Genomic DNA, 70,000 nt, shown 5'->3' on the forward strand with positions numbered 1-70,000 from the left:
TGGCAAGATGAACAACGCGCCGACTTGATAAGAGAACGTGAACCACCCAACATGCGATGTGATAAGAGATGTGTAATTCTAGATCGGGGTAAAAGCGAAGGGGTTTGAGGCTTCATAGTCTCGACCGCGCATTGCCGTGACGATCCGCGCTGTCTATCACTCGGCAGCTAAATCTATATTTGTCCAAATATGCATCACACTGTTTCACTAAGAGCCCGAACACATGCGGTTTAGTGCATGGCTGTGACGACAAATAAAACGGAGAGGACGTGGCTTTTGTTCATTAGCCTACAGATTACAGATTGGTTATTTTACACTCCTGACATAGATAGTCAACGCTTGCAGGTTCGGCGTGCGATTCCTCAGGTGAATTTTACTTTACCGAGCCTTTGTAGCAAAGGCTTCCACAGACGGCGCCGGTTACAGCTCGCTCGGCGCCCTTTACGTTACTTCGTATCAGCACAACGCCTAGCTTTCCTCCGTGACTTTTCCGCACGCTGCTTCCAAAACTTCCCCACCATATCTCTACAATAATGATGGAAGACGAGCCTGACAGAAGTGACTGTCTCATGCATATTAACTGAATTATCTTGTATGCATACTACAGCGCAGGGATTGGACTGAATGAGCTTTATGTCATGAATATATATCGAGAATCGCTCGGAGCGGTCGACGTCAGCATGTGCCCAGCAGCCCATACTTGGGCCGAAAAGGCCGTGCCGACGTCAGCATTTGTGACGTTGCTCCGACTAAACTTTTCAAACCGGAAGACAGAAATCGCTCTGAAAAATGCAAAAATAACTATTTTCACATATGCATACCATTAATGAGTACCCTTAGTGTTTTCAATGATGTGCAGCCTATACATATCTGTTTACATCTCAAAAAAAGTGTTTTGGGGTTTCATGACCCTTTAAATTGAAGAGGTAAGCTTGTTGTTAATTTTTTTTAGTTTAGTAAAAATTCATCATAAGTTGTGATGGTGTTTGTACACCGTTTTTAGTCTTTCAAAAGAATAAGGGTAAAGTGTATTCAAATTATTTCTGTAGTTTTTTTTAGTAGCACACACAAATTACAAAATCTGTAACATCCATTTCTACAATTTGCTCTCGATCATGGATTTTGAAGACCATAAGAAGGTATTATGGGGTGTTTATGGAGGTATTAAGCAGTGTAATCTTTGTCATTTTGTAGTTAATTAATTTTTTTATATTGACTAGTCTTTACTGTAATTTGTGATCAATTTAATGCATCATTGTATTCAATTAATTTTGATATTGTACTGCTAATAATTAATTAAAAAGTAATGGATAATTGTATCTTTTTTTAATTCTAATCCAATTTGAGAAGAATGCTCTGCACTTCTCCCTGAAACCTGTGGCAATAGATGAATACACTATGCTGGGTTTCTAATTATGTAACTATAATATTGCTCAGCTAATTTTAAATTACTTAATTTTTACTAGATAAAATTAGCAAGGTATGCATAATCAATTTTAATAATGATTTAAAATGTGTATAATATTACAACTTGAATCCTCTTTTTCTTTAAGGATGGGGTGTTAAGAGATGATGACCCTCCATCATGCTTCATCTTCCAGTAGTTGTGTAATGTTATATAATGTGCTTTTTTAACGGCCTGTGCTAACTGTTGCTATCCTCTCAGTTATCAGGAGCGTTGCTAAAGAACATATTGCTGGAAGTTGTTCTTGAAGGAGATGCTGCCTACAAGCCCGGCATTGGTTCGCTCTAGGTTCAGGGATATAGTTGGGGGATATTAATGGAAAAATCAGGCACACTTCTTATGGTTAGAAATGAAATAGACATTAAAAAATAAAACCCATAACAAGAACAACACTGATAAAGTTAAATGTTATGTTACTTTTTTTTAAAATTATTTTTAAAATATTTTTCCCTCTGGTGTTGCATGTTGGGAAAATACATCTTAACACTACAAACAGCTCTTATGGTAAATGTACTCCATCTCCACTTGTTTGGAGCGCCAGTTTGAGCACAAATGCTGAACACTTGGTACATTTTGTATAAATTGGTGATGAATAAACTAGTTGTTAGTCTAGGTGTGGCGTTTAAAAGGAATACTAAAAATAGTAATAAAGTCTAATTTACTCATGTCATCGCTTGGAGTTCTGGACACCATTCACTTGCATGGCGTGGACCTAGAGCTGAGGAATTATTCTTAATGTTTGTAATTGTTCAGTGTCATCATAAACCCTAGTTGTAGAAAAGGCTTTGAATACATATGTAGATACATTAGTGCCCTCTTGTGGACTTTTAGATACCTTACGTTAAATGAGGTATTTCCCCTTTAAGAGTTCAGTATTGACCCACAGAACGCAGTTCGGAGAGCTCTAATAGAGAATTCGCTGCAGCTGTTGTTGTTGTTTCAGAGTGCGTTCATAAACAAGTGAGTGACTTAGTTTATGTTATTCATTATCTTTAAAGAGCCATAGTTAATATGTTTTGATTGTATTGCCGTTAATTTGTTGTAATCGCGGATGTGCGCCATAGCGTTGTGTACCTATTGCATCATATGCAACGCTAGTGAAAGCATACAGAGAAAGTTAAATATTAATGTTTTGAGATACTTTGAGCCTCGTTGAGTATGTGTATGTTATTATGTACGGTAAAAGTGATCTTAAGCATGTTATTTAGGCAATACGTGTCGATTATCCCGAGCTCACGTGGCAGATAAAGTGATGCTAATTTCACGAGTGCTAATCTAGCTTATGCATCACTATATATGTATAAGTATATACATATTGTATATTTAAGTGACAAAGTGATTTAATCATTGTTATTATTTGCATTACTAACTGGGTATTGTTGTTTCTATTGTTTTAGAACCACTCATACCACTCATAATACAGTCCAAACTACTCTGTATCATTCTGCCATCCATCTAACAATGTACTACAATTCATCAAGCCATTAAAGTGTTCTTCGTCTCTGACCGGACGCCTTATGCCTGCTCATTATCCACCAGCACCCACACTAGTCTCACCCACAAATGGTCCTTCGAGCCGGATTTGAGGAGCTGTCATAAGAATGATGGATCAAAGTGATACAGATTCAAGACATGTCCTTCATGAGCCCACCGTCAGACCTAGACGATCGGTGCGACTCCCTAGCTACCTTTCGGACTTCGAACTCACTGATCATCAACCGAGGTTCCAATCAAGACAGAGAGTAGATTCTTCCCCTGAGATGAGTGATGATTCAGAACTGTTAGGAGCAGCTGCACCCAAGTTAGCCCACTCCTCCATCGAGTATAGAGCCAGCATGCAGTCCAAGCAGCCTCTGATAGAGTGGAGTCCCAGTAGTGAGTACGAACAACAGCGAGCACATACTTACCCAGTACCAGAGCTGTCATCAGAAGTTCTAGTAGAGTTCCAGCAGTTACGTAAAGAGACAGATGAACTGCGACGTCGTTCCTCTGAACAGATAAGGAAACTGGAGGAGCGGAATGAGGCCCTGGAAGCACAGTTGAGCTTACTTGCAGTGAGTGATAGATCCAGTCACCATCCACAGAGCACATCTTCCCCTGTTCCTCAACCTCGCGTCCGTACTCAGCAGATCACTACAGATAACAGGCCCATCCCTCTGCCAAGATTCAAACTTTCTCAGAGAATGAGTGAAAACACAGCTGAATCATTCAGACCAGATCGCCTGCATGACTTAGAAAGGAGACTTCAGCAGCTGGAGAGAACATCACAGCTTACTAGTTCTCGACCCACACCGCGTCAGACTTTCCATCAGACACCTCATGACAGAGGCGAGGATAGCAGAAGTGGCTACAGCTCGAACAGAGTACGTCTTCCTCCCAGTCAAGAGACCACCTATAGGGGACCAGCTCCCACCATCCCAAACTTTTGTAAGTCAGATCCTAGAGAGTTTTCGCGGCTGCGCATAGCTCTGGAGAACATCCTGCCTGCAGACGCTACAGAGAGATTCAAATACCAAATTCTCGTCGATCACCTGAAGTTAGAGGAGGCATTGCTGATTGCTGACTCTTATTGCAACTCATCATTCCCCTTCTCAGAGACTATGGAGGCGCTTAACCAACAGTATGGACAACCCCACCAGTTGGCCCTTCAGAGAATAGCTGAGCTTATGGATGGTCCGAATGTCAGTCATGGTGATGTGAGAGCCTTCAGGATGTTCGCATTGAAAGTTCGCTCACTAGTGAGTATGCTTCAGCAACTGGGAAATAAAGGATACATGGAACTTGAGTGCGGTTCCCATGTATCAAGGCTGTTGTGTAAGCTTCCGCATGATCTACAAACTAGTTTTCGACGGTCTGTCCATCCACAACAAGTTCCCATTCCAACCTTGCTAGACCTATCAACATGGTTAGAGTTTGAGCTGCAGGTTCAAGAAGATAGCACCAGGTTCTATCCACTAGCAAGCAAGCCTGTACCCATTCACAAGAGGGGACCTCAGAGAGACACGAGACAGCTAGTCAAGGCCACAAGTATCTTCCTTGGCACAGAGAAAGAAATTAGTGATCCGCTAGTTAAAGTTCCCGACCCCAAGCCTAGAGACAGGAAGGTGTTCTGCCCATACTGCGATGCTCAAGACCACTACCTGAATGGGTGTGCTAGTTTCCAGAGACTGAATAGAGATCAGAAAGTGCAGTGGATCCAATCACACAAGAGATGTTGGCGTTGTGGACGAGCCCATCAAGCCGCACAATGTAACCTCAGGACACTTTGCAAGAGTTGTAATCGCCGACACCTTAACGTCCTTCATGAGGTTAATGATAGAGGCTTTGTGAAGACACCAGAGAGACCTACGATCGGACCTTCCGAAAGTTGTTTGGTAAACACGACCACAGAGACATTGTACCTAGATCGTCCCACTGACAGCCGGCGTGTTTTGTTGAAGATCTGTAAAGTGCTGTTGAGGAATGGAAATCACTGTCTAGAGACTTATGCCCTCTTAGATGATGGTTCCGAACGTACCATCCTCCTTCATTCTGCAGCACAGCAACTCGAATTGACTGGTCGGCCAGAAGAGCTTGTATTACGCACAGTAAGACAAGACCTCCACAAGCTGCGAGGTGCATCAGTGACCTTCACGGTGTCGCCAGCTTCTCAACCTAAGACCTCATTCAGGATCCATCAAGCCTTTACTGCAGAGACTCTGGGATTAGCTGAGCATACGTACCCAGTAGAGGAGTTACAAAGTAAATTCCACCATCTACAAGGTCTACAGTTACCGCATGTTCAATCCGTCCAACCACTCCTCCTTATAGGGTCGGATTACCCTGCTCTTATCACTCCAGTAGAGCCAGTCCGTCTCGGCCCGCCTAATGGCCCTGCTGCCATCAAGACCCGACTAGGTTGGACACTTCAAGGTCCAACTCAAGAGATCAAACATCGCCTTCCTAGCCAACAGTGCCTCTTCACAGCTACATCAGACTCCTATACTGACCTGTACAGACAAGTTGAGAAATTGTGGCAATTGGACGTGCTCCCTTACCGCAGTGAGAAACTCATTACACGCTCAAAGCAAGACCACGAAGCCATTTCACTGCTCGAGTCCAAGACTATCAGAGTTCCCGTAGATGGAGTCGCCAGGTATGCCACACCCTTATTAAGAGTTAAAGATATGCCTCTCCTGCAAGCCTCAGCAGATACCACTCTGCCTTGTCTCAGAGGAATAGAGCGGCGATTAGCCAGGGACGCAGCACAAGCAGAAGCTTATCAAGTGGAGATGAACAAGTTGAAGGAGGCAGGATATGCACGGGTGATACCTCCAGGCCAAGTGGATCAAGCTGAGGAGGCATGGTACATCCCTCACCACATGACACAACATAATGACAAGAAAAGAGTTGTATTCAACTGTTCGTTCCAACATGGAGGGAAGAATCTCAACCAATTGCTTCTCCCTGGTCCCACACTGGGCCCTTCCCTGTTGTCTGTACTCCTGAGGTTCCGTGAACATGCTGTCGCATTGAGTAGCGATATCCGAGGCATGTTTCATCAGGTGCGCTTGCTACCAGAAGACCGCCCACTGTTACGATTCCTATGGAGGGACCTAAACAGAGAGAAGTCCCCACAAGTGTATGAGTGGCAAGTTCTCCCCTTTGGGACGACGTGCAGCCCTTGCTGTGCGACCTTTGCGCTCCAGAAGCATGTCATTGACCATAGTCACCTAAACGAAGATGTCAGATACAGTATAGAGAAGTCATTCTATGTAGATAACTTCCTTCAGAGTTTCTGCTCCCAAGATGAGGCCAGTGCACTGGCATCCAAGCTACGAGATCTCCTAGCCACAGGAGGGTTCGATCTGAGACAATGGGCCAGTAACATTCCCCAAGTACTTGATCACATCCCAGCAGAAGCCAAGTCAAGTAGCCTGATGTTGTTGCTGACCCAAGGACAACCAGACACTCAGGAGTCTGCACTCGGACTACAATGGCAATGTAACTCAGATACCCTGGCCTACAAATATCGTCCCATTAAATGCTCTGCCCCTACTATGCGACATATATACAAGGTTCTAGCCAGTCAGTATGACCCCTTGGGGTACATCATTCCGTATACCACGAGAGCAAAAGTCCTGGTCCAGCGTCTTTGGGACAAGAAAAGGGATTGGGATGACCCTCACCTTCCAGAAGAGTTGCTCCAAGCTTGGCTAACATGGGAGCAAGAGTTACCAAATCTTCAGCGCATCTCCCTTCCCAGATGTTACGTCACATCAGAGTTGGATAACCCACAGAGTATCAGAGACATACACATATTCTGTGATGCGTCTGAGCGAGCCTACGGCTCAGTAGCCTACCTCCGCACCCTCAGCCCTCAAGGTGATGTGGAGATATCTTTCTTGACTGCCCGTTCCAGAGTTTCCCCTAAGAAACAACAGTCTATCCCTCGCCTTGAGTTGTGCGCAGCTCTGACTGGAGCCCAACTCGCCAAGTTGTTGAAGGCAGAACTCAGTATCCCTCTGTTTCAGGTCACGCTCTGGTCCGACTCCACTACCGTGCTGGCATGGATCCAAGCTGAATCCTGCCGATTTAAAGTCTTCATTGGCACGAGGGTAGCAGAGATACAGGATATGACAGACCCCAAAGATTGGCGTTACGTTGATTCTAAGTCTAATTCAGCTGACGACATTACGAGGGGTAAGACGTTAGCAGAGTTAGCGAAGCCGAGTCGATGGTGTAAGGGACCACCTTTCCTCCTCCTACCCCCAGATCAGTGGCCTCAGAGTCCCCCCATACGGCTCCCTGCTGATGATGTAGAGCTGAAACAAGGCATATTTTGTGGACTCACAGTTCCTGTCACCGATCCGGCCTTACCTGATAGCGACCAGTTTGAGTCCTATAACCAACTACTCACATCCACAGCCAGAGTCTTACACGGGGCGGCTAACGGTACGGACACTCTAACAGCTGAGGATTATAGAAAAGCAGAACTTGCCCTCCTTCATCAAGCACAGACCGAAAGTTTTCCAGTAGAGATTGCTCATCTGAAATCTGGTAAACCTCTACCTCTAAGCAGTCGTCTCCTGTGCCTTGCTCCAGAGTACGATAGCAATACACACCTCATCAGAGTCGGTGGCCGTCTCCGACGTACAGATCAACTCGACGAATTCACTATTCACCCCATAGTTTTGGAGCCTAAACATCCCCTGAGCAGACTAATCATCAAGGACTTTGATGAAACTTTACACCATCCAGGAGCGGAAAGGGTGTTCGCAGAAATGCGTCGTAAATACTGGATATTGAGAGGTCGAGAGGCTATTCGTCAACACCAGAGAAAGTGCTTGGGGTGTAGACAATGGAGAGGTCAACCCAGCATTCCCAGGATGGCCGATCTCCCTCCTTCACGACTGCGTTTGCTGCAGCCCGCTTTCTACTCTACGGGAGTTGATTGTTTCGGCCCTTACTTCATCAAGATAGGTCGCAGACAAGAGAAACGATGGGGGATCATTTTTAAATGCCTGACAACGAGATCTGTATACCTTGACCTGCTCTATCAGATGGACACTGATTCATTCTTAATGGCTCTTCGAAGATTCATCTCCCGCAGAGGCAAGCCATTTGAGATCATATCAGACCAAGGTACAAACTTTCGAGGTGGTGTGAGAGCTTTACAAGAGGATTTTGCTGAGCTCCAGCCATCCCTACAGGAGCAATTAGCCAGCCACCAGATCAGTTTCAAGTTCAACCCCCCAGGTGCTGCACACTTCGGAGGCTGTTGGGAAAGAGAGATAAGATCCCTGAAGTCAGCCCTCTGTTCTACTATAGGGGGTCAGATTGTCACAGAAGAAGTCCTACGTACCGTGCTAGTGGAAATCGAAGGAATTCTCAATGCAAAGCCCCTAGGATATACATCCTCAGATGTAGCAGATCCTGACCCTGTTACTCCCAACATGCTGCTCATGGGGCGGCATGACTCATCCTTGCCTCAAGTAGTATACCCTGAGTCAGAGTTGCTGAGCAAACGTAGGTGGAGACATAGCCAGCTTTTAGCAGACCACTTCTGGAGACGCTTTCTCCGTAACTATCTCCCAGAACTGCAAGTCCGCCAGAAGTGGCACAGAGAGACCGAGAACTTAAAACCTGGTACAGTTGTCATGATTGTTGATCATCAGTTACCCAGAGCTCTATGGCCAGTTGGACAAGTAACTAAAGTCTTTCCTGGAGAAGATGGGAGAGCAAGAACGGTAGAGGTAGAAGTCAAGAAGAAAACTTATCTTCGTCCCATCACCCGTCTGATCAGCCTCCCAGCCCTACCAGACTGAGGATCCCTTCGTGCTATCCCTTATGGGATAGTGCCTTTTCTGATTTCACATTTACCCAGAAATGTGGGGGCGGCTGTAGAAAAGGCTTTGAATACATATGTAGATACATTAGTGCCCTCTTGTGGACTTTTAGATACCTTACGTTAAATGAGGTATTTCCCCTTTAAGAGTTCAGTATTGACCCACAGAACGCAGTTCGGAGAGCTCTAATAGAGAATTCGCTGCAGCTGTTGTTGTTGTTTCAGAGTGCGTTCATAAACAAGTGAGTGACTTAGTTTATGTTATTCATTATCTTTAAAGAGCCATAGTTAATATGTTTTGATTGTATTGCCGTTAATTTGTTGTAATCGCGGATGTGCGCCATAGCGTTGTGTACCTATTGCATCATATGCAACGCTAGTGAAAGCATACAGAGAAAGTTAAATATTAATGTTTTGAGATACTTTGAGCCTCGTTGAGTATGTGTATGTTATTATGTACGGTAAAAGTGATCTTAAGCATGTTATTTAGGCAATACGTGTCGATTATCCCGAGCTCACGTGGCAGATAAAGTGATGCTAATTTCACGAGTGCTAATCTAGCTTATGCATCACTATATATGTATAAGTATATACATATTGTATATTTAAGTGACAAAGTGATTTAATCATTGTTATTATTTGCATTACTAACTGGGTATTGTTGTTTCTATTGTTTTAGAACCACTCATACCACTCATAATACAGTCCAAACTACTCTGTATCATTCTGCCATCCATCTAACAATGTACTACAATTCATCAAGCCATTAAAGTGTTCTTCGTCTCTGACCGGACGCCTTATGCCTGCTCATTATCCACCAGCACCCACACTAGTCTCACCCACACTAGTGCTTATTGCGTTTCCTGTGTCTCCACCAGGCTATGCTGAAGGGAAAGCGAGGCGAGCTCCAGGGCATTTATTCAGAAACATCCACCCTGGATTTTGCTGTTTACTGCATGGAGATGAATTCCAATGTGCTGCAATAGTGTTCATTCAAATAATAAAAAACACTAAAAATAATACAATTAATGAGGGACTTGTACATGATTTTATTCATTAAAAAATAATTTATCCACCCTGAGATTTCAATTTAATATGTGTAATCTTCAGAAGAACATTAGTCTGCTATTTAAAAATAATGCAGTAAAGATGAATGGTAACAACAACAGAAGTTTACATTAGCCAACTGTTTTTCATGCATTTACACACTCACTTCGCTGAGTGCAATGGCATCTCATTGTGATATTGTAGATTGTGTAGCTAATATTGAGAAACAGGCTTGAGGAAGGCCTTCATTACAGCCTTGAGTTTAAAACAGCATCCCTATGGCAAAAGGTGTGAGTGACTTCATCGTTTACATTGAGTATCGCCTACTGTCCAGTACCACTCGATGTAAACGATGAAGTCACGTCGAAAGCCAGTCTGGACACACGATAATAACAAAGACGTAAGAAATTAAACCATGATATAGAACCTGATATTTAATGGTCTCATTTCAGTACTGTCGCTACTTCCTGCCTCTCTCATTCACCGCGGTCCTCGGCCTCAAACGCTTGGGGATTTCTCATAGACTGAAAAGGATTTCCACACACGTTTGTGAAATCCCTCCTACTCGCGGCATAAGCCCCTCCCACTTGCACATTTGTCAAAATCCCTCCTACTTGCGACATAAGCTCCACCCACTTGCTGCATAAACTCCTCCCACCTGCAGGTCTCCGGGCTGCAGCGATACATACATGCTCTTGCTCGCTGCAGCACTACTGGACGGCCCATAACCACACCCCTCAGACCTCCAGCTGGAGTTTGTTTATTAAGCGAGCAGGGCAACCACCCAGTAGAGCATTACAATAATTCATCACGCAATTATGACTTTATAACTTGCAATTGTGCATTTATATCTCGCCCCCAACAAAACACTATCATTCGCAATCGTTTGAATATACTCCAGGGTTTCTGCTGATACAAAGCCATATGCTAATCGCTGAAGTAACCCGTTAAAGCGGCGGTGAAATGCTGTTTCCTGCACACTGAGCTTTTTCCACTGTTAAAGACTCGGATTTCCATCCTAAACACAGACACAGTTTCAGAAACTAATGTTGGACGTTTGATGGAGTATTTCTGTGTCAATAATACTCCTTCCGGTTTCTCACTAGTGTCGGAGAGTTTTTTTCGAGTATGGGTCGGCTTGACGTTAATAGAGCGGAAGGTCCTTGTATGGGCCGTACGGGCTCTTCTCCCGGTAGGGTGCGCGCGCGTGACTAGAGCGAGAGAGGAAACGCACGCCCACACACACTCTCAGCTGCTAATGTGGTCTGGTCATTCCTCATTAGATGATGACCGTGAGTGATTACAACAAGATGCATTTATAGGTAAAAAGTGCTTTATTTAAAACAATGAATAAAAACAAGCATGTAAAGAGCAATATTTACATACATGCGGATACAGGACCATAACTGCTGTACAAAAAGTGCAAAGTCATCAGAAGTTCATAATTAAAAACAAACCCACACATACAGGAGGGCAAACACACACACACACACCTCTCAATGTCTCTCTCTCTCACACACACACACACACACTCTCTGTCAGAGGCGCCTGATGTTGCGTTTGTTCTGTGCGCTGCCTGGAAGCACCTCTCTCACACACGCACACACTCAGAGGCGCCTGATGTTGCGTTTGCTCTGTGCGCTGCCTGGAAGCACCTCTCACACACACACACACTCAGAGGCGCCTGATGTTGCGTTTGCTCTGTGCGCTGCCTGGAAGCACCTCTCACACACACACACACTCAGAGGCGCCTGATGTTGCGTTTGCTCTGTGCGCTGCCTGGAAGCACCTCTCACACACACACACACTCAGAGGCGCCTGATGTTGCGTTTGCTCTGTGCGCTGCCTGGAAGCACGTCTCTCCTGCTCCTGCGTTTGCTGGACAGGTGTTGGCAGTCTCTGGAGCCGTGGAAGGCACACAGACAGGCGGAGCAGAAGCGGAAGCCGCAGTGGCTCCAGCTACACACACCTTCGCCCCGCAGCGAGTGGCAGCGCGCCGGATGCTCACAGCGCGGACACGGCTTCAGGAACTCATCGCTGAACAGCGTCTCCGCCACCTGAGGGTCAGAGAGAGCCGTTACAAGGCATCCAAAAATATTTAGCATCCCCAATGTCAAGTGATTTCAGCAGTTTGACACGCGATCCGAATCAATTCGCTGATTCACTACCTTAAATTTATCTGTATATTTCATTTTATTACTGTAACAAGAGCGCCCCCACTACATGCTATATCATTCTAGAGGGTGGGCACTAGGACCTGGAGGAGCTTCTGCTGCTGTGGAGGCTGCCGGCTAGAGACGCGATCGGGCTAGTTTTGTTGTGAAAACCAGGCCACTGCTCGGAAAAACTAAGTGCTTCTCAACATCAGACCAACCGTGACGCAAGCGTTGGGGATCATTAATATGCACACCTCAACATTTGCATCTGTCCAAACATGGACACATATGTTCAGGCTGTGCAGGGGACAGGAGGACGTGTCTACCCTTCCCACAGATAAACAATGTCAACAGTCATGGGTGAGGTTTATAATCCGATACCACAACAAATTAATTCAAGATCGTTCGTTTGTTCGGCCCATTTCAGCTTCGCTCCGCGTCTTAAACTGAAGAAAGGGGCGACTGTATTCCTGCAGCAGTGAGCAGCGGTTTATCCTCTTATTGACGGATTAAACCATTTCTGATTAAACTGAGAGTTTCTGAGAGAGACGGCATTGTCTAGATAACGCGAGACGCTAGTACAGTAACAACAGGAGACTCCAGTACCATACCGAACTAAAGAGTGTGTCTGAGGACAAAGGGGAATATTACTACAAAATACAGCCGTAGATTACAGATCGTTCACTCCATCCTTCTAGCAAACGTCGCCTTCTCCACCATATAAGTTAAAACCACAGTCATTGGACAAAGCTATTCATTTAGGAAAAAAATTGAAATAAATAAAAATTATATATATATATATAATTTTTATTTATTTCAATTTTTAGACACTATATATATAGTCTTCAGTGATCATGATCCTTCAGAAATCATTCTCAGATGAGGATTCATTACGAGTGCTGGACACAGTTCTGCTGATCACTAATATATGTTCATAACCTGTGATACTTTTTTATAAGACTTTGTTGAATAAAATGTAAAAAAAAAAAAAAAAAATTAAGCAAATGTTTTAAAAATAGAAATCTTTTGTAACCGCGATATACTCTACTGGTCAGTCATTTTTTTCTTCCTTTTTTAAAAATAAATCAATAATTTTATTCAGCAAGGATGTGTTAAATTGACAGTAAAGGAGATTTATATTATTAGAAAATATGTTTTTATTTTGAATAAATGCAGTTCTTTTATTCCTCAGCTATATTAGTGAGCAGAGCTGTCTCCAGCACTCCTAATGAATCCTCATCTGAGAATGATTTCTGATGATCATGATCACTGAAGACTGGAGGAACCATCCTGAACATTCAGCTCTGAGCACTCAAATACATCAGCATTTAGAGGAGAATACACTGAACAACTAATATTTTAAACTGTAATGATATATCACAATATTTAAAAAAAAATCTGTATTTTAGATCAAATAAATGCCGGCTTGATGAGCAGAAGAAACTTCTTTCAAAAACTTTACAAATAGTATTATGTCCAAACGTTTGGCCTGTGCTTAACATCTCGGATGCCCTGCAAATAAACATCACACTCCCATTTTTTGGCTAAACTATCCCTTTAACCTAGACAGTCGAGTACATGGTTCAGAGTCATTGGAAGAAGCTTTGGTCACATGATCAGGACAGGTGCGCACCTGCAGGAACTGCATGCGTTTGGAGCTGCAGTGCTGTGTGTGTGTCGGGGTGCAGGCCGAGTGTGTGTGAGGAGTCCTGGCCTGAGCCTGAACGCTGCCCAAAGCGGACCTGGAAGCCAGCGCCGACCGGGTGTCTCCATCAGGAACAAAGGCTGGCTTAGCCCCCTACACACACACACACACACACACACACACACACGAGATCAGCACACATAGTTTGCATGACTGGGACAACGGGTTAAGTTAATAAGCTGGTGTTTTGTGAGTGTATTTGTAAACATGCACAGACTTAAAGGCACAATATGTAATTTTCCGTCTCTTACTCAACACAGAGGCGTGTCTTGACTCTTGAGTGGGCAGAGCTTTTATTCTGCCGCAAGCGCTTCTGCTTCTTCCGCGCGTGTGTGTAATGCAGAGCTCTTTTATCATATCACGCACGTGTGTTAAAGGGCTAGTTCAGCCAAAAATGAAACTTCTCTCCCTAATGTAATGGGGTGGCAGTTAATGACAGACATTTCATTTTTGGCTGAACTAACCCTTTAAAGTGATGTTATAACGCTACTATGAGCCGCTTGTTGACACTGCAGTGAGCGAGATCATATTAGGCGGTAAAACACGGCACTCTGAGCGGTAAATCAACAACAGCAGATTTAAACAAGAAGACTAACTGGGTTGATCTGGAGGACAATCTATAAATGCAGTGTCTAATAAAACACATCAGATATTAAAGTGGCGATTGTGTTGCCGTGCACAAAAATAACACCAGTGGGGAACGCGGCGGGGATGATGATGTCACTGATGGGCGACGAAATTACAGGACTAAAAAAAACAAAGCAACTTAAAGGCTACTACACATGACATACATTACACACATACACAGTCAATAAAGTCATAGTCATAGTCGCGATTAGGGATGTCAACGATTAATCGATGATCGATTAATTGTCGATAAGACATTTGATTGATAAGACTTATCGATCACCGATTAAGCAGGGTCATGCGCGTGCGTGAGGAAACGGGAGGAAAAACGATGCGAGCGTGCCCGAGTTCTGTTTGGGACCATTTTACAGCTGGAGTCACACCTTCATCATGACTGCAAGCGTGCATGTGCATTCACAGCCTGTTGTTTTGTGCAAATGTAAGTTGTAATATTGTGTTTATTTTGTGCAGGCCTATCTTTAGCTGATTTATCTCATAAGGATGCATTTGGTTAATAATTAACGTTAGAGGCGAGCGGTAGTAAAAGCGTGGCGGTGATCAGCTTCAGTGTGCAGCTCCAACAGCACTAATAATGACTATGATTGGGACTGTCATATTACACCACATTAATGAGAACACTACTGTAAATGGGTTTATTTGCCGTGTGTTTCGTTGCGTTGATCCAGGAAGAGCGCATGAACAACACGAGTCACGCATTCTGACTCGCACATGTAACTTAGTTCAAGTTCACTTCTGCATTATCATCAGATTGTGCTGAAGTAATTTGTAATATTAAATTTATTTTGTAACGTTATATATGTGATCAATCATATAGGATGCGTTTCTTTCAGCGAAATAAAACGCACTAGCAAATGGCTTCAGTCAGTGATGGCTACCGGTTTTCATTCAGTGCTTCGGCTCTAGCGCATACAGAGCAATGCATAATAACGATGATTGGGACGGTCATATTATATAACAGAAATGAGAACACTGTTTTAATAAATGGTGGTAAAGTCATTGGGTTTAGGTGCCGTGTTCAGAGCGTTGTTCCAGGAAGAGCGTCTCCCATTCTGAAGATGAATATCAGCAACTCAATTCAAGTTCACTTGTGCATTCGCATCATTTTGTGAAGATATATAATTTGTAATATTTTGTTAACTTTATATAAATCTGATTAATCTCATATAGGAAGCTTTTTGTTGAGTTAAATAACGTGCTAGCAAAGTTTCAGTGTACCTTACCAGTGTTGATTCAGCGCATCGGCTTCAGCTCACGTTCAAACAGCAACGCACGACTAATAATAACTATGATTGGGACGGCCACATTACATAACATTAATGAAAACAATATTTTAATAAATCGTTTTGAATTCATTCATTCATTTCATTTATTCCAGGCCATGGCACAAAAAGTACAAGGTAGACAAATTAATTGGGTTTAGGTGACGTTTCAGCACGTTGCTCTTGGAAGTGCGTCCACAGATTCTGAATAATCAGATCTGAGTTTGTGTTGTATTACAGGTTATATTTGGTTATTAAATAAGTCATTTAATTAAATTATAAATAACATCGACTAATTTTACAATCCCATAGCCCTTTGTTTAGATAAAAAAAATCCTTCTCATTCATTTGGTGAAGAACATGGCGTTTTGAGCAGCATTGCACATAGGCCTGTCATGCTGTCGGCTGTAAGCCACTGCTGTAGACGCATATTTCAGTTTTATGGTAAACGATTAATTGATCGGTAATTTAAACGACGATCGATCATGGGAATTTGTGAAAATTGACATCCCTAGTCGCGATAGTCAATTAATCAATTAATCGCACAATTCATCCATTTTATTTTTGTTTTTAGTGTGTTTATTCAAGTATTTTTTGTTAACAGACTGAGAGTCCATCGCTTTTATTATTTTTTGTGGTTTTGTTCATTTTTTGTGGATATTTAAAATGTTTTCGTTTTCAGTGTTAAATAGTCTTTCGAAATAAGTTATTTGATCTTTGAAAAGGTGTACCTGCATTATTATGCCATTATCATTATTTTAGATGAAAATGGTCTTCGAACGACTATTATCGTTTATCGCAATCATTTCACGGCCAATTTATTTTCCAGCAAAATGTGTTATCGTGACAGGTCTATATATATAACATTAGGGGTGTAACGATACGCGTAATAGTATTGAACCGTTCGGTACGAGGCTTTCGGTTCGGTACGCATTATGTACCGAACGGTTCTTGGTCTAATTAATTAGATTTGGAAAATAAAAAAAAGTGTGTGAAATATAATATGCGTTACAACACGGAAGCCCAATAACCAAAACGACGTAACAGGCAATGCCCCTGACTAAGAGAAAAAAACAAAACATATGTTTTAGGCTGCTCCGTCAGGTGCTCTTACTCAGTCCACGCTAAACGCTCGTCGCAAAATGGCTATTGCGTTCAACAGACCAGAAATAGAGGATCCTCCAATAACCAACGGGTCTGGTGTGTTGGTGAACTTTGGATTCTCTGTAAGCTATGATGGTGTTGGCAAGAGTGATGGATTAAAAAACAACGGTATGTCGCATTTGCTACATGATGGTACAGCAGCGGGAATAATTCATGTCAATCAACTCATTTACACTGACAACAAGACGATAAAAAGAAGAAACAGCCACAAACTATCCCACAAACTATCCCCGCAGCATTTAGACCGACATTTCCAACTTATTCAAATGGCAAGACATTTATAGCCGCGGATATGAGACCTTACGCCCGTTTCACACAAACGCCGTCTGCAGTGCGTAGCCTATGCGGTGTGTATTTGTTCCGTACCCATGTTAACGGTTGCGGACAGAAAACGCAACATATGTGAAAGCACAACAGGGCGTGCGGCTCCTGCACCGCAAACGCAGCGCAAAACGCACCGCAGACGGAGTTTTAAGAATGTGCTTAAAGTAATTGAGCCCCGTTACAATGTTCCTTCACGAGCCCATTTCAGCCAGTAATTCCTGCTTTGTACTAAAAAACAAAAGCCCAAACAGAGAACCAATTGGCCAAAGCAACAGCGGTTGCTCTGACAACAGACGGCTGGACGTCAACGGATACACAAAGCTACCTGACTGTAACGGCACATTACATTACCGATAGTGATCGACCGTTATATCGGATTCCCGATATTGAAGCATTTTCCCATAATCGGGTATCGGTTTTGTAATATCGGATTTTCCGATAAATGGCTCCATTTTGTGGACGTTTTGAGAATTGCATACAAGCGCGGCATTAACGGACTGCGTCTGACGGGAGATTATCAACAGCGGTGTTCAGAGGTAAAATAACCTGCATCCCTTAATTAATCAACTTTGTTTAACATAACAGTTATGCAAACTGCTAAAACGTACCGAACCGAGACACCAGTGGATCGTATCGAACCGAGACACCAGTGGATCGTATCGAACCGAGACACCAGTGGATCGTATCGAACCGAGACACCAGTGGATCGTATCGAACCGAGACACCAGTGGATCGTATCGAACCGAGACACCAGTGGATCGTATCGAACCGAGACACCAGTGGATCGTACCGAACCGAGACACCAGTGGATCGTACCGAACCGAGACACCAGTGGATCGTATCGAACCGAGACACCAGTGGATCGTATCGAACCGAGACACCAGTGGATCGTATCGAACCGAGACACCAGTGGATCGTACCGAACCGAGACACCAGTGGATCGTATCGAACCGAGACACCAGTGGATCGTATCGAACCGAGACACCAGTGGATCGTATCGAACCGAGACACCAGTGGATCGTATCGAACCGAGACACCAGTGGATCGTACCGAACCGAGACACCAGTGGATCGTACCGAACCGAGACACCAGTGGATCGTATCGAACCGAGACACCAGTGGATCGTACCGAACCGAGACACCAGTGGATCGTACCGAACCGAGACACCAGTGGATCGTATCGAACCGAGACACCAGTGGATCGTACCGAACCGAGACACCAGTGGATCGTATCGAACCGAGACACCAGTGGATCGTACCGAACCGAGACACCAGTGGATCGTATCGGACCGTCAATTTTGTGAACCGTTACACCCCTAACATACATATATAAAAACCCTGTTCTAATGGATTTTTGATATTTTAAAATCCCCAAATCTTACATATTGTGCCTTTAATGCAGACTGGACGCTACTTGCATTCAACATGCAGGTCATGTGACAGTGCAGCACTGGCCGGTGTAAAACGTTCTATGCTAGAGTGCCACAAAAGTTAAACACGCGTCACCTCCACCGCCATCTTGAGCTCTCTGATGTGGCTTCGTCTCCTGTGAGCCGCTTTTTTGTTCTCGGTGATGGCGTCGTTCCAGTCCTCACACACCTGACCGAACCTGCCATCAATCGCACGGTTTATACATTACAGCGCACCAAACAACCAGAACGATGAACATTTGAGCAGAACCGACCTGTAGATGTCAGCTGCGGAGAGAAGGCTCAAGATGGCCGCCAGCACGTGCCTCATGTTCCTCATCCTCAGCTCTGAGATGATGTCCACCCGGTCCAGGCCCATTTTGCGTCCGATGAGTCCTGACAGAGGCAGGCTGGTTCTGACGGGCCCGTCCAGCCCCGAGCTGCGGAGGCTGATGGCGAACACGGCCTGAAGCGCTGGCGTTAGGGACAAATCCTGCATCTTCAACATGGCGGAGCTCAGCGGCGTCGTGTCCAGGAACACCTCGTCTTTCTGCGGATCCGTCCGCGCGCCTTTAGGCCCGTCTTCTGACTGCGAGCCAGATTCTCTGAGCGTGGACAATCGGCGCTGTCTCTCCAGCCGCGAGCGCCTTTTACTTCGCCCGCTCGGCATCACCAGCTCCTGAAAAGAGCCGTCGTGATCCACCGAGGAGTCTGAAGATTTATCCAGCCCCAGAGAGCTGAAGCCACTGTCCTCCATGGCAGGCGTGAGCGCATCCAAAACCGGCTTTTCCGCTCTAACCGGCGACCGGAAATTATCGTCCAAAAGGTGCGTGTGAAGCCCGGCGATGATGCTGTCGTCCAAATCTGGTTCCGTCGGGCTCACGTCACACCTCCCGGTCTCTAAAGTGGACGTAACGGCCTGTGAGAACATCAGACGCCGCTTTCGACAGGAGAAAAGAAAGTCGTCTGTTTTTAAGGTGCTGTAGGACAGCGGCCCGGCTGGGCTCATGTCCGGAGAGTCGAAGCTCAGGTGATCTCCGGTGGTTTCTCCAGGTGTGTTGAACTCATTTTTGCTCCCGTCGGATGAGGAGAGGGATTTGAGGAGGCGTCTCCGGAGCGAGGCGTCCTTTCGGGATAGCTTCGGCGTCTCGCACCAGGCCGGCGGAACCGCGGGCTCCTTTTTCGGCTCTTTAGCCGAGTCTCTTTTGTGCAGGAGAACCGTGGTTTTGGTTCCGCTCGGGTGGCGCTCCGTCCTGGGCGTGTAGAGCCGGTCCATGCGGACGTTTACCCTCGCGCCCTCCATATTCATCAGCTAGCCTTCGATAAACGCTCCGGGAGTGCTGTCAAACACACAGAATTAAAGGTTAAAGGCCCACTGAAATCAAAATCTAAGTTTTTTAGCTTTTAGTATGACTGTGTTAGCCTTAAGTTATGAATAATCTGGTGTGTTCCAAAACTATGACAAAATTAGCATTTAGGAGATATAAGCATTCAAAATTTACAGTCTCCCACTTCCGCTAAAACGAATCTCAGATTTTGGTGACATCATCACAGACTTCACTCTCTCGTCAAATCTTCTGTCCAATCAGAATGCGCTCTAGAATCTAAAGCCCGCCCCCTTCACTGCTGTAGCTGAAATCGGTCAGATGTTAACACACATTTACTCATTTCTTCATGGTGAAAGTCACAGAGCACACTATATATGTGATGGGAGACGATTCAGTGTAAATATGCTTTCATTTGAGGCGAATAAAGTCTGTTTTCACGTTAGTTTCACACACCGCAGCAGCGCACACACCCCAACGGCTCTGGTCTGAAGTTAGAATACAGACACGCGAGCGCAGCGCGGATCATGTGCGAGTCCGCGGACACAACAAACATATCGACCCATTTGAGTTCTGCACAGAATGCTGCATTTCAGAGCGATATGGAGGAGATTATGATGGTAAACGGTTAGAGGAAACTGGCTTCACCAAACAGAGAAAGGTCCGCTCTTGCGCTCTAGACAAACTGTATATTAACGAAACGCTATTGGCTGTTCCAAAAAAAGGGGAGGAGCTGCTAACAGCTGGAGCCGTTTCAGGGGATCGAATAATGCGGCGCGATTCAAGGCACTTCAGTCGGCCTTTAAAGGCTTACTTCACCCAACAATGAAATTTACATCCTTTAAGGGTTAGTTCACCCAAAAATGAAAATGTCATCATTAATGACTCCCCCTCATGTGGTTGGACACCCGTCAGACAGGGATGGAAATTAGCACCCGCCACCAGCCAAATGCGGGTGATTTTGAGTTGTGGCGGGTAAACTCGCTTCACCTACCGGCCACCGTGGCGGGTAAATAAAAATAGCATACTGTTTCCCCTCTTTATAAACTGTGTTCAGTGCATGCGAGTGCGGCCGTATATCCGAATATGACCAGTCGTTTTTGCCGTCATTACCCAGATGTAGTGCCAGAAGACGCAAATAATAAAAATAATAACTCGCGCGCACTGAGAGAAGATCCGTCAGTCATCCGGAAGCGCGCACCCGTCTCACAGCGTGCAAATATTGAGTTCTCTTTTAAGTCTTGTGCTTAAACGGACAAACTCACACAAAAAGTATGCCAACATGTTCATCTTGATGAGTATTCTAGCAGACATAGTCTGAATATGCCTTCAGTGAACTTTATACAGTCGTGAAAGATGACGCATATCCCTCTATTAGGTCTTAAAGGGGCAGTAGCTTTTACTGCTCTGTTTAATGTCAAACAAACGATAAGGACATCACTCACTGCTCTTGATTGAATAGCTTTTGTAAGTTTAATAAGGAATAATCTTTCATTTAAACAGTTAAATATGCAGTTATTTTACATTTGATTACTTTATTACATTTCGGCAGGCTAGTAGACCTGTACATTATTATTTAATGTACACATGAGTGAGATCAAGTTAAACATTTTACTTTGAATTTTATTTTATACTGTTTGATGTTGCAATGTGCTAAATAAATATTTGCATAATTTGTAATTGATTTATTATTTGAAACTTTAATATTAATTAATGCAATTGCAAAGCCTTGATTTTTAGTAAAGTTACTCAGTCATAGCATTAGCCATAAATGCAATGGACAATTGGCATAATTTCTTTTAGTGCTTCGGTTTCAGCCAATAATTTTTATTTCGGTGCATCCCTACTGACAATGTTCTGCTCTGTGTGTCGTCAACACGCTTCAGAAGATGCCAAAACTAGTAGTTTCATTGTTGGTACTAAAAACCTAAAACTGGAAGCCATAAAAGAATCATCCAAATGCCACATCCAGGTTAAAAAAAAAAAAAAAAAAACTGAGAACATAGAGCCCTACTCATTTAATGAAATGTATATCAGTTCATGGTTTGTGTGTGTTTGTGTGTGCGTATAAGAGTGAAAAAATGTCAGTATTTCATTGAGATTAAATAAACAGCTTAAGTATTGTAGAGCTTGTAGTATTAATTTTCACATGCAGTTACACATTGTCGGTTAAAAACAAGAAAGTGGCTGGTAAAAACATGGAGTGGCTGGTAGATTTTGAAATCCACCAGCCACAGTGGTCGGTGGACAAAAAAGTTAATTTCCATCCCTGCCGTCAGACCTTCGTTCATCTTCAATGAACAAACACAAATGAAGATATTTTAGTGTAAAGCTGAGAAAAGCTTCAGATCGGCCTCCATTGGCATTCAGTCCATTCCCACTCACAAGACCCATAAAGGCCCTAAACACATCGACACACAGCCCATCTCACTACAGCGGCTGCACAATCACTTTATGAAGCGGCGAGAATAGTTATTGTGTGCTAGCCTGCTGTGCTCATCCTCAGCTCTAGTCAGAATGTGAGTCTGATGCTCATTGGGCGGTGATTATGGGGCGTGTTTCAACCGAACCAGGAAAGACCTCGATTGGACAGACCGACAACCAATCAGAGCAGCGGAACGACGCATTGTCAAATGTCAACAGAGCTCAACTGCACTGCGTTGCCAAGTCCGCGTTTTTTCCGTGGGTAGTTTTATATGTCCGCGGGTTGAAGCGACTATTATGTGATGTATAGACCCATGAGTGAGAATTTTAGCAGCAACCTTGCCAAAATAACACACATTTTACCCCCCAAACACCATTTTTTTCCGGAGTAACCCCCCGAGAAGCTGTTGTTTAGGGCTAGTAGTTGAAGGGTTTTGTTGTAAAAAATTGTAAGTTTCCAGCCCTGTTTTATGCGTATACACACTTTATAAATGAGACCCCTGGTGATTTTGCAGGTGCAAGACCTGGAACATCTGCATAGAGCTGGAAACTGGCACCTGAACAATTTAATGGCAAATCATTTATAAAAAGACTGAACAGCAAAGGACCAGGTATAGAGCCCTGTGGTACGCCCATTTAGATGTTCAAAAGCGATGGGCAACTTTAACACATTGTGCTCTATCTTGAAGATAGGACTCAAACCAACGTACTGCCTCGTTAGAAAAATTAAAAGAGGACATTTTACTTGAAAGCAAGCTATGGTTGGTGGTATCAAAAGCCTTTTTAAGGTCAAGGAATACAGCTCCCACCACATCACCCCATCCAGGGATTTGTTCACATTTTCAATAAAACTGCAGTTTGCACTTTCGGTTGAATACCCCGATCTAAAACCAGACATCTGCGGGTGAAGGAGCTGATTGGCTTCTAAATAATCAACCAATTGTGCTGCTACAACTTTCTCACTTTGGATAAAACTGGTAAAATAGAAATTGGACGATAATTACACAGAGTGATTTAAATCCTGGCACAATAATAGCTTTTTCCATCCTAAAGGAAATGTACCAGTCCTAAGATTAACAAGATGTGTCAGTGGTTTAACTTACACAATTGTATATTTTTTAAGAAAGCAGCTATTCATCCTACAGATATCGTTTGATTTTGAACTTGACAAATTATTAATAATCTCTTCAACTTTTGTCTCCTGAACTCTTTAATGTAAATAGAAGCTGCTGAAGATATTCCAGTTGGAAAATTACAATCTATGGACTCAAAATCTTGTGTTAATTCAGCACAAAATACGAATTAAATTAATAAGCCATAGTGGCACTAATATTTATATTCTTGCCTTTGAGTTAAGTTCCTTTATCCCTTTGGGTTTGTTTGTTTTATTAGTCCTATTATTTAAATGTTTCCGGAGGGAATTATCGTTACCCTTCGCTTTGCCTGTAAGTTGGGTGTAATATGAGACCTTAGCCTTACGTAATTCTAGTAACACTTTATTTCTTAAACTTTTGTAAATTTAAAGGCACAATATGTAATGTTTCAGCATTAAAAATATAAAAGATCACTATATGTTATATATTTTTTAAAGTTGTGTGTTTACATTATCCCAACAGTTCCAATTAACTTCTAAATCCAGAGAAATTAATATTTTAATTCGAAGACACGGACCGTGTCTTTATTTCCGTTATGTCGCCAGTCTTTCACGTCATATCCACGTTTGCGTCTTGCTTCCTGCGAACTCGGCAGAACCGCCAAACTCAAAGAGGAACACTGACAGACAGTATAAGGGGAACCCCCGTATAAAAAAGTCTGTATGATAATGGACCATGACTACTCTTTGCCTGTACGTTCTGCCAGCTCAACAAAGCGCAAACGTACGGGTGAAAAAAATGACCCGAGAGGATTTTGGGACAGTAGAAGAAGCAAGAGACGTGTAAACCTTGGAGAAGCCTTTGAAAGATGGCGAAATCTTCGTGACAAGCTCGGACTGCAGAGAGATATGCTGATCTCGCTTTCGTTTTAATAAACAGGTCATTTAAGTAACCATTCAGCTAACATAATAATCATATAATCATAACATGCTGTATGTTTGCATATTGCATAGCGATCTTGACCACATTGAGACGCGTTTAGCTGAATATGTATACATTTTGTATTGTATCGGCTTTTCAAACAGGCGGATTCTGTGTTTTTGGAGACTGAAACTGAGACTTTTTAAAACTGATTCAAAAGTATATTTCTATCCGTATATTTGGTGACACGATGATGTCATGTGTAAAACGCAGATGGACTAGCTATTATTGGTTTTATATGTAGCTGGAGAAAGTAACGTTAGCTTCATAAGGTAATATGCCACTATCTTGGTCAATTAATATAAGGTGACCGTCACTTTTATCATATGTTAATGCTAGCTACATATAATATTGATTTAATAATGATCTACTTATTCATATATCTGAGTTCCAAAATAAATGTTTATTAGAATGATTGATGAACGTGGGGAGCGACACAGCGCGTGTTCCAATGAACAACGTAGGACAAGAACAAGGTTTGTTATCTCAACTTAAATTATGTTAAACTGACTTTAAAAAATGAGTTACATCTTGTATAACTAACAAAAAGTTTAACATTTAACATATTTTGATGAGTTAAAATGTAAACACATGTTGTCATAACTTATTGAACATATACTTTTTTACAGTGCACAGCCATGATCTGCTCCCAGTTTAAGTTGTTAAGTTCTCTTTCAAACTGCACTGTCTTAGCTTCAGGAATTACACGTTTCATCACAATCAGATCTACCAAAGTACCAGTGGCGATTTCTAAAGGGTCATGTTGTGGTCGGAGAGACCTGTTATCAGGTTGTAAGTCAATCAATCCATCATCTTTATTGATATCGCTCTTCTCCAGCGCCGATTGTGTCAGAGCAGCTTCAGTGTTAAACAGGACAATACTGCAGCAGAATTAGATTTGGCTGTACAGTCGTTCTGGAGTAAACAGTGATGTTATCAGCTTATTTTAATTTATCATAGAGCGACAATGTGGGCAGATCAGGATTATAGTTTATAGAATATAATAAAACCTCATTAATGAATGTTATTTGTATATTTAGTTGAATAATTTGGATCAAGTCCTTATTATATGTTCTGGTTTATTAGTAAATGCCATATCAATAAGGGTCTTGGTCTGCTTTGTTATCCTAGTGGGCCCTTTAATCATTTGCAAATATTGTCATATTTGTTTTTAATTTTTGCTTACTATTGTCAGACTAGTTGATGTTAAAATCACAATACCATATAGTTTTTTTCTTTAAATAAACGTTGAGTTGTTTAGCCACAATACTTAATTAATCATAAAAAGAAACGTTATTAGAATGTGTATTATAAAGGACAGCTATATTAAAATTCACTGTAGGTGATAACTCTTGAATGTCTAGCTTTGAATGTAATTTTGTTTTCAATTCAACTGTGACATTTACATTTATCTTTATTAATACTCCGCCTCTCTTGTCTGTAACGTTATTTCTGTCGTGTCGAAAACATTGGTATCTAAACAACTTAAAGTTTTCAATTAATAGCATTTATAAGTAACGTTAAAGCGTGTTTCTACCACAGAATACGAATAGCAGAGAAGTCACAAACTTTCAAACTTTTTTATATTACGTGGAGGAAACAAGCTTTTATAAATTAGGAATAATTTTGTTATCAGTCAGGAGCAAAGATGTACAGATATATATATATATATAAATAAAATACACGTTAACGTTATATTGGTAATGAATTACCGTCATCCACACAATGAACGTGTAATGATTAAGGATAATAAACTGCGTTTGAAGATACCAGTTTGGGCAGTGTCGGTCAGGAAAGCCTGGAGGAGTTCAGCGCCCGGTTTGTGAAGTCCTCCGCCGGTCAGACCGTGTTTAATTAGGAGATTATTCCGTTAATTGGCTTTATTCGGTTCTGGACGACAGACAGGTGACGGTTGGGGCTGCTATGGTGACGCGCTGAGCGGTTTCCCTCTGGCAGATTCAAATTTAGCGCCGTTTGAACCCGCTAAATTAGTGCACACACACACACACACACACACACACACACACACACACACACACACACCTTTAAGGCACTTATAAGCTGCACCATTCGCTTTAAACAGTTTTTGTGTATGAACACTCGGTTTACGCCACACACCGCTGACTGAAAGATGCCATTATAACACAGAAACAAACTGCACACTCATATTCCAGTCAGCTGTGGCTCAACACACACACACACACACACACACACACACACACACACACACACTTAACGAGAAATGCGTTTAAGAATGATAAACTGAGATCAAACTGTGAATGAGAGAGTGTTACTCACGCGTGTTGATCAGAGAGAGAGAGAGAGAGAGAGACGGTGATCAGCGGGTCAATGAGGCTCCACCTTTCAAATCTCGAGCGCATTTCACTGATTGGACGCGGATTTAAAGAGACACGAAATCATTTTGCATAAAACATGAAATACAAAATTAATAGATTCACTAAAGTTTTTCTCAGTCGCTTTGGTACATTTCTCAGATCAGAAATGAAATTCTCAAAATTCAGTGTGCTATTCAGTGCTGTCTGTTCATTTCTGTATCTCAATGACATGTTCTGACAAAAAAATACAAAAAGTAAGAGTGTAAATTTGAATCTTTTCCATTATCTTGCATTTCCACTCACACACACACACAGTCAGATGTAACTTACAATTGACAATAATTGTCATGAAAACTTTAGCCGTAGTTTCCATCAGATCATCCCTCCAGAGTGAACCGTTATATTGACAACATGACTGAACAATCTGTCGGACCCGAACCCGAGGACTTGTCTTCTGATGATCATATATTTCCTTCTGAGAGATGAACTGGTGATTTTGAGGAAGAGAGGGGCTTTTGCGGGTTATCTATGGTGTTCTGCTATTTATTGTTTTGAGAAATGCACTTACTGTTCTGCAAATTGTGAGTTTGATTCGAGAAATGTACCAAAGCGACTGAGAAAAACTGTAATGAGATGTCATGGATTTCGGAATGTTACAAATAAACATGAGATCAGTTCTCTAATACAATTATTTACTTAAAACTTATATGGCTTTTTAAAAATAAAATAAAACTTCAATATAATTAGAAAAATACCACAAAAGAAAAGCTGCAGGCTATAATTTACTATGTGGCCAAATAAAATATATATTTATCTGTGTATGTAAATTAAAATAAAAAAGCATCTTTAGTACAGATTTTCTGACATAATCTCGAAAATATTGATTAGTTTGAATTATTAGCATGAAGACATTTTTGCACAATTTTAGCACATTAATAATAAACTACAGTTCTGTGTTTATAGATAGATAGATAGATAGATAGATAGATAGATAGATAGATAGATAGATAGATAGATAGATAGATAGATAGATAGATAGATAGATAGATTTAATTAGTCATCTCCTCTCATATTTATTCTTCTATATATATTTGTTAATTAATTAATATGTTTGTTTATTTATTTATTTATTTATTTATTTATTTATGTACGTATTTATTTATTGTATTTTGTGAGAAACAGCGGGTGTCACGTGACGCGGCTGCCGCACTATGACGTACACATTTCTCGTCGTGAATTAGTTAGATTTGTTATCATGAGTATATGAATATATTTACATTAACACAACGTTTCCTTTACTTTATGTGACACATTTTAATTTTTTAACACGGTCAGTGACACGATGATAAAGTGATAAACCCCGGTTATTTATATTATATGGCCAAAAAAACTCTAAACTTAGTAAAGATATCTGACAAAATATTTAGGCGAATTTAATAATTACTGTGCAAAATTTGCAGCAGAGATCCGTTTTGGACCGCCAATCGAAGAACACAAAACAAACGCGCATGTTTTATCAGCATCGAGGAACGGAAACTTCATCAATCTCTTTTAAGACAATAATTAAAATACTTAGTCGGAATGACTGTTTACAGGAAATAATACCACCGGCATTTATGTCTGACAATCTGTTAATCTTTCACTACTGACTCTGCGTGTGCGTGCGTGTGTGTGTGTGTGTGTGTGTGTGTGTGTGTGTGTGTGTGTGTTCTCGCAGTGAACACCAGAGGGCGGTGTTGAACTTATATTCTTGACTACATTAGCGCTGTGGAGTGTGTGAAGGAGCCATACTGTGAGAAAGTAAATGTGCGGGTTAAGTATCGTAGTTATAACTTAGATAACTTTTTCTTAGAGGGGTTACTAAAGATATTAACAGATGAATTGTCAATAAATTGTTTGGAAACTAAAAAAAAATCAATACGAGATTGATATGAGCCTGCTTTGTTTTGCCATGTATATGACATTTTAGAAGGGCATTTTCCCTCCATATATCCACCAGTTCAAAGCGCTCCATAAATTCGTTTAAGTTTAATTTCTTGAAGTGGAAATACGAGGAACTTATAAGGAAAAACCGTTGTGTTCTGACGTCACGCCTGCTCGCCGCTGAGCCACGCCCACGCCGTGTTTGCGTTGCCATGGGAACCTGAGGCGAGTGGAGCTCGTGCTGTGATCAGACTCTTCTCTTCTGTCTTTATCGCGGTTTGGTGAGCTTACGAGTCTCAAACTCAACCATTATCATTATTTCTCTCTCTCTCTCACTCTCTCTCTCTGTGTGTGTGTGTGTGTGTGTGTGTGTGTGTGTGTGTGTGTGTGTGTGTGTGGTTTGAGGACAGATATGTGAGGTAAATATTGTAGCGACTCGCCTAAAGTCATAAAGTATATCATGTTTTGGCTTTGTGTTTGAATACAGTCATTATTATTAGCATGATGGATTAGCACTTGGATTAAACCCTATTTCGACAGGTGTGTGTGTGTGTGTGTGTGTGTGTGTGTGTGTGTGTGTGTGTGTGTGTGTGTGTGTGTGTGTGTGTGTGTTTGAGAAAGTGTGTGAGTGTATGTGTGTAAGTGAGAGTGAATGAGTGTGTGTGTATGTGTGAAAGTCTGTGTGAGTCTCCCCACTTCTTTCTTCAAAAGTGTGTTTAACTGTTTGGAAGCAGATCTCCTAGAAGTGGTGAACTCCTCACTTCTCTATGGGACTTTTCCAACCGCCCTTAAAACTGCAATAGTTAAGCCTCTTCTGAAAAAGAGAAATCTGGATAACTCCATACTGAGCAACTACAGACCAATCTCAAATCTCCCCTTCATAGGCAAAATCATCGAAAAAGTTGTTTTCAATCAGTTGAACAAATTCTTACACTCGAACGGATTCTTTGACAGTTTTCAATCTGGTTTCCGTCCACATCACAGCACAGAGACAGCGCTCATAAAGATTATAAATGATATTCGCTTGAATACTGATACAGGCAAAACATCAATTCTGGTACAACTGGACCTCAGTGCTGCATTCGACACTGTTGACCACAACATACTTCTAGACAGGCTGGAAAACTGGGTCGGGCTTTCTGGGATGGTCCTCAAATGGTTCAGGTCTTAGAAGGGAGAGGTTATTATGTGAGTATAGGAGACCATAAGTCTGAGTGGACGTCCATGACATGCGGAGTCCCACAAGGGTCCATTCTAGCACCACTCCTGTTTAACCTGTATATGCTGCCACTGAGCCAAATAATGAAAAAGAACAATATTGCTTACCACAGTTATGCTGACGACACCCAGCTCTACTTAGCACTATCACCTAATGACTACAGCCCCATTGACTCCCTGTGCAAATGCATTGATGAAGTTAACAACTGGATGTGCCAAAACTATCTTCAGTTAAACAAAGACAAAACCGAAATCACTACATTTGGAAACAAAGATGAAATTCTCAAGGTGAACGCATATCTTGAGGCTAAAGGCCTGATAACAAAAAATCAAGTCAGGAATCTTGGAGTGATTTTAGAGTCAGACCTGAGTTTCAGTAGTCATGTCAAAGCAATAACTAAATCAGCATACTATCATCTGAAAAATATTGCAAGGATTAGATGTTTTGTCTCCAGGCAAGACTTAGAGAAACTGGTTCACGCTTTCCTCACCAGTAGGGTGGACTATTGTAATGGCCTTCTCACCGGCCTTCCCAAAAAGACCATTAGACAGCTGCAGCTCATACAGAACGCTGAGCAGAACCAGAAAATATGACCATATCACACCAGTCCTCAGGTCTTTACACTGGCTTCCAGTTACATTTAGGATCGATTTTAAAGTTCTATTACTTGTTTATAAATCACTCAATGAGCTAGGACCCCAATACATCGCAGATATGCTGATTAAATACAAACCCAACAGATCACTCAGATCAGCAGGATCAAGTCAGTTAGAAATACCAAGAGTTCACTCAAAGCAAGGAGAGTCTGCCTTTAGCTATTATGCCAGCCGCAGCTGAACCGGCTTCCTGAACAGATCAGATGTGCTCCAACAGTAGCCACATTCAAATCCAGACTCAGAACACATCTGTTCAGCTGAGCGTTTACTGAATGGGCACTGTGTGTGTGTGTGTGTGTGTGTGTGTGTGTGTGTGTGTGTGTGTGTGTGTGATGGGTAGGTTGAGGGAGATAGAATATACAGTTTGTACAGTATGAAATCCTGTACAAACTGTGTGTGTTTGTGTGTGTGTGTGTGTGAAACTCTGTGTGAGTGAGACAGTGTGTGTGTGTGTGTGTGTGTGTGACAGTGTGTGTGTGTGTGTGTGTGACAGTGTGTGTGTGTGTGTGTACCTACTTAAACGTAGGGGGCAGATTGTACACAGAAGTGAGCTAAACCTGTTCTCAGTGTAAAAACGGTATAAAATATAGCAAATATTTATTTTTATTGTACAAATGCAAAAAGTTTTCTTGTAGGGTTAGTGTGTGTGTGTGTGTGTGTGTGTGTGTGTGTGTGTGTGTGTGTGTATATTAGGGTTACAGTATTTATAAAAATACTCTATGCAGTGTCTCAATTTACAGTAGATATCTAAGTGTGTGTGTGTGTGTGTGTGTGTCTCTCTCTCTTTCTCTGTGTGTGTCTGTGTGTTTTTCTCTCTCTCTCTTTGTGTGTGTATGTGTGTGTGTGTGTGTGGCAGGTGTCATGAGTGCTCCAGGCTCCAGCTGCGGGTCGGTTCCTGTAGAGCATCTGGACTACAGCTTCATCCAGAGCTGCTCAGACCTCAAACATCTGGAGAAGATCCTGAGAGTTCTGCGGTGAGACCCGTCTGTTGTGTGTGTGTGTGTGTGTGTGTGTGATGGGTAGGTTTAGGGGCAGTGTGTGTGTGTGTGTGTGTGTGTGTGTGTGTGTGTGATGGGTAGGTTTAGGGGCAGTGTAAGGGGATAGACAATACGGTTTGTACAGTATAAAAACCATTACGCCTCTGGAATGTCCCCACAATTCACAAAAACAAACGTGTGTGTGTGTGTGTGTGTGTGTGTGTGTGTGTGTGTGTGTGTGTGTGTGTGTGTGTGTGTGTGTGATGGGTAGGTTTAGGGGCAGTGTGTGTGTGTGTGTGTGTGTGATGGGTAGGTTTAGGGGCAGTGTGTGTGTGTGCGTGTGTGTGTGTGATGGGTAGGTTTAGGGGCAGTGTGTGTGTGTGTGTGTGTGTGATGGGTAGGTTTAGGGGCAGTGTGTGTGTGTGCGTGTGTGTGTGTGTGTGTGTGTGTGATGGGTAGGTTTAGGGGCAGTGTAAGGGGATAGACAATACGGTTTGTACAGTATAAAAACCATTACGCCTCTGGAATGTCCCCACAATTCACAAAAACAAACATGTGTGTGTGTGTGTGTGTGTGTGTGTGTGTGTGTGTGTGATGTGCTGCTGGTGTTCCTCAGGTCCGGTCAGCAGGGCTTCTTCCCTCATCTGATTGAGTTCTGTGAGAGACACATCGAGAAACTGGAGCCGAAGTCTCGAGTCCTGAGGAAGGAGAATCGTGCTGCCTCGGCCGCCGATCTCTCCACAGAGGAATGGAGGAGCATCTCTGAGGACCTGCAGGTGTTCAAGAGTTAAACACACACACACACACGCACACACACACACGCACACACGCGCACACACACACACGCGCACACACGCGCACACGCGAACACGCGCGCACGCACGCACACACGCACACACGCACGCACGCACGCACACGCACACACACACACACGCACACACGCACGCACGCTCGCACACGCACACACACACACACACACACACACACAGTGCAGTTACTCAGTGCATGAGTTATGATTCATGTATCAGTTATTGAGTTAGCATAACTCTCTTATATTATCGGCACTGAACAGCAAACCATATTTGAGTGTACAGAACCCGTTTCATTTGGTACATTAGTTTGATTCTGTTATGTTTAAAACAATTTTACATATACATTTATACATTTGTATTTGAGATATATTTATTTAAATTTTAAGCATGCCAAGATAATTTATCATGAAAATATGACCATATATGATTGTTATAGTCAGGCGTGTGTGTTCTCACACTCATGATTTATTTTTCTCCGTCATGCCCTGATGGAGTTTCGGTTCCTTTGGTCGCCTTTGGCTTGGCTTGCTCAGTTGGGGACACTAACATTATGATCAGAGTTATTCAACTAAATATACAAATAACATTAATTAATGAGGTCTTATTTAATTCTATAAACTGTAATACTGATCTGCCAACATTGTCTCTCTCTGATAAATTAAAATAAGCTGATAACATCACTGTTTACTCCAGAACGACTGTACAGCCAAATCTAATTCTGCTGCAGTATTGTCCTGTTTAACACTGAAGCTGCTCTGACACAATCGCCGCTGGAGAAGAGCGATAGAAATAAAGATGACTGATTGATTGACTGACTGACTGACTGATTGATTGATTGATTGATCAGTGTTGTGTGGTGTGTTTCTCAGATGTGGGAGAGAAGCATCAGATCAGAAGAACTGGAGCTGAAGCGAAGACCCATAATCAGTGATGCTGAAATCCTGCCGCCAGTTCGTTCCTCAGATGGCCCGGTTCAGGTTCAGGTTCGTTCCTCTGAAGGCCCGGTTCAGGTTCATTCCTCAGACGGCCCAGTTCAGGTTCAGGTTCGTTCCTCTGAAGGCCCGGTTCAGGTTCATTCCTCAGACGGCCCGGTTCAGGTTCAGGTTCGTTCCTCTGAAGGCCCGGTTCAGGTTCATTCCTCAGACGGCCCAGTTCAGGTTCAGGTTCGTTCCTCAGATGGCCCGGTTCAGGTTCAGGTTCGTTCCTCTGACGGCCCGGTTCAGGTTCATTCCTCAGACGGCCCAGTTCAGGTTCAGGTTCGTTCCTCAGATGGCCCGGTTCAGGTTCAGGTTCGTTCCTCTGACGGGCCGGTTCAGGTTCGTTCCTCAGACGGCCCAGTTCAGGTTCAGGTTCGTTCCTCAGATGGCCCGGTTCAGGTTCGTTCCTCAGACGGCCCGGTTCAGGTTCGTTCCTCAGACGGCCCAGTTCAGGTTCAGGTTCGTTCCTCAGACGGCCCGGTTCAGGTTCAGGTTCGTTCCTCAGACGGCCCAGTTCAGGTTCGTTCCTCAGACGGCCCGGTTCAGGTTCAGGTTCGTTCCTCTGAAGGCCCGGTTCAGGTTCATTCCTCAGACGGCCCAGTTCAGGTTCAGGTTCGTTCCTCAGATGGCCCGGTTCAGGTTCAGGTTCGTTCCTCTGACGGCCCGGTTCAGGTTCATTCCTCAGACGGCCCAGTTCAGGTTCAGGTTCGTTCCTCAGATGGCCCGGTTCAGGTTCAGGTTCGTTCCTCTGACGGGCCGGTTCAGGTTCGTTCCTCAGACGGCCCAGTTCAGGTTCAGGTTCGTTCCTCAGATGGCCCGGTTCAGGTTCGTTCCTCAGACGGCCCGGTTCAGGTTCGTTCCTCAGACGGCCCAGTTCAGGTTCAGGTTCGTTCCTCAGACGGCCCGGTTCAGGTTCGTTCCTCAGACGGCCCAGTTCAGGTTCAGGTTCGTTCCACAGGTTTAGGTTTAGGTTCAGGTTCAGGTACAGGTTTAGGTTCAGGTTCAGGTACAGGTTTAGGTTCAGGTTCAGGTTCAGGTTCAGGTTCAGGTTCGTTCCTCTGACGGCCCAGTTCAGGTTCGTTCCACAGGTTTAGGTTTAGGTTCAGGTTCAGGTACAGGTACAGGTACAGGTACAGGTACAGGTACAGGTACAGGTACAGGTACAGGTTTAGGTTCAGGTTCAGGTTCAGGTTCAGGTTCAGGTTCAGGTTCAGGTTCGTTCCTCTGACGGCCCGGTTCAGGTTCGTTCCTCAGACGGGCCGGTTCAGGTTCGTTCCTCAGATGGCCCAGTTCAGGTTCAGGTTCGTTCCTCAGATGGCCCGGTTCAGGTTCAGGTTCGTTCCTCAGACGGCCCGGTTCAGGTTCGTTCCTCAGATGGCCCAGTTCAGGTTCAGGTTCGTTCCTCAGATGGCCCGGTTCAGGTTCGTTCCTCAGACGGCCCAGTTCAGGTTCAGGTTCGTTCCTCAGACGGCCCAGTTCAGGTTCAGGTTCGTTCCTCAGATGGCCCGGTTCAGGTTCAGGTTCGTTCCTCAGACGGCCCGGTTCAGGTTCGTTCCTCAGACGGCCCAGTTCAGGTTCAGGTTCATTCCTCAGAAGGCCCGGTTCAGGTTCGTTCCTCAGATGGCCCAGTTCAGGTTCAGGTTCGTTCCTCAGATGGCCCGGTTCAGGTTCAGGTTCGTTCCTCTGACGGGCCGGTTCAGGTTCGTTCCTCAGACGGCCCAGTTCAGGTTCAGGTTCGTTCCTCAGATGGCCCGGTTCAGGTTCGTTCCTCAGACGGCCCAGTTCAGGTTCAGGTTCGTTCCTCAGATGGCCCGGTTCAGGTTCGTTCCTCAGACGGCCCGGTTCAGGTTCGTTCCTCAGACGGCCCAGTTCAGGTTCAGGTTCGTTCCTCAGACGGCCCGGTTCAGGTTCAGGTTCGTTCCTCTGAAGGCCCGGTTCAGGTTCATTCCTCAGACGGCCCAGTTCAGGTTCAGGTTCGTTCCTCAGATGGCCCGGTTCAGGTTCAGGTTCGTTCCTCTGACGGGCCGGTTCAGGTTCGTTCCTCAGACGGCCCAGTTCAGGTTCAGGTTCGTTCCTCAGATGGCCCGGTTCAGGTTCGTTCCTCTGACGGCCCGGTTCAGGTTCAGGTTCGTTCCACAGGTTTAGGTTTAGGTTCAGGTACAGGTTTAGGTTTAGGTTCAGGTTCAGGTTCGTTCCTCAGACAGCCCAGTTCAGGTTCAGGTTCGTTCCTCAGATGGCCCGGTTCAGGTTCAGGTTCGTTCCTCTGACGGCCCGGTTCAGGTTCGTTCCACAGGTTTAGGTTCAGGTTCAGGTACAGGTACAGGTACAGGTACAGGTACAGGTACAGGTACAGGTTTAGGTTTAGGTTTAGGTTCAGGTTCAGGTTCAGGTTCAGGTTCGTTCCTCTGATGGCCCGGTTCAGGTTCGTTCCTCAGACGGCCCGGTTCAGGTTCGTTCCTCAGATGGCCCAGTTCAGGTTCAGGTTCGTTCCTCAGACGGCCCGGTTCAGGTTCAGGTTTGTTCCTCAGACGGCCCAGTTCAGGTTCAGGTTCGTTCCTCAGACGGCCCAGTTCAGGTTCAGGTTCGTTCCTCAGATGGCCCGGTTCAGGTTCAGGTTCGTTCCTCAGACGGCCCGGTTCAGGTTCGTTCCTCAGACGGCCCAGTTCAGGTTCAGGTTCGTTCCTCAGACGGCCCGGTTCAGGTTCGTTCCTCAGACGGCCCAGTTCAGGTTCAGGTTCGTTCCTCAGACGGCCCGGTTCAGGTTCGTTCCTCAGAGGGCCCAGTTCAGGTTCAGGTTCGTTCCTCAGACGGCCCGGTTCAGGTTCGTTCCTCAGAGGGCCCAGTTCAGGTTCAGGTTCGTTCCTCAGACGGCCCGGTTCAGGTTCGTTCCACAGGTTTAGGTTTAGGTTCAGGTACAGGTTTAGGTTCAGGTTCAGGTTCGTTCCTCAGACGGCCCGGTTCAGGTTCGTTCCTCAGACGGCCCGGTTCAGGTTCGTTCCTCAGACGGCCCAGTTCAGGTTCGTTCCTCAGACGGCCCAGTTCAGGTTCAGGTTCGTTCCTCAGACGGCCCAGTTCAGGTTCAGGTTCGTTCCTCAGACGGCCCAGTTCAGGTTCAGGTTCGTTCCTCAGACGGCCCGGTTCAGGTTCAGGTTCGTTCCACAGGTTTAGGTTTAGGTTCAGGTACAGGTTTAGGTTTAGGTTCAGGTTCGTTCCACAGGTTTAGGTTCAGGTTCAGGTTCAGGTTCAGGTACAGGTACAGGTTCAGGTTCGTTCCTCAGACGGCTCGATTCAGGTTCAGGTTCGTTCCACAGGTTTCGGTTTAGGTTCAGGTACAGGTTTAGGTTTAGGTTTAGGTTCGTTCCACAGGTTTAGGTTCAAGTTCAGGTACAGGTTCAGGTTCAGGTTCAGGTTCAGGTTTAGGTTTAGGTTCAGGTACAGGTACAGGTTCAGGTTTAGGTACTGGTACAGGTTTAGGTTTAGGTTTAGGTTTAGGTTTAGGTTTAGGTTCAGGTCAAGGTTCAGGTCCAGGTTTAGGTCCAGGTTCAGGTTCAGGTCCAGGTCAAGGTTTAGGTCCAGGTTTAGGTCCAGGTACAGGTTCAGGTCCAGGTCCAGGTCCAGGTCCAGGTCCAGGTTTAGGTTCAGGTTCAGGTTCAGGTACAGGTACAGGTCCAGGTTCAGGTTCAGGTCCAGGCTTAGGTCCAGGTTCAGGTCCAGGCTTAGGTCCAGGTTCAGGTCCAGGTTCAGGTTTAGGTCCAGGCTTAGGTCCAGGTTCAGGTCCAGGTTTAGGTTTAAGTACAGGTTCAGGTCCAGGTTCAGGTCTAGGTTTAGGTCCAGGTTCAGGTCCAGGTCCAGGTCCAGGTCCAGGTCAAGGTTTAGGTCAAGGTTTAGGTCCAGGTTCAGGTCCAGGTCCAGGTCAAGGTTTAGGTCCAGGTTTAGGTCCAGGTTTAGGTTCAGGTCCAGGCTAAGGTTTAGGTTCAGGTTCAGGTCCAGGTCCAGGTCCAGGTCTAGCTTCAGGTCCAGGTCTAGGTCCAGGTCCAGGTTTAGGTCCAGGCTTAGGTCCAGGTTCAGGTCCAGATTCAGGTCTAGGTTTATACGCTGAGCAGATCTCAGTCTTGAAACGTTTCCCATCTGCTCCACATTCCCTCAGAGAAGCGTCAGCACTGCAGTGAAGACTGAGAGAGCAGCCGGCGTCCCACGGCCGTACGCAGACTGGGACAGGTGAGTGTGTGTGTGTGTGTGTGTGTGTGTAATTCACCCTTCGAGGCAATTTTGATTGACAGGCGCTCTGACCAATCACAATGCCTATATTGTGTGTCCCCCAGTTGCTTTCCGCCATTTGTCCGACAAACAAAACAAACCACCACACTTAGTAGACTGACGGCGTTTTTAACGTGAAAGATGGTCAGAATGAAAATGGCCAGCAGGGATCCAGACAGGCTCGGCGATGCAGTTTCATCCGTTCCCGAAACCTCCCGAAACCTCATCTGTCATTTCAGACAACGCTCTACACAAACTTCATGTCTGACTTGTGTCATACAAGTCTAGCTTACTGGTACAGTAATTTACATGGTTTATCATATTTGGTATTTAAATCCTTATTTACAAAGCGTGAAAAACAACACACCTGTCATTGCTGTAGTGACAGAAGATGGGTTTCCGTTTTCGGTTCGCCTTCGCCACTAACGTTATAACAGCGGTTACGGGCTGCGGTGTCATTTTCCTGCCACTGTTGTGGAGGACTGGCCTGTCATACTGGGGCTTTACAGAGGTCCAGGGTATAGATAAGACCAATGAGCACAGAAACCTGTGGAGCTAACCACACATGATGTCCTGACAGCACACTTAATAATGTTACGGTTGGATAACTGAATATGATGTTATATATTATCTTTTAATGATTATAATAGTGAGCAGAGAGTTATATACCCGGCTTGCTTTACGGGATCAGTGTTGCTCATTAATGTTGTTCTCCTCAGTCTCAATCGCCGGCTGATGCGGCGGTTCAGCTTTACTCTGTGACCTGTAGGCTACGGCTACGATCTTTATTTAGTTTATCTCATTTCGAGTCACGTTCACATCCTGAATAAATCCCTCAAATGCATATAGCAGACCTTCCTGTCTGCTTCTGTCTGAAATCAACATGTGGTTTTCCCAGAAAGGGTTCAGTATTTCCCCGGGGAGTGCAGGAACTAACGGTGGGAGCGCCACTGCGGGGATCGAACGCTTGTCAGACATATAATAATAATAATAATGCGTTCAATTTATATAGTGCTTTTCTAGGCACTCAAAGCGCTTTACATAGAAGGGGGAAATCTCCTCAGCCACCACCAATGAGCAGCACCACCTGATGATGCGACGGCAGCCATATTGGGCCAGAACGCTCACCACACACCAGCTGATTGGTGGAGAGGAGACCGAGTGATGAAGCCAATCAGGAGAGGGGGATGATTAGGAGGCCATGATGGACAGGGGCCAGTGGGCAGATTTGGCCAGGATGCCGGGGTTACACCCCTACTCTTTATCGAAGGACATCCTGGGATTTTAAACGACCACAGAGAGTCAGGACCTCGGTTTAACGTCTCATCCGAAAGACGGTGCTCTTTGCCAGTATAGAGTCCCCATCACTATACTGGGGCGTTAGGACCCACACAGACCTCAGGGAGAGCGCCCCCTGCTGGCCTCACTAACACCTCTACCAGCAGCTCCTGGTTTTCCCAGTTGGTCTCCCATCCAGGTACTGACCAGGCTCAGCCCTGCTTAGCTTCAGTGGGAGACCAGTCTTGGGCTACAGGGTGATATGGCTGCTGTCACTAAGGGGGCGGGTCTTTGCGAAGGATGAATTGTGTGTGTGTGTGTGTGTGTGTGTGTTTGTAATTGTGTGTTCTGGCTGCAGGTTCGATGTGGAGGCTGAGTGCAGTAAGATAGACGAGAGTCCCACACACATCATCTGCCCAGAGCGACCCACAGTCAAACAGACAGTCAACAGCACAGGTCAGAGGTCAGCAACACTACAGCTGCTGTGTGTCACTTGTGCTCAAACTAAAATAATGACAGACAGACAGTATGTGTGTGTGTGTAACTGATGGCCAGTGTGTGTGTGTGTGTAACTGATGGCCAGTGTGTGTGTGTGTGTAACTGATTGGCAGTGTGTCCCTCCAGCGCAGGACAGAGCCGCTCTCGCCCGCCGGGAGAAAGAGAAGGGCAATGAGGCGTTCAGAGCGGGAGAATATGAGGAGGCCGTGGCGTTTTACAGCCGGTGAGGAGAGTGTGTGTGTGTGTGAGAGAGAGAGAGAGAGAGAGAGAGCGGTGACGTGCAGTGACGACGTGTGTGTGTGAGTGAGCGGTGACGTGCAGTGATGTGTGTGAGTGAGTGAGCGGTGACGTGCAGTGACGTGTGTGTGAGAGAGAGAGCAGTGACGTGCAGTGACGACGTGTGTGTGTGTGAGAGAGAGAGAGCGGTGACGTGCAGTGACAACGTGTGTGTGTGAGTGAGCGGTGACGTGCAGTGACGTGTGTGTGTGTGTGAGAGAGAGAGCGGTGACGTGCAGTGATGTGTGTGTGTGAGTGAGCGGTGACGTGCAGTGACGTGTGTGTGTGTGTGTGTGTGAGAGAGAGAGCGGTGACGTGCAGTGACGTGTGTGTGTGTGTGAGAGAGAGAGCGGTGACGTGCAGTGATGTGTGTGGGTGAGTGAGCGGTGACGTGCAGTGACGTGTGTGTGTGTGTGTGTGTGTGTGTGAGAGAGAGAGCGGTGACGTGCAGTGACGTGTGTGTGTGTGTGTGTGTGTGTGTGTGAGAGAGAGAGCGGTGACGTGCAGTGATGTCTGTGTGTGAGTGAGCGGTGACGTGCAGTGACTGTGTGTGTGTGTGTGTGTGCGGTGACATGCAGTGATGTCTGTGTGTGAGTGAGCGGTGACGTGCAGTGACTGTGTGTGTGTGTGTGTGTGAGTGAGCGGTGACGTGCAGTGATGTGTGTGTGGGTGTGGGTGTGTGTGAGTGAGCGGTGACATGCAGTGATGTCTGTGTGTGTGTGAGAGAGAGAGAGAGCGGTGACGTGCAGTGATGTCTGTGTGTGAGTGAGCGGTGACGTGCAGTGACGTGTGTGTGTGTGTGTGTGTGTGTGTGTGTGTGTGTGTGTGTGAGAGAGAGAGCGGTGACGTGCAGTGATGTCTGTGTGTGAGTAAGCGGTGACGTGCAGTGACTGTGTGTGTGTGTGTGTGTGTGAAAGAGAGAGCGGTGACGTGCAGTGACGTGTGTGTGTGTGTGTGAGAGAGAGAGCGGTGACGTGCAGTGACGTGTGTGTGTGTGTGTGTGTGTGAGAGAGAGAGCGGTGACGTGCAGTGACGTGTGTGTGTGTGTGTGTGAGAGAGAGAGCGGTGACGTGCAGTGATGTCTGTGTGTGAGTGAGCGGTGACGTGCAGTGACTGTGTGTGTGTGTGTGTGTGCGGTGACATGCAGTGATGTCTGTGTGTGAGTGAGCGGTGACGTGCAGTGACTGTGTGTGTGTGTGTGTGTGAGTGAGCGGTGACGTGCAGTGATGTGTGTGTGGGTGTGGGTGTGTGTGAGTGAGCGGTGACATGCAGTGATGTGTGTGTGGGTGTGGGTGTGTGTGAGTGAGCGGTGACGTGCAGTGATGTGTGTGTGGGTGTGGGTGTGTGTGAGTGAGCGGTGACATGCAGTGATGTCTGTGTGTGTGTGAGAGAGAGAGAGAGCGGTGACGTGCAGTGATGTCTGTGTGTGTGTGTGTGTGTGTGTGTGTGTGTGTGAGAGAGAGAGCGGTGACGTGCAGTGATGTCTGTGTGTGTGTGAGAGAGAGAGTGAGCGGTGACGTGCAGTGATGTCTGTGTGTGTGTGTGTGTGTGTGTGTGTGTGAGAGAGAGAGCGGTGACGTGCAGTGATGTCTGTGTGTGAGTGAGAGAGAGAGTGAGCGGTGACGTGCAGTGACGTGTGTGTGTGTGTGTGTGTGTGTGTGTGTGAGAGAGAGCGGTGACGTGCAGTGATGTCTGTGTGTGTGTGAGAGAGAGAGAGAGCGGTGACGTGCAGTGATGTCTGTGTGTGAGTGAGCGGTGACGTGCAGTGACGTGTGTGTGTGTGTGTGTGTGTGTGTGTGTGAGAGAGAGAGCGGTGACGTGCAGTGATGTCTGTGTGTGAGTAAGCGGTGACGTGCAGTGACTGTGTGTGTGTGTGTGTGTGTGAAAGAGTGAGCGGTAACATGCAGTGATGTGTGTGTGGGTGTGGGTGTGTGTGAGTGAGCGGTGACATGCAGTGATGTGTGTGTGGGTGTGGGTGTGTGTGAGTGAGCGGTGACATGCAGTGATGTCTGTGTGTGTGTGAGAGAGAGAGAGAGCGGTGACGTGCAGTGATGTCTGTGTGTGTGTGTGTGTGTGTGTGTGTGTGTGTGTGTGTGTGAGAGAGAGAGCGGTGACGTGCAGTGATGTCTGTGTGTGTGTGAGAGAGAGAGAGAGCGGTGACGTGCAGTGATGTCTGTGTGTGTGTGTGTGTGTGTGTGTGTGTGTGTGTGTGTGAGAGAGAGAGAGAGCGGTGACGTGCAGTGATGTCTGTGTGTGTGTGTGTGTGTGTGTGTGTGTGTGTGTGTGTGAGAGAGAGAGAGAGCGGTGACGTGCAGTGATGTCTGTGTGTGTGTGTGTGTGTGTGTGTGTGAGAGAGAGAGCGGTGACGTGCAGTGATGTCTGTGTGTGTGTGAGAGAGAGAGAGAGCGGTGACGTGCAGTGATGTCTGTGTGTGAGTGAGAGAGAGAGTGAGCGGTGACGTGCAGTGACGTGTGTGTGTGTGTGTGTGTGTGTGAGAGAGAGCGGTGACGTGCAGTGATGTCTGTGTGTGTGTGAGAGAGAGAGAGAGCGGTGACGTGCAGTGATGTCTGTGTGTGAGTGAGCGGTGACGTGCAGTGACGTGTGTGTGTGTGTGTGTGTGTGTGTGTGTGTGTGTGTGTGAGAGAGAGAGCGGTGACGTGCAGTGATGTCTGTGTGTGAGTAAGCGGTGACGTGCAGTGACTGTGTGTGTGTGTGTGTGTGAAAGAGAGAGCGGTGACGTGCAGTGATGTGTGTGTGGGTGTGGGTGTGTGTGAGTGAGCGGTGACATGCAGTGATGTCTGTGTGTGTGTGAGAGAGAGAGAGAGCGGTGACGTGCAGTGATGTCTGTGTGTGAGTGAGCGGTGACGTGCAGTGACGTGTGTGTGTGTGTGTCTGTGTGTGTGTGAGAGAGAGAGAGAGCGGTGACGTGCAGTGATGTCTGTGTGAGTGAGCGGTGACGTGCAGTGACTGTGTGTGTGTGTGTGTGTGTGTGAGAGAGAGAGCGGTGACGTGCAGTGATGTCTGTGTGTGAGTGAGCGGTGACGTGTGTGTGTGTGTGTGTGTGTGTGTGTGTGTGTGTTTGTGCAGGAGTTTGTCTCTTGTGTCTTCAGTCGCCGCTCTGAACAACCGTGCTCAGGCTCACATCAGACTAGAGCGCTGGAGCGCAGCCCTGACGGACTGTGAGGAGGTGCTACAGCTGGAGCCAGACAACGCCAAAGGTGTGTGTGTGTGTGTGTGGAGCAGAGGCAGACAAAGTACTCTATTACTTGAGTAAAGTAGTTAGCCTGTCAAGCCAGACCCACATCCAGATGTTTGGTCTGGAAGCTCCCCATTGACGGCTCAATCTGAGGGGCGGGATAAACGGCTGTCTGTCAAACTCCCTCTGCACGCGATTGGATAGCGCTACAACCATAAATGCACATTATGCCATCATGGTTTAAGCCAGTCAGTGACGCTCCATCTGACACACTAGCAGACGACTAACTTAAACTCATTTAAATACTTGTAGAAAAGTTACAAAGCTGCTGTCACTTTAAGGCCGAATGCACGGATCCAATACACTGATACACATCTGATATTCTCACACTGGTTACGCTCTTCTTTCTCACAGACGTTTAGATTTTTTCACATTTTATGAGACATGCGTGTAGTTACTCCAGCTCTGGTGAGGAGCTGCTACAGCTGGACTACACAAGTTGACTTTACATTTCACAGTCAATGTAACTACTGTTTGCTTTAATAACGTGTGTGTGTGTGTGTGTGTGTGTGTGTGTGTGTGTAGCTTTACTGCGCCGTGCTACTGTGCACAAACATCTGGGTCGTCTGCAGGAGTCCCATGATGACCTGAGAGCTGTTCTTCAGATGGAGCCGCACAATCCCACGGCACTGGTACACGTACACACACACACACACACACCATACCCACACGAGACACACACACACACACTTTGTGATTGACAGAAGAAAGTCCCTCAGGTTTAAATGACGTGAGAAAACGATTGGTCTGATCTATCCCGTGACCTCTGACCTTCAGAAGCTCCTGGCAGACGGGGCGGAGCAGGAGAGACGCGGAACAGGCAGGAAGATCCTCATTCAGGAAGTGTGTGAAGAGGAGGATGAAGGTAGGAGGAGAGAGGAACTGTGTGTGTGTGTGTGTGTGTGTGTGTGTGTGTGTGTGTGTGTGTGTGGTATATCAGATGTACTGTGTGTCCAGATGCTCAGGAGGCAGAGAGAGGAATCCTGAGAAACGCCTACAGTGCTGGACACGCCCCTGCGGGAGCTCCACCCTCTGGACACGCCCCCGCGGATGCTCCACCCTCTGGACACGCCCCCGCGGGAGCTCCACCCTCTGGACACGCCCCCGCGGATGCTCCACCATCTGGACACGCCCCCACGGATGCTCCACCCTCTGGACACGCCCCCACGGGAGCTCCACCATCTGGACATGCCCCCACGGGAGCTCCACCATCTGGACACGCCCCCGCGGATGCTCCACCCTCTGGACACGCCCCCGCGGATGCTCCACCCTCTGGACACGCCCCCACGGGAGCTCCACCATCTGGACACGCCCCCGCGGATGCTCCACCCTCTGCACACGCCCCCGCGGATGCTCCACCCTCGGGACACGCCCCCACGGGAGCTCCACCATCTGGACATGCCCCCACGGGAGCTCCACCATCTGGACACGCCTCCGCGGATGCTCCACCCTCTGGACACGCCCCCACGGGAGCTCCACCATCTGGACACGCCCACCTGGAGAACGGGGAGAAACACACACAAAGCATCTCTGAACACACAGCAGCAGGTACACACACACACACTCATACACTACACACTGTCTCACACACAACACACACATTTCCCTCACACACACATGCATAACACACACAGTCTCACACAAACACTCACACAAACACACACACACACACACGCTCTCTCACACAAACTCCCACACTCAGGTGTTATTAGTTCTGTTGATCATGTTAAAGCCTTTCTTTAAAGTGAATTTCGTTTTGTATAAATTGTATATTAATTTTAATCAATGTGTCATCAGCCAATTGGCTGGATTTTATAAAAAATACGCAAATATAGCAGACAATGACATGGAGGCGCTGCGTGACAACGGGTTAAATGAACAACTACTAAAAAAGAGGTTAGTAGCCAATTATTTCAGACACAATATATAAATAAATAGGCCACTTAAAGTGTGTATTACAAATAAATTACTAATGTAAGTTAACAAAAATTAGCATTGCATTTGCAATCCTGTGAACCTGCAGCACGCCCACCTTCCACAGCCCTGTGTTTATAATAAATGTTGTAAAATAATCAGATCAGGCATAAGATAGGGAATGTGTGTGTACATATTGTGAATTCATTTATTAAACGCACTTACCTAGCGACAGATGAGCCTAACGAAAGCGTTATCTTTAAAGCTGCCCTGGAATGATCTGATCAATATGTTCAACTGTCCTCTGATATCTACAGAGGGTGTGTGGCTGATTTAAGGGCATTACTCCTGTATTACTTTTGAGTTACTTTCACCAAAATAACTTCAGAAGTAGCTCTTAACATTATAAGATGTAGACAGAGAGCATTTTACATCCAGCAGAAGGCGATATGATGAAGAATAATGACATGGGCCATCCAGGCTAACAATAGAGAATTGGCAAAGAAGTGAATGCTCAAGACAATGCAAGAAATCACGACGATCCAACTCTGTTATAAGTATTAGAGGTCAAGTGATTATCTGGCAATATCTGGGAATAGCTTCTGTTCATAGACACAACAGAACTGTGTAAACTCTAAGTTATGACAATATGCGCATTCGTTCTTTTCTTATTTTTGCGAGATAGTTATTTCGGTTTTAGACAAAGGTTGCATTTGACTGCATTTGCATTTGACTAGCCTACGCTCTTGTCCTTATCTCTGATAAAGCAATGCGCATCCATCTCGCGAATGTACAGTAGGGATGAGACGGTGGGGACATTTTCCCACCGGTTAATCAAAGTGTGATGACATCACCGGTATCTGGGCTTTCACATCACTATTCTATCGACCCGAAAGGAGCATGCGCACCGCCGCTCAGGCATTAATGACGGGAGCGGATGCAAAGCGAGTGCTTTCAATGAATTCCTATAAAAGTTAAGCTTCCATATGAACTGAAAACGCGCCAGTGCGCGCACACACTGAATGACAGCTCATTATAAATGCGCGCTCTGTGCGGCAAAGCAGATTTTAGTTTCGGTTTAAAATTAGCCTATCATTCTTAATGAAATACACAACACAATGACAAACGCCCTTTAATAGGCGCTTTTACATTTCACTTTGAAACCGAATCTTCCGCGATCATCTGTCAGCTCAAGATCACACGTTCGGCTCATGCTTAGCAGACACCTTCCGTTTTTATTTGAACGGCCTGTTCTCTAACTGAACTAAATGACTGTATTACTATAAAAAATCTAAACGACGGTGTCACGGTGTGCAGTAGTCTTATTCTGTCATCTCCACCTAAGTGTTGTTTAGGCATTAGGCCTATAGTCTGGCTCAGCAGCGCGCGCCTCGTCTCTCGTCCGTTCTTCGACGACAGAGCCTTTAAACCTTCTTTAGCCACTTTCCCACCGGCCAGCGCGAGCACAGAGGCTGAAATCATGCGTGCGCAATAAACACGTACGCCTTTTTACGCCTAAAATATTACTGAAAATTGATTAGTAATGCCTTACACTACTGCGTTACAGCAAAAAGTAATAAGTTACTGTAATGTATTACTTTTGTATGTTACATTTACATTTAATCATTTAGCAGACGCTTTTATCCAAAGTGACTTACAAAAAAAGGGGAGAGCAATAGAAGCAACGGAACAGACAAGGCCAACAACCTGTAAGAGCTGTAAGAAATCTCAATTAATTAGCACAATACACAACAATTTTTTTTTTTTTTTTTTTTTTTTTAAAGACAGACATCTACAACAAAAACTCACGTACGCAATATACAGAACACTGGATTCTGATAGTTATGATAAGTATGTAACATACCCGCCTGAAGGCACAAATCCGGATGAGAGACGTAGATATGATCCCGGAGTGTGCGCTTTTGGTCGTTGCTGTTGTGATCAGTAAGTGCTATTCTGTATTGGTCAAGTGCAAATGGAAAAGATGTGTCTTAAGATGTTTTTTAAGAATGGCTACAGACTCGGCAGCACGAATTGAGATCGGCAGGTCATTCCACCAGGTGGGAACGGTCCAGGAAAATGTCCGTGAGAGCGATTTCATGCCTCTTTGGGATGGAACCACGAGTCGCCGCTCACTCGCAGAACGCAAGCTTCTGGAGGGTGTGTAAGTCTGAGCAAGTGAATTTAGGTATATTGGTGCAGAGCCAGTGGTTGTTTTGTAGGCGAGAACTAGTGCCTTGAATTTGATGCGAGCAGCCATTGGCAACCAGTGCAGTTTGATGAAGAGAGGCGTAACATGCGCTCTCTTCGGCTCATTAAAGACCACTCTCGCCGCTGCATTCTGGATCAGCTGCAAGGGTTTGATAGTGCATGCTGGAAGCCCAGCCAGAAGAGCATTACAATAGTCCAGTCTGGAGAGAACAAGAGCTTGAACCAGGAGTTGTGCAGCCTGTTCTGATAGGAAGGGTCTAATCTTTCTAATGTTGTATAAAGCAAATCTGCAGGACCGGGCTGTTGCAGTAATGTGGTCAGTGAAGTTTAACTGGTCATCAATCACAACTCCAAGGTTTCTGGCTGTCCTTGATGGAGTTATGGTCGATGAACCAAGCTGAATGGAGAAATTTTGATGAAGTGCTGGGTTGGTTGAGAAAACAAGTAATTCTGTCATTGCAAGATTGAGTTTAAGATGATGCTCTTTCATCCAGTCAGAAATGTCTGTCAGACAGGCAGCGATACGAACACTGACTGTAGGATCATCTGGTTGAAATGAAAAGTAGAGTTGAGTGTCATCCGCATAGCAGTGATAGGAGAAGCCGTGTTTCTGAATGACAGAACCTAATGATGACATGTAGATGGAGAAGAGAAGTGGTCCAAGGACTGAGCCCTGTGGAACCCCAGTAGCTAGATTATAAGACTTAGACACTTCACCTCTCCATGACACCCTGTAGGACCTACCAGAGAGGTAAGACCTGAACCACTGGAGAGCAGTTCCTGAGATCCCCGTCCTCTTAAGTGTTGACAGGAGGATCTGGTGGTTAACTGTGTCAAAAGCAGCAGACAGATCCAGCAGGATGAGCACTGAGGATTTGGAAGCTGCTTTTGCCAGTCTCAGTGCCTCAGTTACCGAGAGCAAGGCAGTCTCAGTTTACATTCTACAGTCTACATTACGTGTGTGTGTGTGTGTGTGTGTTCAGAGTCTCAGCTGCTGAAGGACGAGGCCGGCCGTCTGTTCCGGAGCGGAAGCTTTCAGGAGGCGGCGGAGCGATACACTCACTGCCTTCAGCTCCAACCACACGAGTGTGCCGCTTACACCAGCAGGTGTGTGTGTGTGTGTGTGTGTGTGACAGCAGGACATGTAGACACCTGACGTGTGTGTGTGTGTGTGTGTGTGTGACAGCAGGACACGCAGACACCTGACGTGTGTGTGTGTGTGTGTGTGACAGCAGGACATGTAGACACCTGACGTGTGTGTGTGTGTGTGTGTGTGTGTGACAGCAGGACATGTAGACACCTGACGTGTGTGTGTGTGTGTGTGTGTGTGTGTGTGTGTGAGACAGCAGGACACACAGACAGCTGACACGTGTGTGTGTGTGAGAGACAGCAGGACACGCAGACACCTGACGTGTGTGTGTGTGTGTGTGTGTGTGTGTGTGTGTGTGTGTGTGACAGCAGGACAGGCAGACAGCTGACGTGTGTGTCTGTGTGTGTGTGTGTGTGTTTGTGAGACAGCAGGACAGGCAGACACCTGACATGTGTGTATGTGTGTGTGTGTTGACAGCAAGACAGGCAGACAGCTGAAGTGTGTGTGTGACAGCAGACACGTGTGTGTGTGTGACAGCAGGACACGCAGACAGATGACACGTGTGTGTGTGTGCAACAGCAGGACACGCAGACAGATGACACGTGTGTGTGTGTGTGTGTGTGTGTGTGTGTGACAGCAGGACACGCAGACAGATGACACGTGTGTGTGTGTGTGTGTGTGACAGCAGGACACGCAGACAGATGACACGTGTGTGTGTGTGACAGCAGAACAAGCAGACAGCTAACGTGTGTGTGTGTGTGTGTGTGTGTGAGACAATAGGACACGCAGACAGCTAACGTGTGTGTGTGTGTTTGTGTGTGACAGCAGGACACGCAGACAGCTAACGTGTGTGTGTGACAGCAGGACACGCAGACAGCTAACGTGTGTGTGTGTGTGTGTGACAGCAGGACACGCAGACAGATGACACGTGTGTGTGTGAGAGCAGGACACGCAGACAGATGACACGTGTGTGTGTGTGACAGCAGGACATGCAGACAGCTAACGTGTGTGTGTGTGTGTGTGACAGCAGGACACGCAGACAGCTAACGTGTGTGTGTGTGTGTGTGACAGCAGGACACGCAGACAGATGACACGTGTGTGTGTGACAGCAGGACACGCAGACAGATGACACGTGTGTGTGTGTGTGACAGCAGGACACGCAGACAGCTAACGTGTGTGTGTGTGTGAGACAACAGGACACGCAGACACCTGACGTGTGTGTGTGTGTGTGTGTGTGTGTGTGACAGCAGGACACGCAGAAAGCTGACACGTGTGTGTGTGTGTGTGACAGCAGGACACGCAGACAGCTGACGTGTGTGTGTGTGTGTGTGTGTGAGACAGTAGGACACGCAGACGCCTGACGTGTGTGTGTGTGTGTGTGTGTGTGTGTTGACAGCAAGACAGGCAGACAGCTGAAGTGTGTGTGTGTGTGTGTGTGTGTGAGACAGCAGGACACGCAGACAGCTGACACGTGTGTGTGTGTGTGTGTGTGAGACAGCAGGACACGCAGACACCTGACGTGTGTGTGTGTGTGTGTGTGTGAGACAGCAGGACAGAAAGACAGCTGACTTGTGTGTGTGTGTGTGTGTGTGTGAGACAGCAGGACAGAAAGACAGCTGACTTGTGTGTGTGTGTGTGTGTGTGTGTGTGTGTGTGTGTGTGTGTGTGTGTGTGTGTGTGTGTGAGTGACAGCAGGACAGGCAGACAGCTGACGTGTGTGTGTGTGTGTGTGAGACAGCAGGACAGAAAGACAGCTGACTTGTGTGTGTGTGTGTGTGTGTGTGAGACAGCAGGACAGAAAGACAGCTGACTTGTGTGTGTGTGTGTGTGTGTGTGTGTGTGTGTGTGTGTGTGTGTGTGTGTGAGACAGCAGGACAGGCAGACAGCTGACGTGTGTGTGTGTGTGTGTGTGTGTGTGTGTGTGTGTGTGTGTGTGTGTGTGAGACAGCAGGACAGAAAGACAGCTGACTTGTGTGTGTGTGACAGCAGGACAGGCAGACAGCTGACGTGTGTGTGTGTGTGTGTGTGTGTGTGTGAGACAGCAGGACAGGCAGACAGCTGACGTGTGTGTGTGTGTGTGCTTGTTTTTGTGACATATCAGGACAAAAATGTGTATAATAACATGTGTATGACACAGGTATTACAGAAAATGGTGACATATCAGGACATTACCCCATGTCCCCACTTTTCAAAATGCTTATAAATCATACAGGAGGAGTTTTTTTGAAAAAGTAAAAATGCAGAATGTTTCCTGTGATGGGTAGGTTTAGGGGCTGTGTGTGTGTGTGTGTGTGTGATGGGTAGGTTTAGGGGCAGTGTAAGGGGATAGACAATACGGTTTGTACAGTATAAAACACATTACGCCTATGGAATGTCCCCACAATTCACAAAAACAAACATGTGTGTGTGTGTGTGTGTGTGTGAGACAGCAGGACAGAAAGACAGCTGACTTGTGTGTGTGTGTGTGTGAGACAGCAGGACAGAAAGACAGCTGACTTGTGTGTGTGTGTGTGTGTGTGTGACAGCAGGACAGGCAGACAGCTGACGTGTGTGTGTGTGTGTGTGTGAGACAGCAGGACAGAAAGACAGCTGACTTGTGTGTGTGTGTGTGAGACAGCAGGACAGGCAGACAGCTGACGTGTGTGTGTGTGTGTGTGTGTGTGTGAGAGACAGCAGGACAGAAAGACAGCTGACTTGTGTGTGTGTGACAGCAGGACAGGCAGACAGCTGACGTGTGTGTGTGTGTGTGTGTGTGTGTGAGACAGCAGGACAGGCAGACAGCTGACGTGTGTGTGTGTGTGTGTGAGACAGCAGGACAGGCAGACAGCTGACGTGTGTGTGTGTGTGTGTGTGTGTGTGTGAGACAGCAGGACAGAAAGATAGCTGACACGTGTGTGTGTGTGTGTGTGTGAGACAGCAGGACAGGCAGACAGCTGACGTGTGTGTGTGTGTGTGTGTGAGACAGCAGGACAGAAAGACAGCTGACTTGTGTGTGTGTGTGTGTGTGAGACAGCAGGACAGGCAGACAGCTGACGTGTGTGTGTGTGTGTGTGTGTGAGACAGCAGGACAGAAAGACAGCTGACTTGTGTGTGTGTGTGTGTGTGTGTGTGTGTGTGTGTGTGTGTGTGTGTGAGACAGCAGGACAGGCAGACAGCTGACGTGTGTGTGTGTGAGACAGCAGGACAGAAAGACAGCTGACGTGTGTGTGTGTCTGTGTGTGTGTGAGACAGCAGGACAGGCAGACAGCTGACGTGTGTGTGTGTGTGTGTGAGACAGCAGGACATGCAGACACCTGACGTGTGTGTGTGTGTGTGTGTGAGAGACAGTAGGACATGCAGACACCTGACGTGTGTGTGTGTGTGTGTGTGTGTGTGTGTGTGTGAGAGACAGCAGGACATGCAGACACCTGATGTGTGTGTGTGTGTGTTTGTGTGTGTGTGTGACAGCAGGACACGCAGACACCTGACGTGTGTGTGTGTGTGTGTGACAGCAGGACAGGCAGACAGCTGACACGTGTCTGTGTGTGTGTGTGTGTGTGTGTGTTTCAGAGCGCTCTGCTACATCAAACTCCAGCGCTTCACTGAAGCCCGGCAGGACTGTGACTCCGCCCTTCAGCTCCAGCCCACCAATAAGAAAGCTTTCTACAGACGTGCACTGGCCAATAAGGGCTTGAAGGTGAGTGTGTCACCGTGACGACCCGTTAACCCCTCCCACAATCATCATCAACAGATGTATTATTATATGCATGTTGAGTCAGAATAACTTCACCTCTTCTCTGATGACGAGGGCGGGGCCAGCTGTCACTCACATGAGATCAGCCAATAGCAAACCACAGCCATCCAATCAGCTCCTCCCTCACAGTCGTCATGAAGGGCAAAATTAGCTTTATTCGTTCGGGTCACATGACGTCCCAGTAGCTTTGGCCGCCATCTTTACGACCGACGGTCCCAGTATCGCCTGCTATATGATGTGGAACAGCCGAAAGAGGAACCCCGGACTGGTATTTTATTATTTTATGAAGAACAAACTTCATATCATGTTAAATAATAAACATGTTATCATGTTAAATAATAAACATGATTTCATAGCCTTGTTCCTGTACTATCATGAAGGGATGACGTGTGTGTCTGAAGGAGTGGATGAATTATACTTTCGGTATGTTCTCTGTGAAGGCTTTATACTGCCGTGCGTTTATGAGCTCAAGTGTTTGATTGAGATTATCTCCATTCATCAAAAATGGGTCAGGAAAAGTTCCCGGAGATTGGGTTTGGGTTAGGTTTAGGGTTAGATTGGGTTTAGATCCATTCGGTTCGGGAGTTAGAGATAACGTAACGACACTGACAGCGTGTGCGTTTGCACCATACACTGTAAACAAATATGGCCGTAGTGTCCGTGACGTCACCCATCGGATGTTGAAGAAAAATGTCACATGCAATATCTTAAAGGAGCGGTGAAACACTCAGGTTCAGTCAATCTCATGTCAATCTTGAGTACCTATAGAGGAGTATTGCATCCTTCATATCTCCGAAAAGTCTTTAGTTTTATTATATTTATAAAAGAAATATGGGCTGTACCGAGTCTTTCCGGAAAAAAACGAGTGCCTGGAGGCGTATCGAGTGGGCGGAGCTAAAGAATGACGAGACGCATCAAGTGGGCGGAGCTAAAAAATGACGAGGCGTATCAAGTGGGCGGAGCTAAAGAATGATGAGGCGTATCGAGTGGGCGGAGCTAAAGAATGATGAGGCGTATCGTTAGCTCCGCCCACACGATACACCTCATCATTCACACACACACACACACAGTCAAGTAAAGTCATCTTTATTGATATCGCTCTTCTCCAGCGGCGATTGTGTCAGAGCAGCTTCAGTGTTAAACAGGACAATACTGCAGCAGAATTAGATTTGGCTGTACAGTCGTTCTGGAGTAAACAGTGATGTTATCAGCTTATTTTAATTTATCAGAGAGAGACAATGTTGGCAGATCAGTATTATAGTTTATAGAATTAAATAAGACCTCATTAATTAATGTTATTTGTATATTTAGTTGAATAACTTGGTTAATAATTTAAGTTAAACAACATATTTAAATAGCAAACCCCAGCCATCCAATCAGCTCCCCACAGACACACTCAAGCCCCGCCCACATTTGTTCTTGTTTGTGAAGCGATTCACTCGATATAGGGGACCATGATGAGTTTGAATATGATCACACACCTGTGTGTGTGTCTGCGTATGTGTGTGCGTGCGTGTGTCTGTATGCATGTGTATATCTGTGTGTGTAGGATTACGGTGCGTGTCGTTTGGACCTGCAGCAGGTGTTACGTTTGGACGCAAGTGTGACGGAGGCGGCACAGCAACTGATGGAGCTCACACACCCATCAGGAGCTCGCAGGATCATTCACATCACTGAGGTCTCTCTCGCACACACACACACACACACACACACACACACACAAACACACACACACTATCTCAGGTCTGAGATAATCTCTCTGTGCAGGTGGATGATGCTGATGAAGATGAGGGCGGGGCACACACACCTGCTGTACACAATGAAGAAGAAAAACATCCGCCCACCTTTCCTGACAGACACTGATCCTTTACACTCACTCACTCACTCACACCCACTCACTCACACACACACACTCACTCACTCACACTCTCAATCACACACACACTCTCTCAATCACACACACACTCACTCACACACTCACTATCTGAGGAGCACAGAGAAAAACATTCAGCGTTTGGTTTATTTGGTTTTCTGTTGTTCACATTTTTTACTGGGTTTGTGTCTCAGTTATCTGAATGAGGTGTGTTTGCTGTCTTTATTTACCGTTTGAATGAGTATATCAACAGTGCTGTCTTTCTCTGTACAGTGAAACACCTGTATTCTCTACCCCTTTTACAATAAAGACTGTCTGTGTACACATTCATCACTGAAAACTAAATATTGTTTTAATAAGCAACGGATCAGTTTCACCTTTATCTGAGTATTTGCTCGATTGTGTGTAATTTTTGGTGTTCATATAGCACTCACACACACACTTACAGTAACAGTCGACATCTCACAAACACACACACACACATACATACACTTACAGTAATAGTCGACATCTCACACACAAGCGTGCACACACAGAACAATAAGATCCGAGTTTTACTATAACTATATAACCTGAGAGTTTTACTGTAACTATATAACCTGAGAGTTTTACTGTAACTATATAACCTGAGAGTTTTACTGTAGCTATATAACCTGAGAGTTTTACTGTAACTATATAACCTGAGAGTTTTACTGTAACTATATAACCTGAGAGTTTTACTGTAACTATATAACCTGAGAGTTTTACTGTAACTATATAACCTGAGAGTTTTACTGTAACTATATAACCTGAGAGTTTTACTGTAACTATATAACCTGAGAGTTTTACTGTAACTATATAACCTGAGAGTTTTACTGTAACTATATAACCTGAGTTTTACTGTAACTATATAACCTGAGAGTTTTACTGTAACTATATAACCTGAGAGTTTTACTGTAACTATATAACCTGAGAGTTTTACTGTAGCTATATAACCTGAGAGTTTTACTATAACTATATAACCTGAGAGTTTTACTGTAGCTATATAACCTGAGAGTTTTATTATAACTATATAACCTGAGAGTTTTACTGTAGCTATATAACCTGAGAGTTTTATTATAACTATATAACCTGAGAGTTTTATTATAACTATATAACCTGAGAGTTTTACTGTAGCTATATAACCTGAGAGTTTTACTGTAGCTATATAACCTGAGAGTTTTACTGTAACTATATAACCTGAGAGTTTTACTGTAGCTATATAACCTGAGAGTTTTACTGTAACTATATAACCTGAGAGTTTTACTGTAACTATATAACCTGAGAGTTTTACTGTAACTATATAACCTGAGAGTTTTACTGTAACTATATAACCTGAGAGTTTTATTGTAACTATATAACCTGAGAGTTTTACTGTAGCTATATAACCTGAGAGTTTTACTGTAACTATATAACCTGAGAGTTTTATTATAACTATATAACCTGAGAGTTTTACTGTAACTATATAACCTGAGAGTTTTACTGTAACTATATAACCTGAGAGTTTTATTATAACTATATAACCTGAGAGTTTTACTGTAACTATATAACCTGAGAGTTTAACTGTAACTATATAACCTGAGAGTTTTATTATAACTATATAACCTGAGAGTTTTACTGTAACTATATAACCTGAGAGTTTTACTGTAACTATATAACCTGAGAGTTTTATTATAACTATATAACCTGAGAGTTTTACTGTAACTATATAACCTGAGAGTTTTACTGTAACTATATAACCTGAGTTTTACTATAACTATATAACCTGAGAGTTTTACTGTAACTATATAACCTGAGTTTTACTGTAACTATATAACCTGAGTTTTACTGTAACTATATAACCTGAGAGTTTTACTGTAACTATATAACCTGAGAGTTTTACTATAACTATATAACCTGAGAGTTTTACTGTAGCTATATAACCTGAGAGTTTTACTATAACTATATAACCTGAGAGTTTTACTGTAACTATATAACCTGAGTTTTACTGTAGCTATATAACCTGAGAGTTTTACTATAACTATATAACCTGAGAGTTTTACTGTAGCTATATAACCTGAGAGTTTTACTGTAACTATATAACCTGAGAGTTTTATTATAACTATATAACCTGAGAGTTTTACTGTAACTATATAACCTGAGTTTTACTATAACTATATAACCTGAGAGTTTTACTGTAACTATATAACCTGAGTTTTACTGTAACTATATAACCTGAGAGTTTTACTATAACTATATAACCTGAGAGTTTTACTGTAACTATATAACCTGAGAGTTTTACTGTAACTATATAACCTGAGAGTTTTACTGTAACTATATAACCTGAGAGTTTTACTGTAGCTATATAACCTGAGAGTTTTACTATAACTATATAACCTGAGAGTTTTACTGTAACTATATAACCTGAGAGTTTTACTGTAACTATATAACCTGAGTTTTACTGTAACTATATAACCTGAGAGTTTTACTGTAACTATATAACCTGAGAGTTTTACTGTAACTATATAACCTGAGAGTTTTACTGTAACTATATAACCTGAGAGTTTTACTGTAGCTATATAACCTGAGAGTTTTACTATAACTATATAACCTGAGAGTTTTACTGTAGCTATATAACCTGAGAGTTTTACTATAACTATATAACCTGAGAGTTTTACTGTAGCTATATAACCTGAGAGTTTTACTATAACTATATAACCTGAGTGTTTTACTGTAGCTATATAACCTGAGAGTTTTACTGTAACTATATAACCTGAGAGTTTTACTGTAGCTATATAACCTGAGAGTTTTACTATAACTATATAACCTGAGAGTTTTACTGTAGCTATATAACCTGAGAGTTTTACTATAACTATATAACCTGGGAGTTTTACTATAACTATATAACCTGAGTGTTTTACTGTAGCTATATAACCTGAGAGTTTTACTGTAACTATATAACCTGAGAGTTTTACTGTAACTATATAACCTGAGTTTTACTGTAGCTATATAACCTGAGAGTTTTACTATAACTATATAACCTGAGAGTTTTACTGTAGCTATATAACCTGAGAGTTTTACTGTAACTATATAACCTGAGAGTTTTATTATAACTATATAACCTGAGAGTTTTACTGTAACTATATAACCTGAGTTTTACTATAACTATATAACCTGAGAGTTTTACTGTAACTATATAACCTGAGTTTTACTGTAACTATATAACCTGAGAGTTTTACTGTAACTATATAACCTGAGTTTTACTATAACTATATAACCTGAGAGTTTTACTGTAACTATATAACCTGAGAGTTTTACTATAACTATATAACCTGAGAGTTTTACTGTAGCTATATAACCTGAGAGTTTTACTGTAACTATATAACCTGAGAGTTTTACTATAACTATATAACCTGAGAGTTTTACTGTAGCTATATAACCTGAGAGTTTTACTATAACTATATAACCTGAGAGTTTTACTGTAACTATATAACCTGAGTTTTACTGTAGCTATATAACCTGAGAGTTTTACTATAACTATATAACCTGAGAGTTTTACTGTAGCTATATAACCTGAGAGTTTTACTGTAACTATATAACCTGAGAGTTTTATTATAACTATATAACCTGAGAGTTTTACTGTAACTATATAACCTGAGTTTTACTATAACTATATAACCTGAGAGTTTTACTGTAACTATATAACCTGAGAGTTTTACTGTAACTATATAACCTGAGAGTTTTACTGTAGCTATATAACCTGAGAGTTTTACTATAACTATATAACCTGAGAGTTTTACTGTAGCTATATAACCTGAGAGTTTTACTATAACTATATAACCTGAGAGTTTTACTGTAGCTATATAACCTGAGAGTTTTACTGTAACTATATAACCTGAGAGTTTACTGTAACTATATAACCTGAGAGTTTTACTGTAGCTATATAACCTGAGAGTTTTACTGTAACTATATAACCTGAGAGTTTTACTGTAACTATATAACCTGAGAGTTTTACTGTAACTATATAACCTGAGAGTTTTACTATAACTATATAACCTGAGAGTTTTACTGTAACTATATAACCTGAGAGTTTTACTGTAGCTATATAACCTGAGAGTTTTACTGTAACTATATAACCTGAGAGATTTACTATAACTATATAACCTGAGAGTTTTACTGTAGCTATATAACCTGAGAGTTTTACTGTAACTATATAACCTGAGAGCTTTACTATAACTATATAACCTGAGAGTTTTACTGTAGCTATATAACCTGAGAGTTTTACTGTAACTATATAACCTGAGAGTTTTACTATAACTATATAACCTGAGAGTTTTACTGTAACTATATAACCTGAGTTTTACTGTAACTATATAACCTGAGAGTTTTACTATAACTATATAACCTGAGAGTTTTCCTGTAACTATATAACCTGAGAGTTTTCCTGTAACTATATAACCTGAGAGTTTTACTGTAACTATATAACCTGAGAGTTTTACTATAACTATTTAACCTGAGAGTTTTACTGTAACTATATAACCTGAGAGTTTTACTGTAACTATATAACCTGAGAGTTTTACTGTAACTATATAACCTGAGAGTTTTACTGTAACTATATAACCTGAGAGTTTTACTGTAACTATATAACCTGAGAGTTTTACTATAACTATATAACCTGAGAGTTTTACTGTAGCTATATAACCTGAGAGTTTTACTGTAACTATATAACCTGAGAGTTTTACTATAACTTTATAACCTGAGAGTTTTACTGTAACTATATAACCTGAGAGTTTTACTATAACTATATAACCTGAGAGTTTTACTGTAACTATATAACCTGAGAGTTTTACTATAACTATATAACCTGAGAGTTTTACTGTAACTATATAAACTGAGAGTTTTACTATAACTAAATAACCTGAGAGTTTTACTGTAACTATATAACCTGAGAGTTTTACTGTAACTATATAACCTGAGAGTTTTACTATAACTATATAACCTGAGAGTTTTACTGTAACTATATAACCTGAGAGTTTTACTATAACTATATAACCTGAGAGTTTTACTGTAACTATATAACCTGAGAGTTTTACTGTAACTATATAACCTGAGAGTTTTACTATAACTATATAACCTGAGAGTTTTACTGTAACTATATAACCTGAGAGTTTTACTATAACTATATAACCTGAGAGTTTTCCTGTAACTATATAACCTGAGAGTTTTACTGTAACTATATAACCTGAGTTTTACTGTAACTATATAACCTGAGAGTTTTACTGTAACTATATAACCTGAGTTTTACTATAACTATATAACCTGAGAGTTTTACTGTAACTATATAACCTGAGTTTTACTGTAACTATATAACCTGAGTTTTACTGTAACTATATAACCTGAGAGTTTTACTGTAACTATATAACCTGAGAGTTTTACTATAACTATATAACCTGAGAGTTTTACTGTAGCTATATAACCTGAGAGTTTTACTATAACTATATAACCTGAGAGTTTTACTGTAACTATATAACCTGAGTTTTACTGTAGCTATATAACCTGAGAGTTTTACTATAACTATATAACCTGAGAGTTTTACTGTAGCTATATAACCTGAGAGTTTTACTGTAACTATATAACCTGAGAGTTTTATTATAACTATATAACCTGAGAGTTTTACTGTAACTATATAACCTGAGTTTTACTATAACTATATAACCTGAGAGTTTTACTGTAACTATATAACCTGAGAGTTTTACTGTAACTATATAACCTGAGAGTTTTACTGTAGCTATATAACCTGAGAGTTTTACTATAACTATATAACCTGAGAGTTTTACTGTAGCTATATAACCTGAGAGTTTTACTATAACTATATAACCTGAGAGTTTTACTGTAGCTATATAACCTGAGAGTTTTACTGTAACTATATAACCTGAGAGTTTACTGTAACTATATAACCTGAGAGTTTTACTGTAGCTATATAACCTGAGAGTTTTACTGTAACTATATAACCTGAGAGTTTTACTGTAACTATATAACCTGAGAGTATAACCTGAGAGTTTTACTATAACTATATAACCTGAGAGTTTTACTGTAACTATATAACCTGAGAGTTTTACTGTAGCTATATAACCTGAGAGTTTTACTGTAACTATATAACCTGAGAGATTTACTATAACTATATAACCTGAGAGTTTTACTGTAGCTATATAACCTGAGAGTTTTACTGTAACTATATAACCTGAGAGCTTTACTATAACTATATAACCTTAGAGTTTTACTGTAGCTATATAACCTGAGAGTTTTACTGTAACTATATAACCTGAGAGTTTTACTATAACTATATAACCTGAGAGTTTTACTGTAACTATATAACCTGAGTTTTACTGTAACTATATAACCTGAGAGTTTTACTATAACTATATAACCTGAGAGTTTTCCTGTAACTATATAACCTGAGAGTTTTACTGTAACTATATAACCTGAGAGTTTTACTGTAACTATATAACCTGAGAGTTTTACTATAACTATTTAACCTGAGAGTTTTACTGTAACTATATAACCTGAGAGTTTTACTGTAACTATATAACCTGAGAGTTTTACTGTAACTATATAACCTGAGAGTTTTACTGTAACTATATAACCTGAGAGTTTTACTGTAACTATATAACCTGAGAGTTTTACTATAACTATATAACCTGAGAGTTTTACTGTAGCTATATAACCTGAGAGTTTTACTGTAACTATATAACCTGAGAGTTTTACTATAACTTTATAACCTGAGAGTTTTACTGTAACTATATAACCTGAGAGTTTTACTATAACTATATAACCTGAGAGTTTTACTGTAACTATATAACCTGAGAGTTTTACTGTAACTATATAACCTGAGAGTTTTACTATAACTATATAACCTGAGAGTTTTACTGTAACTATATAACCTGAGAGTTTTACTATAACTATATAACCTGAGAGTTTTACTGTAACTATATAACCTGAGAGTTTTACTGTAACTATATAACCTGAGAGTTTTACTATAACTATATAACCTGAGAGTTTTACTGTAACTATATAACCTGAGAGTTTTACTGTAACTATATAACCTGAGAGTTTTACTGTAACTATATAACCTGAGAGTTTTACTGTAACTATATAACCTGAGAGTTTTACTATAACTATATAACCTGAGAGTTTTACTGTAACTATATAACCTGAGAGTTTTACTGTAACTATAACCTGAGAGTTTTACTGTAACTATATAACCTGAGAGTTTTACTGTAACTATATAACCTGAGAGTTTTACTGTAACTATATAACCTGAGAGTTTTACTGTAACTATATAACCTGAGAGTTTTACTATAACTATATAACCTGAGAGTTTTACTGTAACTATATAACCTGAGAGTTTTACTATAACTATATAACCTGAGAGTTTTACTGTAACTATATAACCTGAGAGTTTTACTGTAACTATATAACCTGAGAGTTTTACTGTAACTATATAACCTGAGAGTTTTACTGTAACTATATAACCTGAGAGTTTTACTATAACTATATAACCTGAGAGTTTTACTGTAACTATATAACCTGAGAGTTTTACTATAACTATATAACCTGAGAGTTTTACTGTAACTATATAACCTGAGAGTTTTACTGTAACTATATAACCTGAGAGTTTTACTGTAGCTATATAACCTGAGAGTTTTACTGTAACTATATAACCTGAGAGATTTACTATAACTATATAACCTGAGAGTTTTACTGTAGCTATATAACCTGAGAGTTTTACTGTAACTATATAACCTGAGAGCTTTACTATAACTATATAACCTGAGAGTTTTACTGTAGCTATATAACCTGAGAGTTTTACTGTAACTATATAACCTGAGAGTTTTACTATAACTATATAACCTGGGAGTTTTACTATAACTATATAACCTGAGTGTTTTACTGTAGCTATATAACCTGAGAGTTTTACTGTAACTATATAACCTGAGAGTTTTACTGTAACTATATAACCTGAGTTTTACTGTAACTATATAACCTGAGAGTTTTACTATAACTATATAACCTGAGAGTTTTCCTGTAACTATATAACCTGAGAGTTTTACTGTAACTATATAACCTGAGAGTTTTACTATAACTATATAACCTGAGAGTTTTACTGTAACTATATAACCTGAGAGTTTTACTGTAACTATATAACCTGAGAGTTTTACTGTAGCTATATAACCTGAGAGTTTTACTGTAACTATATAACCTGAGAGTTTTACTGTAACTATATAACCTGAGAGTTTTACTGTAGCTATATAACCTGAGAGTTTTACTATAACTATATAACCTGAGAGTTTTACTGTAGCTATATAACCTGAGAGTTTTACTATAACTATATAACCTGAGAGTTTTACTGTAGCTATATAACCTGAGAGTTTTACTGTAACTATATAACCTGAGAGTTTACTGTAACTATATAACCTGAGAGTTTTACTGTAGCTATATAACCTGAGAGTTTTACTGTAACTATATAACCTGAGAGTTTTACTGTAACTATATAACCTGAGAGTTTTACTGTAACTATATAACCTGAGAGTTTTACTGTAACTATATAACCTGAGAGTTTTACTATAACTATATAACCTGAGAGTTTTACTGTAACTATATAACCTGAGAGTTTTACTGTAGCTATATAACCTGAGTTTTACTGTAACTATATAACCTGAGAGATTTACTATAACTATATAACCTGAGAGTTTTACTGTAGCTATATAACCTGAGAGTTTTACTGTAACTATATAACCTGAGAGCTTTACTATAACTATATAACCTGAGAGTTTTACTGTAGCTATATAACCTGAGAGTTTTACTGTAACTATATAACCTGAGAGTTTTACTATAACTATATAACCTGAGAGTTTTACTGTAACTATATAACCTGAGTTTTACTGTAACTATATAACCTGAGAGTTTTACTATAACTATATAACCTGAGAGTTTTCCTGTAACTATATAACCTGAGAGTTTTCCTGTAACTATATAACCTGAGAGTTTTACTGTAACTATATAACCTGAGAGTTTTCCTGTAACTATATAACCTGAGAGTTTTACTGTAACTATATAACCTGAGAGTTTTACTATAACTATATAACCTGAGAGTTTTACTGTAGCTATATAACCTGAGAGTTTTACTGTAACTATATAACCTGAGAGTTTTACTATAACTTTATAACCTGAGAGTTTTACTGTAACTATATAACCTGAGAGTTAAACTATAACTATATAACCTGAGAGTTTTACTGTAACTATATAACCTGAGAGTTTTACTGTAACTATATAACCTGAGAGTTTTACTATAACTATATAACCTGAGAGTTTTACTGTAACTATATAACCTGAGAGTTTTACTATAACTATATAACCTGAGAGTTTTACTGTAACTATATAACCTGAGAGTTTTACTGTAACTATATAACCTGAGAGTTTTACTATAACTATATAACCTGAGAGTTTTACTGTAACTATATAACCTGAGAGTTTTACTATAACTATATAACCTGAGAGTTTTACTGTAACTATATAACCTGAGAGTTTTACTGTAACTATATAACCTGAGAGTTTTACTATAACTATATAACCTGAGAGTTTTACTGTAACTATATAACCTGAGAGTTTTACTGTAACTATATAACCTGAGAGTTTTACTATAACTATATAACCTGAGAGTTTTACTGTAACTATATAACCTGAGAGTTTTACTGTAACTATATAACCTGAGAGTTTTACTGTAACTATATAACCTGAGAGTTTTACTATAACTATATAACCTGAGAGTTTTACTGTAACTATATAACCTGAGAGTTTTACTATAACTATATAACCTGAGAGTTTTACTGTAACTATATAACCTGAGAGTTTTACTGTAACTATATAACCTGAGAGTTTTACTGTAACTATATAACCTGAGAGTTTTACTGTAACTATATAACCTGAGAGTTTTACTATAACTATATAACCTGAGAGTTTTACTGTAACTATATAACCTGAGAGTTTTACTATAACTATATAACCTGAGAGTTTTACTGTAACTATATAACCTGAGAGTTTTACTGTAACTATATAACCTGAGAGTTTTACTGTAGCTATATAACCTGAGAGTTTTACTGTAACTATATAACCTGAGAGATTTACTATAACTATATAACCTGAGAGTTTTACTGTAGCTATATAACCTGAGAGTTTTACTGTAACTATATAACCTGAGAGCTTTACTATAACTATATAACCTGAGAGTTTTACTGTAGCTATATAACCTGAGAGTTTTACTGTAACTATATAACCTGAGAGTTTTACTATAACTATATAACCTGGGAGTTTTACTATAACTATATAACCTGAGTGTTTTACTGTAGCTATATAACCTGAGAGTTTTACTGTAACTATATAACCTGAGAGTTTTACTGTAACTATATAACCTGAGTTTTACTGTAACTATATAACCTGAGAGTTTTACTATAACTATATAACCTGAGAGTTTTCCTGTAACTATATAACCTGAGAGTTTTACTGTAACTATATAACCTGAGAGTTTTACTATAACTATATAACCTGAGAGTTTTCCTGTAACTATATAACCTGAGAGTTTTACTGTAACTATATAACCTGAGAGTTTTACTGTAGCTATATAACCTGAGAGTTTTACTGTAACTATATAACCTGAGAGTTTTACTGTAACTATATAACCTGAGAGTTTTACTGTAGCTATATAACCTGAGAGTTTTACTATAACTATATAACCTGAGAGTTTTACTGTAGCTATATAACCTGAGAGTTTTACTATAACTATATAACCTGAGAGTTTTACTGTAGCTATATAACCTGAGAGTTTTACTGTAACTATATAACCTGAGAGTTTACTGTAACTATATAACCTGAGAGTTTTACTGTAGCTATATAACCTGAGAGTTTTACTGTAACTATATAACCTGAGAGTTTTACTGTAACTATATAACCTGAGAGTTTTACTGTAACTATATAACCTGAGAGTTTTACTGTAACTATATAACCTGAGAGTTTTACTATAACTATATAACCTGAGAGTTTTACTGTAACTATATAACCTGAGAGTTTTACTGTAGCTATATAACCTGAGAGTTTTACTGTAACTATATAACCTGAGAGATTTACTATAACTATATAACCTGAGAGTTTTACTGTAGCTATATAACCTGAGAGTTTTACTGTAACTATATAACCTGAGAGCTTTACTATAACTATATAACCTGAGAGTTTTACTGTAGCTATATAACCTGAGAGTTTTACTGTAACTATATAACCTGAGAGTTTTACTATAACTATATAACCTGAGAGTTTTACTGTAACTATATAACCTGAGTTTTACTGTAACTATATAACCTGAGAGTTTTACTATAACTATATAACCTGAGAGTTTTCCTGTAACTATATAACCTGAGAGTTTTCCTGTAACTATATAACCTGAGAGTTTTACTGTAACTATATAACCTGAGAGTTTTACTATAACTATATAACCTGAGAGTTTTACTGTAACTATATAACCTGAGAGTTTTACTGTAACTATATAACCTGAGAGTTTTACTGTAACTATATAACCTGAGAGTTTTACTGTAACTATATAACCTGAGAGTTTTACTGTAACTATATAACCTGAGAGTTTTACTATAACTATATAACCTGAGAGTTTTACTGTAGCTATATAACCTGAGAGTTTTACTGTAACTATATAACCTGAGAGTTTTACTATAACTATATAACCTGAGAGTTTTACTGTAACTATATAACCTGAGAGTTTTACTGTAGCTATATAACCTGAGAGTTTTACTGTAACTATATAACCTGAGAGATTTACTATAACTATATAACCTGAGAGTTTTACTGTAACTATATAACCTGAGAGTTTTACTGTAACTATATAACCTGAGAGTTTTACTATAACTATATAACCTGAGAGTTTTACTGTAACTATATAACCTGAGAGTTTTACTATAACTATATAACCTGAGAGTTTTACTGTAACTATATAACCTGAGAGTTTTACTGTAACTATATAACCTGAGAGTTTTACTATAACTATATAACCTGAGAGTTTTACTGTAACTATATAACCTGAGAGTTTTACTGTAACTATATAACCTGAGAGTTTTACTGTAACTATATAACCTGAGAGTTTTACTGTAACTATATAACCTGAGAGTTTTACTATAACTATATAACCTGAGAGTTTTACTGTAACTATATAACCTGAGAGTTTTACTGTAACTATAACCTGAGAGTTTTACTGTAACTATATAACCTGAGAGTTTTACTGTAACTATATAACCTGAGAGTTTTACTGTAACTATATAACCTGAGAGTTTTACTGTAACTATATAACCTGAGAGTTTTACTATAACTATATAACCTGAGAGTTTTACTGTAACTATATAACCTGAGAGTTTTACTATAACTATATAACCTGAGAGTTTTACTGTAACTATATAACCTGAGAGTTTTACTGTAACTATATAACCTGAGAGTTTTACTGTAACTATATAACCTGAGAGTTTTACTGTAACTATATAACCTGAGAGTTTTACTATAACTATATAACCTGAGAGTTTTACTGTAACTATATAACCTGAGAGTTTTACTATAACTATATAACCTGAGAGTTTTACTGTAACTATATAACCTGAGAGTTTTACTGTAACTATATAACCTGAGAGTTTTACTGTAGCTATATAACCTGAGAGTTTTACTGTAACTATATAACCTGAGAGATTTACTATAACTATATAACCTGAGAGTTTTACTGTAGCTATATAACCTGAGAGTTTTACTGTAACTATATAACCTGAGAGCTTTACTATAACTATATAACCTGAGAGTTTTACTGTAGCTATATAACCTGAGAGTTTTACTGTAACTATATAACCTGAGAGTTTTACTATAACTATATAACCTGGGAGTTTTACTATAACTATATAACCTGAGTGTTTTACTGTAGCTATATAACCTGAGAGTTTTACTGTAACTATATAACCTGAGAGTTTTACTGTAACTATATAACCTGAGTTTTACTGTAACTATATAACCTGAGAGTTTTACTATAACTATATAACCTGAGAGTTTTCCTGTAACTATATAACCTGAGAGTTTTACTGTAACTATATAACCTGAGAGTTTTACTATAACTATATAACCTGAGAGTTTTACTGTAACTATATAACCTGAGAGTTTTACTGTAACTATATAACCTGAGAGTTTTACTGTAGCTATATAACCTGAGAGTTTTACTGTAACTATATAACCTGAGAGTTTTACTGTAACTATATAACCTGAGAGTTTTACTGTAGCTATATAACCTGAGAGTTTTACTATAACTATATAACCTGAGAGTTTTACTGTAGCTATATAACCTGAGAGTTTTACTATAACTATATAACCTGAGAGTTTTACTGTAGCTATATAACCTGAGAGTTTTACTGTAACTATATAACCTGAGAGTTTACTGTAACTATATAACCTGAGAGTTTTACTGTAGCTATATAACCTGAGAGTTTTACTGTAACTATATAACCTGAGAGTTTTACTGTAACTATATAACCTGAGAGTTTTACTGTAACTATATAACCTGAGAGTTTTACTGTAACTATATCACCTGAGAGTTTTACTATAACTATATAACCTGAGAGTTTTACTGTAACTATATAACCTGAGAGTTTTACTGTAGCTATATAACCTGAGAGTTTTACTGTAACTATATAACCTGAGAGATTTACTATAACTATATAACCTGAGAGTTTTACTGTAGCTATATAACCTGAGAGTTTTACTGTAACTATATAACCTGAGAGCTTTACTATAACTATATAACCTGAGAGTTTTACTGTAGCTATATAACCTGAGAGTTTTACTGTAACTATATAACCTGAGAGTTTTACTGTAACTATATAACCTGAGAGTTTTACTGTAACTATATAACCTGAGAGTTTTACTGTAACTATATAACCTGAGAGTTTTACTATAACTATATAACCTGAGAGTTTTACTGTAGCTATATAACCTGAGAGTTTTACTGTAACTATATAACCTGAGAGTTTTACTATAACTTTATAACCTGAGAGTTTTACTGTAACTATATAACCTGAGAGTTTTACTATAACTATATAACCTGAGAGTTTTACTGTAACTATATAACCTGAGAGTTTTACTGTAACTATATAACCTGAGAGTTTTACTGTAACTATATAACCTGAGAGTTTTACTATAACTATATAACCTGAGAGTTTTACTGTAACTATATAACCTGAGAGTTTTACTATAACTATATAACCTGAGAGTTTTACTGTAACTATATAACCTGAGAGTTTTACTGTAACTATATAACCTGAGAGTTTTACTATAACTATATAACCTGAGAGTTTTACTGTAACTATATAACCTGAGAGTTTTACTATAACTATATAACCTGAGAGTTTTACTGTAACTATATAACCTGAGAGTTTTACTGTAACTATATAACCTGAGAGTTTTACTATAACTATATAACCTGAGAGTTTTACTGTAACTATATAACCTGAGAGTTTTACTGTAACTATATAACCTGAGAGTTTTACTATAACTATATAACCTGAGAGTTTTACTGTAACTATATAACCTGAGAGTTTTACTGTAACTATATAACCTGAGAGTTTTACTATAACTATATAACCTGAGAGTTTTACTGTAACTATATAACCTGAGAGTTTTACTATAACTATATAACCTGAGAGTTTTACTGTAACTATATAACCTGAGAGTTTTACTGTAACTATATAACCTGAGAGTTTTACTATAACTATATAACCTGAGAGTTTTACTGTAACTATATAACCTGAGAGTTTTACTATAACTATATAACCTGAGAGTTTTACTGTAACTATATAACCTGAGAGTTTTACTGTAACTATATAACCTGAGAGTTTTACTATAACTATATAACCTGAGAGTTTTACTGTAACTATATAACCTGAGAGTTTTACTGTAACTATATAACCTGAGAGTTTTACTATAACTATATAACCTGAGAGTTTTACTGTAACTATATAACCTGAGAGTTTTACTGTAACTATATAACCTGAGAGTTTTACTGTAACTATATAACCTGAGAGTTTTACTGTAACTATATAACCTGAGAGTTTTACTGTAACTATATAACCTGAGAGTTTTACTATAACTATATAACCTGAGAGTTTTACTGTAGCTATATAACCTGAGAGTTTTACTGTAACTATATAACCTGAGAGTTTTACTATAACTTTATAACCTGAGAGTTTTACTGTAACTATATAACCTGAGAGTTTTACTATAACTATATAACCTGAGAGTTTTACTGTAACTATATAACCTGAGAGTTTTACTGTAACTATATAACCTGAGAGTTTTACTATAACTATATAACCTGAGAGTTTTACTGTAACTATATAACCTGAGAGTTTTACTATAACTATATAACCTGAGAGTTTTACTGTAACTATATAACCTGAGAGTTTTACTGTAACTATATAACCTGAGAGTTTTACTATAACTATATAACCTGAGAGTTTTACTGTAACTATATAACCTGAGAGTTTTACTATAACTATATAACCTGAGAGTTTTACTGTAACTATATAACCTGAGAGTTTTACTGTAACTATATAACCTGAGAGTTTTACTATAACTATATAACCTGAGAGTTTTACTGTAACTATATAACCTGAGAGTTTTACTGTAACTATATAACCTGAGAGTTTTACTATAACTATATAACCTGAGAGTTTTACTGTAACTATATAACCTGAGAGTTTTACTGTAACTATATAACCTGAGAGTTTTACTGTAACTATATAACCTGAGAGTTTTACTATAACTATATAACCTGAGAGTTTTACTGTAACTATATAACCTGAGAGTTTTACTGTAACTATATACTATGTACTCTTTTTGTGAAGAAAAAGTATATACTTTTGAGTGTGTAGGAGAAAAGTATGCAAGCTTCGGGACTACTTCGCCATCTTTAACGGACTCTGTCGCTTAGTTACGTGCATCCCGTCACCGTTTATCTCCCCTGTCAATCATCGTCAGATTCGTCACAGTTCAAATCCTCCACATTCAGTTTAATCTCCTATCGGAGAGAAATGTAGCTGCTCGTTGATCTGCCATTTGTGTGTCTTTAATGCAGAGACTCTCCTCGTGTGTTTGCAGTTTAAATATAATGATGCATTTAAAAGTTAATGGCCAAACGTGTCATTATAAAAGTGCTCAATGCTGCTGCAGGTGAAATATAATGTGGACAACACTGAATAAATATATTTTTGTCAGGTTAAATATTGATAGTTGGTCACTCAAACGTCAA

The 70,000-nt window shown here is 41.9% G+C and overlaps 3 protein-coding genes and 1 long non-coding RNA gene across 12 annotated transcripts; 3 read left to right on the forward strand and 1 right to left on the reverse strand.

Moving 5' to 3' along the window:
* The first annotated feature begins 2,249 nt into the window (after window positions 1-2,249).
* On the forward strand, window positions 2,250-2,971 carry LOC137083519 (uncharacterized). Its single transcript, XR_010906511.1, has 2 exons — window positions 2,250-2,425; window positions 2,863-2,971. It is a non-coding gene; the product is annotated as an uncharacterized lncRNA (long non-coding RNA).
* Window positions 2,972-7,799: 4,828 nt separating this feature from the next.
* On the forward strand, window positions 7,800-9,580 carry LOC137083520 (uncharacterized). Its single transcript, XM_067449467.1, has 2 exons — window positions 7,800-9,034; window positions 9,472-9,580. Exon 1 carries the CDS (start codon window positions 7,834-7,836, stop codon window positions 8,770-8,772), a length of 939 nt encoding a protein of 312 aa, XP_067305568.1. The 5' UTR covers window positions 7,800-7,833; the 3' UTR covers window positions 8,773-9,034; window positions 9,472-9,580.
* A 1,580-nt stretch (window positions 9,581-11,160) lies between these two features.
* fbxo43 (F-box protein 43) lies at window positions 11,161-26,704 on the reverse strand. Of its 3 annotated transcripts, XM_067449470.1 has the most exons (6): window positions 26,626-26,704; window positions 18,779-19,843; window positions 18,601-18,703; window positions 13,629-13,793; window positions 11,629-11,896; window positions 11,161-11,429 (listed from the first exon to the last, which is right to left on the reverse strand). In XM_067449470.1, exons 2-5 carry the CDS (start codon window positions 19,810-19,812, stop codon window positions 11,648-11,650), a joined length of 1,551 nt encoding a protein of 516 aa, XP_067305571.1. In that variant the 5' UTR covers window positions 19,813-19,843; window positions 26,626-26,704; the 3' UTR covers window positions 11,161-11,429; window positions 11,629-11,647. The 3 variants fall into 3 exon arrangements, with proteins under 3 accessions (XP_067305571.1, XP_067305570.1, XP_067305569.1); XM_067449469.1 differs by having other exon boundaries at window positions 11,161-11,896; window positions 26,628-26,701; XM_067449468.1 differs by lacking the exon at window positions 26,626-26,704 and adding an exon at window positions 26,098-26,293 and having other exon boundaries at window positions 11,161-11,896.
* A 2,078-nt stretch (window positions 26,705-28,782) lies between these two features.
* Window positions 28,783-53,926, forward strand: spag1b (sperm associated antigen 1b). Of its 7 annotated transcripts, XM_067449472.1 has the most exons (17): window positions 28,783-28,867; window positions 31,318-31,435; window positions 32,055-32,214; window positions 33,120-33,200; window positions 33,294-33,320; window positions 33,474-33,506; window positions 37,375-37,445; window positions 39,121-39,225; window positions 39,346-39,483; window positions 42,624-42,754; window positions 43,318-43,424; window positions 43,570-43,657; window positions 43,750-44,340; window positions 47,901-48,024; window positions 51,557-51,683; window positions 53,290-53,418; window positions 53,508-53,926. In XM_067449472.1, exons 2-17 carry the CDS (start codon window positions 31,323-31,325, stop codon window positions 53,601-53,603), a joined length of 2,121 nt encoding a protein of 706 aa, XP_067305573.1. In that variant the 5' UTR covers window positions 28,783-28,867; window positions 31,318-31,322; the 3' UTR covers window positions 53,604-53,926. The 7 variants fall into 7 exon arrangements, with proteins under 7 accessions (XP_067305573.1, XP_067305572.1, XP_067305575.1 ...); XM_067449471.1 differs by lacking the exons at window positions 33,294-33,320; window positions 33,474-33,506 and adding an exon at window positions 33,234-33,293; XM_067449474.1 differs by lacking the exons at window positions 33,294-33,320; window positions 33,474-33,506 and adding an exon at window positions 33,234-33,293 and having other exon boundaries at window positions 43,573-43,657.
* The last annotated feature ends 16,074 nt before the right edge of the window (window positions 53,927-70,000 follow it).

This window comes from Pseudorasbora parva, chromosome 7 (genome assembly GCF_024679245.1).
Source record: "Pseudorasbora parva isolate DD20220531a chromosome 7, ASM2467924v1, whole genome shotgun sequence".
In the NCBI taxonomy this organism is placed as follows: domain Eukaryota; kingdom Metazoa; phylum Chordata; class Actinopteri; order Cypriniformes; family Gobionidae; genus Pseudorasbora; species Pseudorasbora parva.

Coding starts and splice junctions, on each gene's coding strand:
- LOC137083520 (XM_067449467.1), top strand. CDS start 7,834: ATGGCCGATCTCCCTCCTTCACGACTGCGTTTGCTGCAGCCCGCTTTC.
- fbxo43 (XM_067449470.1), bottom strand. CDS start 19,812: ATGAATATGGAGGGCGCGAGGGTAAACGTCCGCATGGACCGGCTCTAC. Junction 18,704..18,778: donor TCCGCAGCTGACATCTACAG/GTCGGTTCTGCT, acceptor GATTGATGGCAG/GTTCGGTCAGGTGTGTGAGG. Junction 11,897..13,628: donor AACGCATGCAGTTCCTGCAG/GTGCGCACCTGT, acceptor TCTGACCCTCAG/GTGGCGGAGACGCTGTTCAG.
- spag1b (XM_067449471.1), top strand. CDS start 31,323: ATGAGTGCTCCAGGCTCCAGCTGCGGGTCGGTTCCTGTAGAGCATCTG. Junction 33,294..37,374: donor ACGGCCCAGTTCAGGTTCAG/GTTCGTTCCTCT, acceptor ACATTCCCTCAG/AGAAGCGTCAGCACTGCAGT. Junction 51,684..53,289: donor TGGCCAATAAGGGCTTGAAG/GTGAGTGTGTCA, acceptor CTGTGTGTGTAG/GATTACGGTGCGTGTCGTTT.